This window comes from Columba livia, unplaced genomic scaffold (genome assembly GCF_036013475.1).
Source record: "Columba livia isolate bColLiv1 breed racing homer unplaced genomic scaffold, bColLiv1.pat.W.v2 Scaffold_134, whole genome shotgun sequence".
NCBI lineage: Eukaryota > Metazoa > Chordata > Aves > Columbiformes > Columbidae > Columba > Columba livia.
This window is the reverse complement of record NW_027043030.1, coordinates 205,180-275,504: the sequence shown is the minus strand read 5'-3', so window position 1 is coordinate 275,504 and position 70,325 is coordinate 205,180. Positions and strand designations below refer to the sequence as shown.

General features: G+C 51.0%; 4 protein-coding genes across 4 annotated transcripts; 1 reads left to right on the top strand and 3 right to left on the bottom strand.

The window, feature by feature from the left end:
* Positions 1–23,131: 23,131 nt before the first annotated feature.
* Positions 23,132–24,681, bottom strand: LOC135577694 (olfactory receptor 14A16-like; the record flags this gene model as incomplete). The annotated part of the gene is made up of 2 exons (XM_065047815.1): positions 24,672–24,681; positions 23,132–23,859 (listed from the first exon to the last, which is right to left on the bottom strand). Coding segments are annotated over exons 1-2 (738 nt in total), but the record flags the coding sequence as incomplete, so codon positions are not given.
* Positions 24,682–43,145: 18,464 nt separating this feature from the next.
* Positions 43,146–46,552, bottom strand: LOC135577693 (olfactory receptor 14A16-like; the record flags this gene model as incomplete). The annotated part of the gene is made up of 2 exons (XM_065047814.1): positions 46,463–46,552; positions 43,146–43,862 (listed from the first exon to the last, which is right to left on the bottom strand). Coding segments are annotated over exons 1-2 (807 nt in total), but the record flags the coding sequence as incomplete, so codon positions are not given.
* Positions 46,553–46,661: 109 nt separating this feature from the next.
* Positions 46,662–47,594, bottom strand: LOC102096107 (olfactory receptor 14A16). Its single transcript, XM_013371226.2, has one exon. The coding sequence runs from the start codon at positions 47,592–47,594 to the stop codon at positions 46,662–46,664; it is 933 nt and encodes a 310-aa protein (XP_013226680.2).
* An 11,745-nt stretch (positions 47,595–59,339) lies between these two features.
* LOC135577692 (olfactory receptor 14A16-like) lies at positions 59,340–60,493 on the top strand. Its single transcript, XM_065047813.1, has one exon. The coding sequence runs from the start codon at positions 59,340–59,342 to the stop codon at positions 60,294–60,296; it is 957 nt and encodes a 318-aa protein (XP_064903885.1). The 3' UTR covers positions 60,297–60,493.
* The last annotated feature ends 9,832 nt before the right edge of the window (positions 60,494–70,325 follow it).

Genomic DNA, 70,325 nt, shown 5'->3' with positions numbered 1-70,325 from the left:
TCCATGTGCTGGGCCAGGTCCAGCTGTTCCTCCGGTTCCTGGCCAGCTGCCACGATCTGAGCCACAGCCCTGCGCACGGCCTCACTGACGATGCGCTGGGCTGTGTCCCACAGAGCCGCGTCGTCGGCTGTGGCGCCCTGTGGGGCAGGTGCCGGGCACTCTGCCTCTGCTGCTGCCTCGCTGTTGGTGCTGCGAGGCCAGCCAGACCCCTCCTGGGGACCTTTATGGTGGTCCTGCAAGTGCTCCTGGACCGAGGGGGCGACCCAGGTGCTCTGGAGGGTGTGCTGGCCCAGGCTGTGGCCGATCTGCGGGCAGGAGGAGGAGCAGGACACCTCCTTGTCAGTTGGCATCTTGGGTCTCCTCTATCAAAGAGCCGCAACGGGCACCCAGGGGAGATGCTGCCTCCTGAGAAGCTGCTGCTCCTGAGAAGCTGCTGCTCCTGAGAAGCTGCTCTCCTGGAAGTGAGCACCCCAGGGCTCTCGCTCCTTAAATACCCCCACGGTCAGGGCGGGGACCCCCGTGTCACAATGGCCTCTGGTGATGTCGACCCCGTGTCACAATGGCCTCTGGTTATGACATCACAGAGCCCGGGCGGTTGCCATGGAGACACCCACCTCAGGCCTGGCTGGGACTGGCTGTGGGCGGCGTGGGGCAGCCCCTGCTTGAAGGAGGAGGGAGCAGAGAATGGCGAGGGAAGCTGTCCCCAGCACGCAGGACCCCGTCCCCCAGAGCTTTACTCAGATGCTGCTGCCTGCTCCGCTGCACCTGCAAGAATCCGCATTCAGAGCTTGTTTGCAAGGGCCACTCGACAGCCTCACCACGCTGATTCTTTGTTTCTGTCATGGTTTGATCATGGGGAGACAATCAAAACTGTGGGAGTAGGTTTCCCTTCACCCTTTTTCCCCCTTCCCCCTTCAGGCCACAGTAGTCTACAGTTAATCTCCACTCATCGCTAGACTTACGCACTGGCCAAATTGGGCTATTGAAAGGTGAGCGAGTCTTCCTGATCACACCCCGGTTTTCCAGTTGACCAATCAATTTCTGAATAGGAATCCAAGAGTCTCGATTGGTGCGATACTGTTGACGATGCACCGTTGTGGTAGCAACTGGCACCTGCTGATCATCAACCATCAGCAGTCCTACAACAAAAGGGTCATCTGAAAGACCAGACAAATCAGACAGCTGTTCAATTCTCTCAGTGTCCACAGATGCTGTACCAAATGCCCACCTATACTCTTTTGGGTCCTTAAAATACCCTCTCCTGAGGTAGTCTATGCCAAGGATGCACGGAGCATCTGGGCCAGTCACAATGGGATGCTTTTGCCAGGTTTTTCCAGTTAGGCTCATTTCAGCCTCTACAACAGTCAGCTCTTGGGATCCCCCAGTCACTCCAAAAATACTGATGAGTTGTGTCCCCTTACAGCCTGAAGGAATTACTGTGCACTGAGCAGCAGTGTCCACCAAAGCCTTGTACTCCTGGGGGTGTGTTGTACCAGGCCATCCTATCTGTACCGTCCAGTAAACTCTGTTATCCCTTTCCTCCGCCTGGCTGGAGGCAGGGCACCTCTAATCTCGGTCTTCCACCGTCACTCGGTGTGAATTAGAGGTTCCTTCACGAGCACCAGATTCTCTTTTGTAAACTGGGGCAGCCCTTTTCCTAGAAGCCTGCCCTGTTAACTCATGCACTCGTTCTTGAAGTTCCCCAGTAGGTTTACTGTGCCACTTACTCATATCTTCTCCCTGCTCACGTAGGAAGGACCACAGCGAACCTCTGCTGGTGGTCTGCCTGTGTTCTCTCTCTGGAGACTGGGAACGCATTCTCTCTCTCTCTGGGGACTGGAAACACTTTCTCTCTCTCTCTGGATATTGGAAATGCTTTCTCCTAATAGCTGAAGCATTGGTTCGTACAAATTGAGAGCCATGTGTGTGTTCCCTGAGTGCTTTCATTTCTCTCAACAGCTTTTCAAAACAGTCAACAGTCGTTTCACTCAGTTTCTCCACCCTAGAGACATAAGCCCCTAGGGGATCAGAAAGGTTTTCCTCAAATTCCCGGAGCCGCTCAGTCATGTCATTAACACTTTGTCTACCACCAGTTGACACGAACGTTCCTGCCAATATCTTAGCATATGGAGCTGGTGCACTCTGTGAGAATCTGCGCCACACAGACCGTGTACACTCAACTCTATCTGGATTCACCCCCTCCTGGTTATCTGGCCCAAAATAGATAATCTCTCGCACAGCTAACTCTCTCAGGAACTGGATACCTCGCTCCATAGCATTCCTTTTCCTTGATGTGCATTGACAGTCGTCCTTGTTACGAAATCTTGTTTTCATGGCTGTCAAGAGTCGGGTCCAGAGGGCCGTGGGGTTGGGCTCACTGGCAATTGCCCCATCAAGGGTGGAATCCCTTGACAGAGATCCCAACTGCTTGGCTTCTCCGCCCTCCAGTTCTCTTGTGTCAGCCCCGTTATCCCAGCATCGGAGCATCCAGGTTAACACATTCTCACCATCTTTACGAGTATAGTCTTTTCGCAACTCTCTCAGCTCACTTGGAGAAAAAGACCCGGTAATGGTCACTTCCTCCCCTGATGATGCCCCTGGGGATGAATGCAGCCCCTTGCTATCATCTGCAGCCGGATTAGTCTTCTTAGTCGCTTCTTACAACCAGCTACTGATGCCAATATGGGCTAAAGATTATCGCTGCGCTTGTTTTTGCTACAACAGGAACAATGCCCCTTTGCAGCAGAGGATCTGCCCATGGGCATGTCTTTACTCTTCTGCAGTTAATGAAGCGCTCCCAACACGGCACCACCTTGCATTACCCCGAGTGCTTGAATTAGGGATAATTACCATGTCTGAGCTGTCAGGCAGCCATTTGCCAGCCCACAGAACCTGGTGCCTGAGCCCAGAGGCTATGCCTATGCTTTCACACCTATGCTTTCCATAGCAGGTGCCCTGGGGTTTAGCTGAGACCTGCTCCCCCGCCTGTTTTCCTACCTGGGCATCTAGGAGGTGAGAGAGGCCACATGCCAAACACATGGAGCCGGCACCAAAATGTTGAGATTCTTTAATGGAATAGACGTAGGCTGGCATGTTCCTGCACCCATGGCAGCACTTTCGCAGAGCAATTCATTACCATCATGTACTAGAGGATTGTTTTTCATAGTTTCTTTTAGTAACTTTAAAGGCAAAGAGAAGAAGTTCCTTTGTATCTGAATAACCTCCTCAGTAATTTCATGCCACCGCCATTCCCAGGTGGTTTCAGCCATGCCCAGTGCGTGACCACCAAGAGCAGGGACAGCGCCCTGGGCCTCCTGGGCACAAGGACAGCCTGGGGGCCAGCAGCACCCCGAAGTCCTTCCTCCAAGGAGTGCTGGGTGCATGGGCAGTGGGTGGGGTGGGACACTGGGGGCCCATGTCACCTCCATGTCACAATGCGACCACGGGGCAATGCTGATGTCACAATGCCCCGGGGCAGTATAAAAGGGAGCAGCGTCCCGTGTCTGCTGCCAGAGCTGGCCTGGAGGCAGCCTGAAGACATTGGAGAGGAAGTCCTTGAGGAGCCGGTGGAATCCCTTGACAGGGGCTGAAGGAGGAAGAGCTGGACGAGGCAGCTGGAGTTTCTCCACTGCAAGGCCATCTCCCAGCAGGGCAACCTTCCAGGTTCATCTGATGGATGATCATCCTTTTCAGCTGGATAGCAGTAGCAAAATTAAGGGAATGCCTTCTTGAGGAGCACTGCAGAGCTCACCGTCCTGATGGAGTGGGGAGCTAGGGTCAGCAGCTGTAGGAAGTGGAATGCAGAGTGGTTTGAAGGGCTTGCGGTGCTCTCCCGGCCACCAGAAGGTAGATGCGTGGTTGGCACAAGGTGATGGAGCGAATGGGTAAGCTGGGCAAGGTTCCAAGTGTTTGTCAGGGATTTCCCCAGCATGCACTGGTAGTGAAAGGAGGGGGAAGGAAAAGAGGGAGAGAAAAGAAGAAGAGGGAGAGGGAGAGAGAGAGGGAAGAGGTGAAGCAAGAGGAGAAGAGAGAGAAGAGAGAAGAGAGAAGAAAGAAGAAAGAAGAGAGAAGAGAGAAGAGAGAAGAGGAGGAACAGGAAGAGAAGGAGGAAGAAGAGGAGGAGGAAGAGGAGGACGAGGAGGAAGAGGAGGACGAGGAGGAAGAGGAGGAGGAAGAGGAGGTTGAAGAGGAAGAGGAAGAGGAAGAGGAAGAGGAAGAGGAAGAGGAAGAGGAAGAGGAAGAGGAAGAGGAAGAGGAAGAGGAAGAGGAGAAGAGAAGAGAAGAGAAGAGAAGAGAAGAGAAGAGAAGAGAAGAGAAGAGAAGAGAAGAGAAGAGAAGAGAAGAGAAGAGAAGAGAAGAGAAGAGAAGAGAAGAAGAGAAGAGAAGAGAAGAGAGAGAAGACATCATCATCCTATCATTCTATCCTTCTATTATTCTGTGGTCTTCTGGGAGGCATGACCAGCCTGTGGGCCGAGGAGCCAGGTCTTGCTCAAATGCTCAGGGAACAGCCGATCGCCAGTGTTGGGGTCAGGAAGGAATTTTCCCCCGGGGCAGACTGGCCCTGGTCCCCGGGGTTTTTTTGCCTTCCTCTGCAGCATTGAGCATGACCACCTGTCAGAGCTCCTCTGGGCCCTTTTGGCTCGGTTCATGCCCACTGCTCTTGCCCTCCAAGGCACCACTCGTGCCCTGGCTTCCTCGGGTTCTTTCTCCCAGGGCAAGTTTGCAGCAGGAGCCAGCTCTCCTCCTTCTCCTTCTTCTATTAACATTTGTAATTTTAATAAAATAAATATTAAAAAAAAAATAAATTCTGTTTCCAGTTGTATCCTTTGTGTATGTGTCCCTGAAACTGTTTTTGGATCTAAAACCTCTCTGGCATTTCAGCCGAACAGTCACATCTTTATTGGACTCCTTGTGAGCGTACAGAAAAGAGCAGCACAGCACAGCACAGCATGGTTGTGCTCAGTAGCTGTGCCTGGAGCACGATGAGCTCTGAGCCAGGCCTGAGGACTCCATCCAGGAGAGCCGCTCTCTGCAGGGCAGGGCCCAGGCCCGTCCAGGAGATGGGGCAGAGACAGGCACACACACCTACAACATGGCTCAGGCAGGCACCAGAGGTCCCAGGCTGAGCTGAGACACGGCCCCTGGGCCCCTGCAGGAGATGGTCCCCAGGGAGGCCGGTCCCAGCCACTGAGGCCTTTGAGCACCCCAAGACCCTGTAGACACGGATGGCTGGCAGCTTTGGAGACTGAGTCTTGGCCCAGATGGACCTTCTCTCTGATCAGGACTTTTGTTCTCAGATTCTTTTGTTTAGGTATGTTTTTTCCAAGCAAAGATCTCAGGCATTACTAAAAAGGAGAACAAGGAGAAAAAGAAATCCCTGTCACACACCGCACACTATCCCATGTGTGTATGAGTTTTGACGCAAATGTCCAAAATGGCAGTAGCTTCCTTACTCTTTCAGTACTCAAAAGAGTATCTCTTAAAGGCTTTCCATAAGTTCTGAACCTCTTCCCACCAATCAAGGTAGGCAAATAACTCCGAGAAAGGTGCAAGTCACACAGGAGGTGTGGAAGGTTTACCCTGCAGCTGAAGTGCATTTTGCATCCCCTGTACAGATGGCCAACTGTGGATCTTGGTTTGGGTAGAAAAGGAAACATGACTGCAGTAGCAGCAATGGACTATTTTTGCTCATTTGGGAAGAGTCATCATTTGCCTGGCTGTGCTTTGGGAATGGATTCAAAGCGAGTCTTATTTCCATGGCGGTCTGTTGGCACTGTCCAGCGCAGCCTATGGCTCTGGTCACACTTGGGATTTTCTCCACGCTGCAGTGGTTGAAACCATCCTGTTATCCCCTCAGAAAAGGCTTTGTGACCCTGGTCCTCCTCGCTGTGGGGCCTCATGGACATCAGCTCTGGTGCCGAGAGGGGACAGCTACCAGGGCTCTTCTCTTGGTTGCAGGGCTGGTTTCTGCCATGACTGGAGAGAAGAGCAGGAGCTTTGTCCTGGAGAGCCAAAGGGCAGAGAAGGCACCAGGGACAGCCAGCAGCTGTGCCCAGCACGTGGCCATCAAGGGCAGGGACAGCCCCCTGGAACTCCTGGGCACCGGGACTGCCTTGGGGCCAGCACCTCAAAGGCTTCCTGCAAAGGGTGCTGGGTGGGACTGTGGTGCGGGGTCTTTGCAGCTTCCCGCTGCTAGGGAAAGGAGGAGAAAGGGAAGAAGGGAAGTGAGGTATAGTTCAGCTGTAAGGGACCTAGAATGACCATCTAGTCCCACTGCACGACCAATTCAAGGCTGATCTAAAGTTAAAACAGGGTAGTAAGTGCATTGGCCAAATGCCTCTTGAATGCTGAGGCTTGGGGCATCAACCAGCTGTCACAGAATCACAGAATGGTTGGGCTTGAAAGGGACCTCTGGAGATCATCTAGCCCAACCCACCTGCTAATGCAGGTTCGCCCAGAGCAGATCGCACAGGAAGGTGTCCAGGCGGGTTTTGAATGTCTCCAGAGGAGGACACTCCACAACCTCTCTGGACAGCCTGTTCCAGTGATCAGGCACCCTCACAGTAAAGAAGTGTTTCCTAATATTCAGATGGGACCTCCTATGCTGTGCCTGTTGCCCCTCATCCTATCGTTCAGAAGGCTGTTTCAGTATTTGACCACACTCTCAGTAGAGGGTCAAGTCTGAACTTCCTCTGACCCACGTTTGCACCATTCACACATGTCCTGTCACTGGATACCAGGGACAAGAGACCAGCACTTCCCATTACACTTCCCTCCTCAGGAACTTTTAGAGGGCAATGAGCTTGCTCATCAGCTTCCTTCTCTCCAAACTAGAGAAATCCAGATTGCTCAGCCACTCCTCAGAGGACATGCCTTCCGGTCGGTCAACAGCTTTGTTGCTGTCTGGACACATTTTAATACTTCAACATCCTTGTCAAATCGCGGGGCCCAGAACTGCACACAGCACTCAAGGTGAGGCCACCGCAGCTCTGAATACAGCAGGATAATCACCTCCTTTGAGCGGTTGGTTCTGCTCTGTCTGATGTACCCCAGGATGGGATTTGCACTCTTGGCTGCCAGGGCACACACTGCTGACTCTTGTTGAGCCTCCTGTCAACCAGCGCCCCAAGGCTCCTCTCTGCAGGGCTGCTCTCCCGCCAATCCTCTCCCCATTTAGACTTGTGCTTGGCATTACTTTATCCTAGGTGCAGAATGCGGCATGTGGACTTGTTAGATTTTATGCCGTTGGTCATTGCCTAATGCTCCAATCTATCTAGATCGTTCTGCAAGGCTCCTTGTCCCTCAGGATAGTCATCAGCACCTCTGAGGATGGTATGATCAGAAAATTTGCTACTGGTGCATTAAATTCCTGCATCCAGATTATTGATAAAAATGTTGGACAGACCTGGCCCTAGGACTGAGTCCTGAGGAACATCCCTGGTGGCTTGTCTCTAGCCAGATGTAGCACCATCCACTGCAACATTTTGAGCCCTGCCATTCACCCAGCTCTCCACCCAGCACACTGCGTATCTGCTCATCTCACAGCTGGACACTTGTCCAGAAGTGTGCTGTGAGGGACAGTATCAAAGGCTTTACTAAAATCCAGACAAACTACATCTACTGCCTTCCCTTCATCCACTAGGCAGCTGAAATTCCAAACCTTATAAACTTGCTGAAAAGTCAAAACACTTAGGAGGGAAATATTCAACAAGAATTCTGAGAAAAGAATGCACATTAGTATATTTGTGGTGTACTTTCTTCCCACTCCTCCTGACTTCAATTTAACACAGTGAGGCACAGACACAATCTACATGGGTTTTTTTTCTAATACCGTTGCTCAAGATTTCAAAGTAAGAACAGATTTTTAGCAGATACAGTTAAATTAGAGAACATTTCACAAATGACACATCTGTGATCCTTTAAACGGACTCACCTGAGTTGCTGGTTGCTGCTGGCTACCCATGAGAAATCACAGTTTCTGCCATCACAAGTGTCATTTACCATTACCACACTACCCATCTCTTCTGCAAAAGCACTGATCATATCATGCGTACCAACTTAATTCACTGAATGAAACACATAATCCTGCTTCCTAGAAATCAGGTTTGGCCCTGCCAAACATTTTGATAAATAAAGTTATTAAAACATATGTTTACCTCGGATGGTCTGATACAGTTTGAAATGGAGAAGTCTAAATACATTATTTCAAGTCCGTGAAGTACATGGCTAAGTACTTCTTTCAGAATTCGAGAAAATGACAGTGCATCCCATCTAGAAAACCACATTCTACCCCCAAAGGAAGATTTAGTCCATCTAAAATAAGTGTTTAGTAATCCACAGATATCAGCATCATTAAAAAGGTCAAATATGTCTTTCTCAAGATACCAAGTCAGACAGAGAGACAGACAGACAGACAGACAGGGCTTTGCAACCAAGGCAGCCCGGCTCCCCACAGGAGCATCCAACCTCGTGTCTGCCGTGGTGACCTTGTGTGACAGCAGGGAGGGACTCAGTCCTCCCTGTGACTTCTGGTTGCCAGTGCCTTGTTTTCTGGAGATCCAGTGTGTTACATCTAGGATCAGATTCACAGATCCATTTCCACCCGCAACTGCGTCAGTTGAGCCAGGGGGGGTGTTATGAAAATACGATACGCCCTCAAAAACCCCACAAAAATCACAAAAATCTAAACCAGGCAGATCTTTCACATCTCAAAATTGACAGTTTAACTTGTGAACGTTTTGATCATTGTCATGAGTCTGTACAGCTGCTGGAAATGGAAATAGGAATGTCCTTTTGTTTGCTCAGTATGGAAAGCCCCAGGCAACCCTGTGCACAGTCTGCATAAGCAAGTTACCTGACGGAAGTTGCATTATTGGTGGAAGAAGAAATGCTGAAAGGATCTACAGAAGCATGCTTTTGATTGGCAAAGTGTTTGCCAGTGTCTAGGATGAGGCTGATATTATGTAGGGTTTTTCTTTGCTCGAAGACAGAAGAGACTACTCCGTGGAGAGCAACTCTTGCTCGTCAGGATTAGCCCAGGTGCTTTGTCTTTCTTTGTGTCTTATGTTCTCAGGACTCACCTCAAGTGTTTTGATCTATAGAAAGTTCCTAGAGAAAGTGATTTGCTTGCTTGTGAGAGGCACTTATCTCGGCAAGTGCAAATCTCCTCCTCATAGAGGGTGGTGAATCGCGGCTGGGGCGTCTCCTAAACAGACCAGCTGAGGGGTTGTTGAAGCTCTAAACCAGGCTGCTCAGAGGGAAGTGGGTTAATGTCCTCCTTTGGCCTGGGGAGGGGAAAATAGGTCTATTAAAAGTCAGATCTAGTGCAAGCACAGGGCAGTTTTCATTGGAAAAAAAGGACACTTTGCAGGCAGACACAGCAGAGGGTGTAACCCCAAGTTTTGTGCTATTGCTGAAAATTTTTCCAGCACCTGATCAGCACATCAAGGTGAGTCCATATCTGTCATTAGTGAATGCACTAAAGGAGGAGCTTAAAAAATCATCCCCCTGAAGTTAAAAATAAGACATATAAGAAACGCAGTTGGTTTTCATTTTCCCACTCACTTAAAAAAATTAAAGTGTTACACTTGCAAGTTCTCTCGGTGAGCATGGAAGCAACACATTTGTAAGGAAAACAGAGATGCTTGGTTTTGTAACGATATGAACCGGAGGGAAATCACAAGTTATGTCGCGATGCATGATAGTATTGCAAGAACTGACCACACCATCTCAATTTTGGTTGGGAATTAGTCAACTCTGGACATCACTAAGTGAGAATGTAAATTGAGAATCAGTTTGGCAGCAATTTGGGAAGAGGATTTGTAAGGTTCACACTGTTCTCCTGCTTCTGTTCCCACTGCCGGGGGCAAAAATGTCCTTGTTGTCAATAACACTCAATAAATGGCATGTGATAGAAAAATAACCAACAGGATGAGCAGCCGCCCATGTTCTGGATTTGGAGATTCATCTGCCTGGGGACTTTTAGGACAGCGGAACTGGCTGAGTAGACTGGGTAGGTTCTTACTTTGTTTCTAGGGAGAATTAAGCTAAGTCTAATTAGAGTCACTTAAATCCAGAACATGAGGGCACAGGTTCACGGTGAGACCGAAGGATGTGAAGACCCTTTGCAGCAGAGGATCTGCCCGTGGGCCTGTCTTTACTCTTCTGCAGTTAATGAAGCGCTTCCAACACGGCACCACCTTGCATTACCCCGAGTGCTTGAATTAGGGATAATTACCATGTCTGAGCTGTCAGGCAGCCATTTGCCAGCCCACAGAACCTGGTGCCTGAGCCCAGAGGCTATGCCTATGCTTTCACACCTATGCTTTCCATAGCAGGTGCCCTGGGGCTTAGCTGAGACCTGCTCCCCCGCCTGTTTTCCTACCTGGACATCTAGGAGGTGAGAGAGGCCACATGCCAAACACATGGAGCCAGCACCAAAACGTTGAGATTCTTTAATGGAATAGACGTAGGCTGGCAGGTTCCTGCACCCATGGCAGCACTTTCACAGAGCAATTCATTACCATCATGTACTAGAGGATTGTTTTTCATAGTTTCTTTTAGTAACTTTAAAGGAAAAGAGAAGAAGTTCCTTTGTATCTGAATAACCTCCTCAGTAATTTCATGCCACCGCCATTCCCAGGTGGTTTCAGCCATGCCCAGTGCGTGACCACCAAGAGCAGGGACAGCGCCCTGGGCCTCCTGGGCACAAGGACAGCCTCGGGGCCAGCAGCACCCCGAAGTCCTTCCTCCACAGAGTGCTGGGTGCATGGGCAGTGGGTGGGGTGGGACAGTGGGGGCCCACGTCACATCCATGTCACAATGCGACCACGGGGCAATGCTGATGTCACAACGCCCCGGGGCAGTATAAAAGGGAGCAGGCTCCCGTGTCTGCTGCCAGAGCTGGCCTGGAGGCAGCCTGAAGACATCGGAGAGGAAGTCCTTGAGGAGCCGGTGGAATCCCTTGACAGGGGCTGAAGGAGGAAGAGCTGGACGAGGCAGCTGAAGTTTCTCCGCTGCAAGGCCATCTCCCAGCAGGGCAACCTTCCAGGTTCATCTGATGGATGATCATCCTTTTCAGCTGGATAGCAGTAGCCAAATGAAGGGAATGCCTTCTTGAGGAGCACTGCAGAGCTCACCGTCCTGATGGAGTGGGGAGCTAGGGTCAGCAGCTGTAGGAAGTGGAATGCAGAGTGGTTTGAAGGGCGTGCGGTGCTCTCCCGGCCACCAGAAGGTAGATGCATGGTGGCATAAGGTGATGGAGCGAATGGGTAAGCTGGGCAAGGTTCCAAGTGTTTGTCAGGGATTTCCCCAGCATGCACTGGTAGTGAAAGGAGGGGGAAGGAAAAGAGGGAGAGAGAAGAAGAGGGAGAGGGAGAGAGAGAGGGAAGAGGTGAAGCAAGAGGAGAAGAGAGAGAAGAGAGAAGAGAGAAGAGAGAAGAGAGGAAGAGAGAAGAGAGAAGAGAGGAAGAGGAGGAAGATGAAGAGGAGGAGGAGGAGGAGGAAGAGGAAGAGGAGGAGGAAGAGGAGGAGGAGGAGGAAGAGGAGGAGGAGGAGGAGGAAGAGGAAGAGGAAGAGGAACATCCTTTTCAGCTGAATAGCAGCAGCAAAATGAAGAGAATAACTTCTTGAGGAGCACTGCAGAGCTCACCGTCCTGATGGAGTGGGGAGCTAGGGTCAGCAGCTGTAGGAAGTGGAATGCAGAGTGGTTTAAGGGGGCACGGTGCTCTCCCGGCCACCAGAAGGTACATGCGTCCTTTGCACAAGGTGATGGAGCAAATGGCTAATCTGGGCAAGGTTACAAGTGTTTGTCAGCAATTTCCTCAGCATGTACTGCTAGTGAAAGGAGGGAGAAGGAGAAGAAGGAGAGAGAAGAGGGAGAGGGAAGAGGTGAAGAAAGGAGGAGAGGAGAGGAGAGGAGAGGAGAGGAGAGGAGAGGAGAGGAGAGGAGAGGAGAGGAGAGGAGAGGAGAGGAGAGGAGAGGAGAGGAGAGGAGAGGAGAGGAGAGGAGAGGAGAGGAGAGGAGAGGAGAGGAGAGGAGAGGAGAGGAGAGGAGAGAGGAGAGGATATAGGAGAAGAGAAGAGAAGAGAAGAGAAGAGAAGAGAAGAGAAGAGAAGAGAAGAGAAGAGAAGAGAAGAGAAGAGAAGAGAAGAGAAGAGAGAAGAGAAGAGAGAAGAGAGAAGAGAGAAGAGAAGAGAGAAGAGAGAAGAGAGAAGACATCATCATCCTATCATTCTATCCTTCTATTATTCTGTGGTCTTCTGGGAGGCATGACCAGCCTGTGGGCCGAGGAGCCAGGTCTCGCTCAAATGCTCAGGGAACAGCCGATCGCCAGTGTTGGGGTCAGGAAGGAATTTTCCCCCGGGGCAGACTGGCCCTGGTCCCCGGGGTTTTTTTGCCTTCCTCTGCAGCATTGAGCATGACCACCTGTCAGAGCTCCTCTGGGCCCTTTTGGCTCGGTTCATGCCCACTGCTCTTGCCCTCCAAGGCACCACTCGTGCCCTGGCTTTCTCGGGTTCTTTCTCCCAGGGCAAGTTTGCAGCAGGAGCCAGCTCTCCTCCCTCTCCTTCTTCTATTAAAATTTGTAATTTTAATAAAATAAATATAAATATTAAAAAAAAAAAAAAAATCTGTTTCCAGTTGTATCCTTTGTGTACGTGTCCCTGAAACTGTTTTTGGATCTAAAACCTGTCTGGCATTTCAGTCAAACAGTCCCATCTTTATTGGACTCATTGTGAGCGTACAGAATAGAGCAGCACAGCACAGTACAGCATCGTTGTGCTCAGTAGCTGTGCCTGGAGCACGATGAGCTCTGAGCCAGGCCTGAGGACTCCATCCAGGAGAGCCGCTCTCTGCAGGGCAGGGCCCAGGCCCGTCCAGGAGATGGGGCAGAGACAGGCACACACACCTACAACATGGCTCAGGCAGGCACCAGAGGTCCCAGGCTGAGCTGAGACACGGCCCCTGGGCCCCTGCAGGAGATGGTCCCCAGGGAGGCCGGTCCCAGCCACTGAGGCCTTTGAGCACCCCAAGACCCTGTAGACACGGATGGCTGGCAGCTTTGGAGACTGAGTCTTGGCCCAGATGGACCTTCTCTCTGATCAGGACTTTTGTTCTCAGATTCTTTGCTTTAGCTATGTTTTTTCCAAAGCAAAGATCTCAGGCATTACTAAAAAGGAGAACAAGGAGAAAAAGAAATCCATGTCACACACCGCACACTATCCCATGTGTGTATGAGTTTTGATGCAAATGTCCAAAATGGCAGTAGCTTCGTTACTCTTTGAGTACTCCAAAGAGTATCTCTTAAAGGCTTTCCATAAGTTCTGAACCTCTTCCCACCAATCAAGGTAGGCAAATAACTCCGAGAAAGGTGCAAGTCACACAGGAGGTGTGGAAGGTTTACCCTGCAGCTGAAGTGCATTTTGCATCCCCTGTACAGATGACCAACTGTGGATCTTGGTTTGGGTAGAAAAGGAAACATGACTGCAGTAGCAGCAATGGACTCTTATTGCTCATTTGGGAAGAGTCATCATTTGCCTGGCTGTGCTTTGGGAATGGATTCAAAGCGAGTCTTATTTCCATGGCGGTCTGTTGGCACTGTCCAGCGCAGCCTATGGCTCTGGTCACACTTGGGATTTTCTCCACGCTGCAGTGGTGAAACCATCCTGTTATCCCCTCAGAAAAGGCTTTGTGACCCTGGTCCTCCTCGCTGTGGGGCCTCATGGACATCAGCTCTGGTGCAGAGAGGGGACAGCTACCAGGGCTCTTCTCTTGGTTGCAGGGCTGGTTTCTGTCATGACCGGAGAGAAGAGCAGGAGCTTTGTCCTGGAGAGCCAAAGGGCAGAGAAGGCACCAGGGACAGCCAGCAGCTGTGCCCAGCACGTGGCCACCAAGGGCAGGGACAGGCCCCTGGAACTCCTGGGCACCGGGACTGCCTTGGGGCCAGCACCTCAAAGGCTTCCTGCAAAGGGTGCCGGGTGGGGCTGTGGTGGGGGGGCTTTGCAGCTTCCCCCTGCTAGGGAAAGGAGGAGAAAGGGAAGAAGGGAAGTGAGGTATAGTTCAGCTGTAAGGGACCTAGAATGACCATCTAGTCCCACTGCATGACCAATTCAAGGCTGATCTAAAGTTAAAACATGGTAGTAAGTGCATTGGCCAAATGCCTCTTGAATGCTGAGGCTTGGGGCATCAACCAGCTGTCACAGAATCACAGAATGGTTTGGCTTGAAAGGGACCTCTGGAGATAATCTAGCCCAACCCACCTGCTAAAGCAGGTTCGCCCAGAGCAGATGGCACAGGAAGGTGTCCAGGCGGGTTTTGAATGTCTCCAGAGGAGGACACTCCACAACCTCTCTGGACAGCCTGTTCCAGTGATCAGGCACCCTCACAGTAAAGAGGTTTTTCCTGATATTCAGATGGGACCTCCTATGCTGTGCCCGTTGCCCCTCATCCTATCGTTCAGAAGGCTGTTCCAGTATTTGACCACACTCTCAGTAGAGGGTCAAGTCTGAACTTCCTCTGACCCAGGTTTGCACCATTCACACATGTCCTGTCACTGGATACCAGGGACAAGACACCAGCACTTCCCTATACACTTCCCTCCTCAGGAACTTTTAGAGGGCAATGAGCTTGCTCATCAGCTTCTTTCTCTCCAAAGTAGAGAAATCCAGATTGCTCGGCCACTCCTCAGAGGACATGCCTTCTGGTCGTTCACCAGCTTTGTTGCTCTCTGGACACATTGGAACATTTCAACATCCTCGTTAAATCGTGGGGCCCAGAACTGCCGTTGATCATTGCCTAATGCTCCAATCTATCTAGATCGTTCCGCAAGGCTCCTTGTCCCTCAGGATAGTCATCAGCACCTCCGAGGATGGTATGATCAGAAAATTTGCTAATGGTGCATTAAATTCCTGCTTCCAGATTATTGATAAAAATATTGGACAGACCTGGCCCTAGGACTGAGTCCTAAGGAACATCACTGGTGGTTTCCATGAAGAATTTATTCCTCATATCTAATCTAAACCTCTCCGTGTGCAACTTGAGGCCATTTCCTCTTGTCCTATCACTTGCTACTTGGGACAAGAGACCAACACCCACCATCATAAAACCTCCTTTCAGTTAGTTGTAGACAGCGACAAGGTCTCCCCTCAGCCTCCTGTTCTCAAGGCTGAACAGCCCCAGCTCCCTCAACCGCTCCTAATAAGACTGGTGCTCCAGACCCTTCACCAGCCTTGTCACCCTCCTCTGAACTCTCTCCAGCACCTCAATGTCTTCCTTGCCATGAGGGGCCTAAAACTCACCCCAGGATTCAAGGTGCAGCTTCACCAGTGCCCAGTACAAAGGGATGATCACTTCTCTAGTCCTGCTAAAGCTCTGATTGAATCAAGGCTTGAACACCTTGGTGTGACCCAGTTGGTGACAGGTTGGACTGCAGACTCCTGAGGTCCCTTCAACCTCAGTTCTCTCATGATCCCATTGTGATGTTGGGCTCTGTTTCAGACTGGAGCAGAGCAGGCGATGATGGGGCAGGATCCACCTGTGCTGTAGGTGACCATCTAAACCAACATCTCAGCCAGTGAACCAGCCAACCCCTCAGTGTGACTCGCTCTGGGCAACGTGTGAGGAGTCCTGGTCAGGGAAGGTTCAGAGGGCATGGGGCGCTGTGCAAGACACAACATGATCTTGGCTTCATGCCTGCAGGCCCATCAGATGTCAGTTGATGTCAATGAAAACTAAAATAAGAAGAACTGAAGACAAAGATCCAAAGCAAAGGAAGGTGTCAACATTCTTTCTTTCTTTCTTTCTTTCTTTCTTTCTTTCTTTCTTTCTTTCTTTCTTTCTTTCTTTCTTTCTTTCTTTCTTTCTTTCTTTCTTTCTTTCTTTCTTTCTTTCTTTCTTTCTTTCTTTCTTTCTTTCTTTCTTTCTCTTTCTTTCTTTCTTTCTTTCTTTCTTTCTTTCTTTCTTTCTTTCTTTCTTTCTTTCTTTCTTTCTTTCTTTCTTTCTTTCTTTCTTTCATTTTCTTTTTATGTATGTATTTATGTATGTATGTATTTATTTATTTATGTATTTATTTACTTATTTACTTGCTTTTATTTATTTATTTATTCACGTATTTACTTACTTTTTTATTTACTTATTTATTTACTTAATTACTTACTTACTTACTTATTTATTTAAAAGTCTTTGTAGGGGAGTCTCTTTTCTTTGGAAAGGAAAGAGTTCTCCAGAACTGGGCATGGGTTTAGGACACAAATGTCTTCAGCTCCAGGGACACAAACACCTGTAGATGCCCCGGGAACCCCTGCCCAGGCTCCACCTGCACTGCAAGGTGCTCTGGTCTCCCCAGGTCCTGTGTGAGAGATGCCAATCCCAGGCCAGCACCTCAGGTACACTGGGCCCCTAAAATGGCCCTGGCTGTTTATGGTGAGACAGCTGATGACTGATGTCTGTCTGGAAACATCATCTTTTTTGTTGTTGTTTTTTTGTTTTGGGATTTTTCTTTGTTTGTTTCGTTGGTTGGGCTGGGTTTTGTTTTTAGTTGTTCTTGGTTGGTTGGTTTCGTTTTTGTTTTGCTTTGGTTTTGTGGGTGTTTTTGTTTATTTTGTTTGGTTTGTTATTTTCTTTGATTGGAGATTTTTCTTTAGTTGCTATTTTAACATACTACAATTTAAAATAAAAAAGCCAAAAAGCAAATTATGGGGAAGTGTACTAAGGGTAGGAGAAGAAATATTGGTCTTCCCCTGTACTTCTATTACCAACACTCCATGATTTCATCTCCCTCGTCATTCAGGAGTTCCCACCTCTCCTGATTAAATGTCCCTGTCCAAGGACAACTTTCCAGCACTGTCTGGACATTTGCCCTTCCCAGTGCTCTCAGGTTTCTCCTCCACTTGCTCTTTGGTCATTCAGTGGCCTCTCAACTGTCTGGTTTCTGCTTTGAGCTTCAGGGAGTTACAAACTTGCTCCATTCTTCAGAGCTCTAATTAACATGGCAGTCAACACGTTCATTGTGTTTATTTCTATCCTCTCCTATGTCTCTGTCTAAACCAGTTCATGTGTGGGTGTCCCTTGTGGATGCTGGACCTCACCAGATCCAGCTTACACACACAGCTGAGGAAAGTGTTTTGCTGTTTATTGAACTGTGCAGTGTTTGCCCAGGAGAGCAGGTGGAGCTGGTGCACAGGAGCTGCAGCATCTCCTGCAGAGCTCAGTGGAGAAGTCTGGTGTAGGAAAAGTGATGCAATCTGTGGTGGCCAATGAGGGAACCGGCAGACTGGGGGTGGGGGTGAGGAGCCAGGTTGTCCATACAGTGTCCAGCCTCAAGGACTGTTCTCCTTCCTGTCCAGATGTCTTCAGGAGACCCTCAGGATCCATGTCCAGTGTAGAATGCTGCTGTCACTTCTTCCATACACTGAAAAATGACAGAAAACAAGCTTGAAATAATAAACCTCCTTTATGAAATCTTCTTTGAAACGCTCATCAGCAAGTGTCCCATTGAAACCTCTCCAGTTAGTTCTACAAGTCTGGAAGATTTGAATGAAATTAAAGAAAGAAGCATTGCTCGTTAGGGCTTTCTGTGTTTTAATGAGCCCCGTGGCGTATTTGGTGCTGAGTCCATGAACCTCAGATACCAAGGACAGGCTGAAGAATCTGCTCAAGAAGTCCAAGTCAGAACACACTCCAAAGTACCTTGAAGCATTAATGGGCCCCACTGAGGGCTGTTCCTGACAAAGCCTCCCCAGGGACTCGTTAGAGCAGATAATTGGAGGCAGTGATTGCATCAGGCAAAGGCAAAGTGCAGCAGCTCTGATGCTGAGAAAGCCCTTGGTTTGTCTGATGAAGGACAATGGCCAAGCCTTGAGCCCCTGCCCCTGGGAAGGGAGATCCTGTCCCTCACGTGTGGCTCAGGTTCTTCCTGGGGCTGTGGGGAGTGCGATGCCCAGTGCAGGACAATGGTGTGACACTCCCTGGGGCTGCAAGGAGGCAATGGGGTGCCATGGCCGTGACAACCATGTGTCTCCTCTTAGGCCTCGCTGGCAGGGACATCAGCCATAGCCAAGGGGACAAAGACCTTGGCTCTTTCAGGGACATCCAGCCTTGTCAGCGCCCTTGGCCATTTCTACCACAGTCCATCCTGCACTGTCCCAGGCCTGTGGCTGTTTTCCCACAGGCTGCAGACACCCCATGCACTTCCCCACTACAAAAAAAAAAAAAAAGTGCCATCATCTTGGAAAGTGATTTTCAAGGGTTCTTGAGCCACTACTATCCTTCCCTCTCAATGTTCTACCCCAGCCAGCAACTAAGACCACAATAGCTGCTCAGGTACTCCCCCAACCTATTAAATGCAATATGGAAGATAACCGAAGGGAATGGAGAAACCCGTGGGTTCAGAAATACCATTTTAATAAGGCAATAAAAATAGTATAATATACTACTACTACTATGTATATAATTAAATGAAATGAAATTTAAATACTAAAATGAAATATAAAAAAATCAAACTAAATTAAATTAAGAAAATATACTCAGTGCAGTCCTTCATGTAACTCCAGTCACACGGAACAGCCAGTCCTGGAGAAGGGAGCACCTTGGTCCCAAACAACCAATCCCAGCAAGACAGATCAAAAAGGCCCAAGGGTCAACTGCAAAATGGCAGAACAGCAAAAAACTCACTCAAAACTCCCAACAGAACGCAACTTCCAAACTAAACTAACCAAAGTACCTGGCAGATCTGAACTAATGGAAGTAACCAGCCAGAAATGTCAGCTCCAGCTTTATACTGAGCATGACTCTAATTGTAGCTGTGGGAATATAAGGGAAGATTGGCAAGGAGATTTGTAAATACACTTAAGTGACTGTACCCAGAGTTTAGAAAACACAAATCACACTAATTTAGGTTTAGCCTTGTGTGCTTCACAAGTTGAACCTCTGTCTTTATAGAACATAGACTTGTGAAATCTTAAAGGCACCTCCTCAAACATCCTTGAAATTCCTGCTCCACTCAATGACGAGAAGATGTGCCATGGGAGGGTCAGGTTGGACATGAGGGAAAGGTTCTTCCCTGAGAGGTGCTGGACACTGAACAGGCTCCACAGGGAGGTGTCACGGCCCCAACCTGACAGTGTTCAAGAAGAGACTGGACAACGTCCTCAGACACATGGGGTGACCTGTGGGGTGTCCTGTGCAGGGACAGGAGTTGGACTCCATGATCCTTGTGGGTCCTTCCAACTCAGGACATTCTAAGATTCTATGAAACACTAGGTCAAAAGTCCATGTTTTCATTGTACAGATGAGATGTAAACACACAGCTCAGGGCTCTTCCTGGGACCGTGGGATGTGGGTGTGCAAGGCCCAGGGAAGGACAACACTGGTACAACAACTTCCAGCTTCTCCATGGGGCTGCAAGGAGGCACCGAGGCCCCAGTGCCATAAGGACAACATGTCTTCTCTTAGACTTTTTTGCAGAGACAACTGCCCTGGCCAAGGGGACACAGACCTGGGTTCTGTGGGTCCTTTCCAGCCTCACCAGTGCCCTTTGTCGTCTCCACCACAGGCTGTTCTACACGGTGCTACCCCTGCCCCTCTTTCCCTGCAGGCTGCAGACACCCATCTCGCTTCCCCACCTGCTCTCAGCCAGCATTTCTGCACCTTCACTGCTGTGTCTGCACCCTCACTGGCTTCTCTTTGTAACACAAACCATGGGCTGATCCAGCTCCCTCTGGGTCACCTCTTGCTCCACAGCACTGCTCTTACAGTGACATTTTTTCTTCCTGATAACCAGTCTCTACTTCCCCATCTGCACTTCGTGGCTTTAGTTTTTTTTCTCTGCTGCTTTTTCCCACTACTTTGGAAGCTTTACCACCTTAGAAACTGCCCATCAAGCAGAGATCCCAACCTGTTATTCTTCCAGTCGTCTTGCACTTGACCAGAGAGAAGTAATCTCACCATGACCTCCTAAATCCCATGAGTGCTCCTGGCCTTTCAGCTTCTCTCATACACACGACCATGTCCCTGCTGCTGTCCTGTCATGTTCTCAGGTGGGATGGATGTGACAACCTGTCTCCAAGATCTCTTCCTGGGTAGGATTTGTCATACTTAGGCTGAGGTTCTTTCCCAACCATGTCCCTGCTGCTGGGTTGTCACCTCCAGAGACAAAACTGGCCTCACTGTCCCCTTCACAGCCACAGGATTCTGACTGGGTTATGAGTGTCTGAGACACAACTGAACTCATAATACCATAACTATCCATCACCTTTTTTATGGCCCAGGACCCGATCAGATAAAAGTATACTTGTTTTATCAAATTTATCAAATATATTCCCGACTAGAGATTTGAGTTGAAAAACACTCTTCAGAGGAACTGCTGTATTTTTGTTGACAACATTTAGAACTCCTTTTCTGTCTTTTATTCTTTTTATTCTTCCTCTGCCTATTCTGCCTTCAAAATCCTCTCCAAGGGAAAGATTCACTGAATCGCAGAATAACTTCAGGTTTGAAGAGAGCCCTTGTCTCACTTGTCTCACTGTCCTGCTCCAGGCAGGGTTAACCAGGCGAGGTTGTTCAAGGGTTCTTCACAACTATGCATCATCCACAGAGAAGCTGAAAGTGCACTCGTCACATCATACAGAGGGAGAATAAAGACATTTAACAGTGTTGGTCCAAGTGCTGGTCACTGAGGGATGCTACTAGTAACTGGCTGCACGGAGAGCTTTGTACCGCTGATGACATTTGGCTTGATTGTCCAGCCAACTTCCCACCCAGCTTCCAATTCTCCAGCCCAGAGATCACTGATCTGGCTACTAGGACACCAAGGAACACCATGTCTGTGACCCTGCAAAATTCCGGGTATGGCGGCAGGTTGACCAGCTGTTAATTCTCCTTCATGCTTTTCATGCAGATGGGTTTGATATCTGCCTTTTCCAAAGACCTCGGAAACCCTTTTTACCACTTTGTCTTACTTTTGAGAGCACAACCCAGAATCACAGGCAAGGGTGACAGCAGACAGAAGCACTTGCAATGAGCCTGTCCCAGCAGCTGAGATGAATCTCACTGGGCCACTGAGGATTGTTCCTGGTGTCACACACAGAAATGCCAGGGTTCCGTCATGCATCCATATCTGAGTTGGTCTCAGGACTCCTTGTGCACCCAGGGATGCTCAGAGACAGTCTGTCCCTTTTACACACAGAGGCAGGAGTCACAGTGTCCCTCTGGCCTCTTGTTGCCACTCCAAAGGGGTGGGAGACACCTCAGCCCTGTGGTGTGTCACCCTGCTCTGCACTCATCTAAGATGTCCCACGCCATGAGGAATGGACACGGGGAGCTCAATTAAGGAAGCACAACCCAGTGCTGCATTCAGGCAGTTTCCCGTGGGGTGTTACTTCCAACAGGAAGTGACCTCAGGACCTTGTGTGTGCCACAGGTTTTCATGGAACCCCAAGGAACAGTTGATGATGTTTGTGCTCACTCGTGTTCATGTCACACAGTATCACAGTATCACAGTATGTTTGGGATTGGAAGGAACCTCATAAGATCATCCAGTCCAATCCCCCTGCTGGAGCAGGAACGCCCAGGTGAGGTTGCACAGGAACATGTCCAGGCGGGTTTTGAATGTCTGCAGAGAAGGAGACTCCACACCCCCCTGGGCAGCCTGTTCAGTGCTCTGCCACCCTTACTGAGAAGAAGTTTTTTCTCAAATTTAAGTGGAACCTCTTGTGTTCCAGCTTGATCCCATTACCCCTTGTCCTATCATTGTTTGCCACCGAGAAGAGCCTGGCTCCATCCTTGTGGCACTCACCCTTTATATATTTATATAACATTAATAAGATCATCCCTCAGTCTCCTCTTCTCCAAACTAAAAGAGACCCAGCTCCCTCAGCCTTTCTTCATAAGGGAGGTGCTCCACTCCCTTAATCATCTTCGTTGCACTACGCTGGACTCTCTCCAGCAGTTCCCTGTCCTTCTGGAACTGAGGGGCCCAGAACTGGACACGATATTCCAGATGGGGTCTCACCAGGGCGGAGTAGAGGGGAAGGAGGACCTCTCGATCTACTAGCCACTCCCCTTGTAATACACCCCAGGATGCCATTGGCCTTCCTGGCCACAAGGGCACAGTGCTGGCTCATGGTCATGTCACCTCACATACATGATGTGCGTGCTCACATCTCATCTGTACAAAGCAAACCCAGACTGCTGAACTACTCATTCATTGTCCATCCATGGAGGGAAGAACAACCTCTGTGGGTGAGAGGCCAGTGCTCGAAATGGTGGTTGTGAGGGGCCCGTCCATGACGATGCCCTGGGGCAGATTCTGTGGGGTGTCCAGTGCACAGGGGCACAGCCCAGCCCCTGCTCTGCTGGTCCTGCAGGTCTCTGGCAGGAGCCTGGCTGTGAGAGGACACTGCTGTGTGCCAGCCCTGCACACACACAATGTTCAGATGCACAATGGTGTTTAATCTGTGGGTCACTTTTGTAGGAATATGCTTGAGAGAAACTTTGCAAGAAGATATAAACCATCATGCACTGCCCTGAGGAGATCACCTTTCTATCTGGAAAGGCTGTTGTGAGGCCAGCTCTGTCACAGCAGTGCCCATTGCCTGTCCCTGCCTGCGCTCACAGCACTGACACACAGCAGGACGGTGACCAAGCTGCCAGAGCACTCAGGCCTTGCACCAACACCAGGGATGAGAAGGAGAGTGTGCGAGTGGAACCAGAACAGCTCTGGAAGAACAAGCGCTGCTGCTCCCTGGCAGGGCTGCCATGATGGACTCTTTTCTTCTCCTTCCATCACAGAAACTGTCCCTGCAGATCCAAAAGGCCTTGCAGGAAGGATATAGTGAAGGACATAGTGATACAGTGTCACTACAGAACCCTTTATTTTGTTTAAATACGCACAGATCATGGCTCCTCATTTACACAACCAGTGGTTATAAAATAAAAGCAGACAGTGATTTAGAAAGGGGATGACAACATTATCGCATCAAAACCAATGTCAATAACAACAGAAAATAGAGATGAGAGGCTGGACGTGTAACTAGTTACATTAAAACTGCTAAGTAGAAGCAGATGGGCAATTTATTGCTTCAGAAAACACTAAGATATGAGTTTCCAGAGGGCATCCTTGAGCTCCTGGTTCCTCATGCTGTAGATGAGGGGGTTCACTGCTGGAGGCACCACTGAGTACAGAACAGACACCACCAGGTCCAGGGATGGGGAAGAGATGGAGGGGGGCTTCAGGTAGGCAAACATGGCAGTGCTGAGGAACAGGGAGACCACGGCCAGGTGAGGGAGGCAGGTGGAAAAGGCTTTGTGCCGTCCCTGCTCAGAGGGGATCCTCAGCACGGCCCTGAAGATCTGCACATAGGACACCACAATGAACACAAAACACATAAAAGCTAAACAGGCACTGACCACCATAAGCCCAAGTTCCCTGAGGTAGGAGTGTGAGCAGGAGAGCTTGAGGATCTGGGGGATTTCACAGAAGAACTGGCCCAGGGCATTGCCCTTGCACAGGGGCAGTGAAAATGTATTGGCTGTGTGCAGCAGAGAATAGAGAAACCCAGTGGCCCAGGCAGCTGCTGCCATGTGGACACAAGCTCTGCTGCCCAGGAGGGTCCCGTAGTGCAGGGGTTTGCAGATGGCAACGTAGCGGTCGTAGGACATAACTGTGAGGAGACAATACTCTGCTGTGATCAAGAAGAGAAACAAAAAGAGCTGTGCCGCACATCCCAAGTATGAGATGGCCCTGGAATCCCAGAGGGAATTGGCCATGGACTTGGGGAGAATGGTGGAGATGGAGCCCATGTCAAAGAGGGCGAGGTTGAGCAGGAAGAAGTACATGGGGGTGTGGAGGTGCTGGTCCCAGGCTATGGTGGTGATGATGAGGCCGTTGCCCAGGAGGGCAGCCAGGTAGATGCCCAGGAAGAGCCAGAAGTGCAAGAGCTGCAGCTCCCGTGTGTCTGTGAACGGCAGGAGGAGGAACTGGGTGATGGAGCTGCTGTTGGACATTTGCTTTTCCTGAGCATGGGGTGCTGTCATGAGAAAAAATAAACACATTGAGAATCCAGGGCAGTTCTCTGACAAAAATCAAACCCACTCCCATAGACCCTCTCCTGTCACACTCAGACACTCTTGTGTTTTTCTAGGAGTACCTTTTCCAGCACTGTGGCTGCAGCCCTGCTTGGGGCTGGAAAATATGCAACCAAGAGCAGGGCCTCTGCCCATGGGCCGTCGATAAGTCAGCCCAGCTCTGCACAAGTGGGGCCACAGGAACGGTGGGGACTGTCCTGGTTCTGCTAACACAGAAGGGCTGTCAGCACTTGCTTTCCCATTCATAAGGAACAGAGAAGGTGAAGGCAGTTTAGGAGTTCCAGGTTTTTTTACACCTCCCCCCATATTCACTGCAGAGTGTTGCTGGGTGTCAGAAATCCTCAGCATTTCTGCTGCACTCAGGGAGAACAGAGCGAGTCCTGCGAGACCAGAGGGTGCCTGTGGGTCAGTGCAGAGTGAGGGCAGCTGCTCTGTCCCTCTGTCTTGCTCCAGCTGCCCTGGGCTGGCACCTTTCTGAGATGGAGGCTGATCACACTCCCATGTTACCCTGAAAAGCCACCAGGCACTGCTGAGAGCAGAGGCATCCACCTGAGACCATGACATGTGTCAGCCTTCCCTAAGGTCTCACCACCCCACATTGAGTCCAGGACACACAGAGCTCATTTCACAAACTCAAAAGTAATTTCTCTGTCACAGCATCTCTGCACTTCTCCATGGGACTTTCAGATAACACAGGGATGCTATAGGACAGGTTTGCATCCTGGAAGGAAGCTCACAGCTTGGAAAGAAAAGTCAAGGAAACAATCAACAGTCCTGATGATGGCATTTTATTGAGGGAGACTCAGCTCATTCCCCAGCCCCACAGACTGCATTGCCCACACCCCACAGGTCAGAGCAAAGCTGGGACACGTGTGCCCATGGACACACCTGCAGGAAAGGACCCATAAGATCAGGCTGTGACTCTGCAGCTGAAACTGCCATCCCCAGAGAGCCTGACAGCAAGAACAAGATCCCAACAGCAGTGACCCAGAGCAGGGGAGCAAGAAGGAAAATGCGGTGAGGGTGGGTGTGAGAGAGGCCAGGGCAGAGGCAGCCGGGCACTCAGACAGCGTCACCCTTCCCCAGCTGTGCAGCCACCTCCCAGACACCAACACTGCCGGGCAGCTGCTCTCAGCCCCTGTGCTCTGCAGAGGAACTGGAGCTCTGGCTGCACAGGAGCTGCTTCACGCCTTGGAGCCCCCGGCCCTGAGGGCAGAGGCTTTGCTGGGTGGGACAGGAGGCCAGGGGGCTGCTCACAGGAGGGATCTGCACTGCAGGGGATCACAGGCACTTTTCTCTGTTCTCCCTCCCATAACCATTCCGGGTTTGGTTTCCTCTCATTTCTGACCATTTCCTTGCTGCATGGAGATTCTCCCCTGGCAGGTGTTTCCCTGTCCATGTCTCTTCCCTGTCAGTGCTCACAGACCATCCCACCCTCTGTGCCCTCCCCCTGGCCCTACAGATCGTGCCTGTTCACAGGGCACTGCCTGGGGGCATCTTCCTGTCTGCAGGCTGGAAAACAGGACAGGTCAGATTAAGTGTAAGGTGTCCAGCCAAGGTGATGCTGGTTCTGCATAGGCAGAGGAGAGGCAAGGCATGTCAGGATTCTCTTGAAGACCTACTGCAGTTCATGTGTCTCAAGTGTTTGTTTAAAATTAAGAACGGCCTTAATCACCACCCATTCCCCAGAGTAGGAGACTGAAAACACAGATTCAGGGAGGTCCCTTATCTTTGTAGTACTCTTTGTCTTCTTCTCCTTGAAACCTCCTCTTGTCAATATTCTGGAATGAGCTGGAGCTGTGAGCAGCCCCGACCCACGGAGAACCCAGCAGCAGAAGGACCCTGCCCTGCCGGGGGTCACTCCTTCCCCCCACAGCTTCTCCCCTCAGTGTTGTTGGGCTCTCCCGGGCAGGCTGAGCGCTGACCCTGGCAGGCGGCAGAGTCCCTGCCCGGCACAGCCCTGGGGTGCAGGGACCCTGCTCTGCAGGACAGCCCTGGGCACCCCTGCCTGCACATTTACATTTACACCCCACAGCCATCCTGGGGAGAACGCAGCATTCACGTCTTGTCACTGACAGTGCAGAAGGCAATCCCTGCTCTGCAGCACATCCTCTCCTCTGATCAGAGAATCTCTGAGAGCTGTACTTACACCTCTCGCAGGCTCTGCAACGTGACAGCTGTCTGAGATCCTACCAAGATTTGCAGATGCAATGCCCTGTAGCCACAGGCTTTATATCTCTGAAGATTTCTCTCCAAGTGACCTCTCAGCATCCTTCCACCCCAGACTGTGTTTCCTTCTCTCTGCCCGGCTCCTGTGCCCTCGGTGCTGCAGGCAGAGCCCTCAGCCCTGCTGCGTGTGCAGAGGAGCTGCTCCTGGGCAGAGCTGTCTCTCTGCAGCGCTGCCGCTGCCATGAGCTCCCTGTGTCCCAGGAGCCCAGCCCAGCTCAGCAGCACAGGAGCAGCCCAAGGCACTTTAATGACCCCTCTGGTGGCTTTTGTGCTGAGTCCATGGACCTCAGACCCTGGTGGAAGTTGATGAAACCTCTCAAGAAGTCAAAGTCAGGTTCAAACTCCAAAGTTTATTGTAAGGTTTATGGGTCACACTGAGGGACACTACTGATAAACAATACTCAGGTTTGGTTAGAGAAGAAAACTGGAGGCAATGATGACAGGTCAGGAAAAGCAAAGTAAAGGTATCTCTGATGCTGAGTAAACCTGGATGTGTTTCATTAACCAAAGGGCCAAGATCTGACCCCCAGCCCTGGGAACGCAGATCCTGTCCCTCCCACATTGCCCAGGGCCCTTCCTGGGACAGTGTGATGTGGGGCTGTGCAAGGCCAAGGGCAGGACTATGGTCCCACACCTCCCAGGTTCCTGGCTGGGGACAAGGAGGGTTTGGAGCTCATTGACAACATTTCCTGACACGGGTGACTGAGGAGTCAGTGGGGTGAGGTGCCCTGTGGGACTTCACACTTACAAACCAGAAAGAGTTGGTCAGGATGGAACAGTCAGGGATGGAAAGTGGAGCTGAGGCTCCTGGGAGATGAGAACAAGGCCAAGAGCAGGATTTCAGGAGAGCAAGCTTTGGCCTGCTGAGGGACCTGCTTGGGTCCTATGGGATATGACCTTGGTGTCTGCAGTGCTTTTCTCTCACATCTCCTCCCTCCTCTCTCCCACCTGCTGTTGTGCAGCATTTTTTATCCTTTCTTAAATACAATATCCCAGAGGTGCTGCCAACATCACTGAGTGTCTCAGATTTGGCAAGGAGTGGGTCCATCTTGGAGCAGCTGAAATCAGCTCTGTCTGACATTGGTCAAACTCCTGTTGTCTTCCCGGAGAGGTGACAACTGTAGCACACCCACAGTCATCCCCAGTTCCAAGGGTTTGTCATGTACACCCAATAGAGAGTGACAATGTGTTGGATGTTACAAACTACATGATCATGTAGAAGAAATGGACAAGATCTTCTGTCAGCAACATGAGGAAGTCACCAGTCAATGAGCAGGTTCCCATGGGGAACTGTAATTGCTCTGACATTAACTGGCCTGGCAAAGTGGCAGGTGCCATCAGTCCAAAGGATCTTGGGCCAACTGCACAACATGTCTGCATTGTGGGCCAACAAGGGTGATGTTCACCTGAATCTGGAACTGGGAAACAAGGAAGAGCTGGTGAGGGATCTGAACATGAGTGTCCACCTTGGCTGTTGTGACCAGGACACAGTGGGGTCCCAGGCACCAGAGGGGAGAGAGGAAGGCCAGCAGCAGAGCACAGGCTGGTAGAATCCAGAGGAGGAGACTTTGACATACTGGGGGATGGTGGGTAACATGGTGCCATGGAAGTAGATCTGGAGGGTGAAGGAGCTCAGGAAATCTGATAATCCTTACAGGACAGGCTGCTCCAAGCACAAGAATGATCTCTCCAAGTACCCATGAACAAAAGCATTTATCTTGTGAGGCTGCTCCTCTGAACTGATGGAGCTCCAGGGCACAAAGGCAGCACACAGGATGTGGAATCAGGGGAAGCTGCAAAGGAGGAATTTAGAAATCTTGTCCATGGACGTGGGGATGATGACAAAGCTGCCCTGGACTTGATACCTGCACAGGAATGGCAGCAAGATGAGCTGACAGAGCTTAACTTGCAATAAGGGAATATACAGGGTGAACGTGAGCCTGCTGCTGAACTTCATAAGAGTAGAATCAGACGGGACTGAGGTTCTTCATGGCTTCTTTGCCTCCATCTTCACCAGCAAGGTCTCCTGGGACTTTGTTCCTGAAGGCAGGAGTCTGGAGAACACCCAGCAGTGGATGGGGATCAAGTCAGGGGTGACCTGAGCAAACTCAGACACCGTTACAGAACAGGAGATGGGTCACTTGACCGGCTCCCTGAACACAAGTATCGCTGTGCTGTGGCACCTGAGATTGCCAGGAACACCCACCTCTTGGTCCAGAGGAGTGTGACTCCTCTTGAGGTGTCCTGGCCTGTCTCCTCAATCACATGGTGATTTAGGCACCCACTTTTCTGACATATTCAGTCTTTATCAGGAGATGCAAAACATTAATATGAACTGGAGGCTGCTGATGCCGCCTGTTCTGGAAAGGGAGGGAAGGGAGAGCAGGGAATGAAACAGAAGAAATTGGGCTTTATTGCTATTTATTATGGAAATGCTCTCTGTTTGGCTATTCCTGAAATCTCCACACCTGACTTGAAGCCTTTAGGAAAATGCTGCACAGAGCCTTGGCTTGTCTCAGTCCTCCCCGTGACTTCTGGTTGCCAGTGCCTTGTTTTCTGGAGATCCAGTGTGTTACATCTAGGATCAGATTCACAGATCCATTTCCACCCGCAACTGCGTCAGTTGAGCCAGGGGGGGTGTTATGAAAATACGATACGCCCTCAAAAACCCCACAAAAATCACAAAAATCTAAACCAGGCAGATCTTTCACATCTCAAAATTGACAGTTTAACTTGTGAACGTTTTGATCATTGTCATGAGTCTGCACAGCTGCTGGAAATGGAAATAGGAATGTCCTTTTGTTTGCTCAGTATGGAAAGCCCCAGGCAACCCTGTGCACAGTCGGCATAAGCAAGTTACCTGACGGAAGTTGCATTATTGGTGGAAGAAGAAATGCTGAAAGAATCTACAGAAGCATGCTTTTGATTGGCAAAGTGTTGGCCAGTGTCTAGGATGAGGCTGATATTATGTAGGGTTTTTCTTGGCTCGAAGACAGAAGAGACTACTCCGTGGAGAGCAACTCTTGCTCGTCAGGATTAGCCCAGGCGCTTTGTCTTGCTTTGTGTCTTATGTTCTCAGGACTCACCTCAAGTGTTTTGATCTATAGAAAGTTCCTAGAGAAAGTGATTTGCTTGCTTGTGAGAGGCACTTATCTCAGCAAGTGCAAATCTCCTCCTCATAGAGGGTGGTGAATCGCGGCTGGGGTGTCTCCTAAACAGACCAGCTGAGGGGTTGTTGAAGCTCTAAACCAGGCTGCTCAGGGGGAGGTGGGTTAATGTCCTCCTTTGGCCTGGGGAGGGGAAAATAGGTCTATTAAAAGTCAGATCTAGTGCAAGCACAGGGCAGTTTTCATTGGAAAAAAAGGACACTTTGCAGGCAGACACAGCAGAGGGTGTAACCCCAAGTTTTGTGCTATTGCTGAAAATTTTTCCAGCACCTGATCAGCACATCAAGGTGAGTCCATATCTGTCATTAGTGAATGCACTAAAGGAGGAGCTTAAAAAATCATCCCCCTGAAGTTAAAAATAAGACATATAAGAAATGCAGTTGGTTTTCATTTTCCCACTCACTTAAAAAAATTAAAGTGTTACACTTGCAAGTTCTCTCGGTGAGCATGGAAGCAACACATTTGTAAGGAAAACAGAGATGCTTGGTTTTGTAACGATATGAACCGGAGGGAAATCACAAGTTATGTCGCGATGCATGATAGTATTGCAAGAACTGACCACACCATCTCAATTTTGGTTTAGGAATTAGTCAACTCTGGACATCACTAAGTGAGAATGTAAATTGGGAATCAGTTTGGCAGCAATTTGGGAAGAGGATTTGTAAGGTTCACACTGTTCACTGCTTCTGTTCCCACTGCTGGGGGCAAAAATGTCCTTGTTGTCAATAACACTCAATAAATGGCATGTGATAGAAAAATAACCAACAGGATGTGCAGCCACCCATGTTCTGGTTTTGGAGATTCATGTGCCTGGGGACTTTTAGGACAGCGGAACTGGCTGAGTAGACTGGGTAGGGTCTTACTTTGTTTCTAGGGAGAATTAAGCTAAGTCTAATTAGAGTTACTTAAATCCAGAATGTGAGGGCACAGGTTCACGGTGAGACCAAAGGATGTGAAGACCCTTTGCAGCAGAGGATCTGCCCATGGGCATGTCTTTACTCTTCTGCAGTTAATGAAGCGCTTCCAACACGGCACCACCTTGCATTATCCCGAGTGCTTGAATTAGGGATAATTACCATGTCTGAGCTGTCAGGCAGCCATTTGCCAGCCCACAGAACCTGGTGCCTGAGCCCAGAGGCTATGCCTATGCTTTCACACCTATGCTTTCCATAGCAGGTGCCCTGGGGTTTAGCTGAGACCTGCTCCCCCGCCTGTTTTCCTACCTGGACATCTAGGAGGTGAGAGAGGCCACATGCCAAACACATGGAGCCGGCACCAAAAGGTTGAGATTCTTTAATGGAATAGACGTAGGCTGGCAGGTTCCTGCACCCATGGCAGCACTTTCGCAGAGCAATTCATTACCATCATGTACTAGAGGATTGTTTTTCATAGTTTCTTTTAGTAACCTTAAAGGCAAAGAGAAGAAGTTCCTTTGTATCTGAATAACCTCCTTAGTAATTTCATGCCACCGCCATTCCCAGGTGGTTTCAGCCATGCCCAGTGCGTGACCACCAAGAGCAGGGACAGCACCCTGGGCCTCCTGGGCACAAGGACAGCCTCAGGGCCAACAGCACCCCGAAGTCCTTCCTCCAAGGAGTGCTGGGTGCATGGGCAGTGGATGGGGTGGGACACTGGGGGCCCATGTCACCTCCACGTCACAATGCGACCACGGGGCAATGCTGATGTCACAATGCCCCGGGGCAGTATAAAAGGGAGCAGCGTCCCGTGTCTGCTGCCAGAGCTGGCCTGGAGGCAGCCTGAAGACATCGGAGAGGAAGTCCTTGAGGAGCCGGTGGAATCCCTTGACAGGGGCTGAAGGAGGAAGAGCTGGACGAGGCAGCTGGAGTTTCTCCGCTGCAAGGCCATCTCCCAGCAGGGCAACCTTCCAGGTTCATCTGATGGATGATCATCCTTTTCAGCTGGATAGCAGTAGTAAAATGAAGGGAATGCCTTCTTGAGGAGCACTGCAGAGCTCACCGTCCTGATGGAGTGGGGAGCTAGGGTCAGCAGCTGTAGGAAGCGGAATGCAGAGTGGTTTGAAGAGGGCCCGGTGCTCTCACGGTCACCAGAAGGTAGATGCGTCCTTGGCACAAGGTGATGAAGCGAATGGCTAAGCTGGGCAAGGTTCCAAGTGTTTGTCAGGAATTTCCTCAGCATGTAGTGCTAGTGAAAGGAGATAGAAGGAAAAGAGGGAGAGGGAAGAGGTGAAGAAAGAGGAGAAGCGAAGAGGAAGCGAAGCGAAGCGAAGCGAAGCGAAGCGAAGCGAAGCGAAGAGAAGAGAAGAGAAGAGAAGAGAAGAGAAGAAAGAAGACATCATCATCCTATCATTCTATCCTTCTATTATTCTGTGGTCTTCTGGGAGGCATGACAGCCTGTGGGCCAAGGAGCCAGGTCTTGCTCAAATGCTCAGGGAACAGCCGATCGCCAGTGTTGGGGTCAGGAAGGAATTTTCCCCCCGGGGCAGACTGGCCCTGGTCCCCGGGGTTTTTTTGCCTTCCTCTGCAGCATTGAGCATGACCACCTGTCAGAGCTCCTCTGGGCCCTTTTGGCTCGGTTCATGCCCACTGCTCTTGCCCTCCAAGGCACCACTCGTGCCCTGGCTTTCTCGGGTTCTTTCTCCCAGGGCAAGTTTGCAGCAGGAGCCAGCTCTCCTCCTTCTCCTTCTTCTATTAAAATTTGTAATTTTAATGAAATAAATATAAATATTAAAAAAAAATTTAAAAAATCTGTTTCCAGTTGTATCCTTTGTGTATGTGTCCCTGAAACTGTTTTTGGATCTAAAACCTCTCTGGCATTTCAGTCGAACAGTCACATCTTTATTGGACTCCTTGTGAGAGTACAGAATAGAGCAGCACAGCACAGCACAGCATGGTTGTGCTCAGTAGTTGTGCCTGGAGCACGATGAGCTCTGAGCCAGGCCTGAGGACTCCATCCAGGAGAGCCGCTCTCTGCAGGGCAGGGCCCAGGCCCGTCCAGGAGATGGGGCAGAGACAGGCACACACACCTACAACATGGCTCAGGCAGGCACCAGAGGTCCCAGGCTGAGCTGAGACACGGCCCCTGGGCCCCTGCAGGAGATGGTCCCCAGGGAGGCCGGTCCCAGCCACTGAGGCCTTTGAGCACCCCAAGACCCTGTAGACACGGATGGCTGGCAGCTTTGGAGACTGAGTCTTGGCCCAGATGGACCTTCTCTCTGATCAGGACTTTTGTTCTCAGATTCTTTTGTTTAGGCATGTTTTTTCCAACGCGAAGATCTCGGCATTAATAAAAAGGAGAACAAGGAGAAAAAGAAATCCATGTCACACACCACACACTATCCCATGTGTGTATGACTTTTTGTGCAAATGTCCAAAATGGCAGCAGCATCCTTACTCTTTGAGTACTCAAAAGAGTATCTCTTAAAGGCTTTCCATAAGTTCTGAACCTCTTCCCACCAATCAAGGTAGGCAAATAACTCCGAGAAAGGTGCAAGTCACACAGGAGGTGTGGAAGGTTTACCCTGCGGCTAAAGTGCATTTTGCATCCCCTGTACAGATGGCCAACTGTGGATCTTGGTTTGGGTAGAAAAGGAAACATGACTGCAGTAGCAGCAATGGACTCTTTTTGCTCATTTGGGAAGAGTCATCATTTGCCTGGCTGTGCTTTGGGAATGGATTCAAAGCGAGTCTTATTTCCATGGCGGTCTGTTGGCACTGTCCAGCGCAGCCTATGGCTCTGGTCACACTGGGGATTTTCTCCACGCTGCAGTGGTTGAAACCATCCTGTTATCCCCTCAGAAAAGGCTTTGTGAGCCTGGTCCTCCTCGCTGTGGGGCCTCATGGACATCAGCTCTGGTGCAGAGAGGGGACAGCTACCAGGGCTCTTCTCTTGGTTGCAGGGCTGGTTTCTGCCATGACTGGAGAAAAGAGCAGGAGCTTTGTCCTGGAGAGCCAAAGGGCAGAGAAGGCATCAGGGACAGCCAGCAGCTGTGCCCAGCACGTGGACACCAAGGGCAGGGACAGGCCCTGGAACTCCTGGGCACCGGGGCTGCCTTGGGGCCAGCACCCCAAAGGCTTCCTGCAAAGGGTGCTGGGTGGGGCTGTGGTGGGGGGGCTTTGCAGCTTCCCCCTGCTAGGGAAAGGAGGAGAAAGGAAAGAAGGGAGGTGAGGTATAGTTCAGCTGTAAGGGACCTAAAATGACCATCTAGTCCCACTGCATGACTGCAAGGCTGATCTAAAGTTAAAACAGGGTAGTAAGTGCATTGGCCAAATGCCTCTTGAATGCTGAGGCTTGGCGCATCAACCAGCTGTCACAGAATCACAGAATGGTTGGGCTTGAAAGGGACCTCTGGAGATCATCTAGCCCAACCCACCTGCTAAAGCAGGTTCGCCCAGAGCAGATGGCACAGGAAGGTGTCCAGGCGGGTTTTGAATGTCTCCAGAGGAGGACACTCCACAACCTCTCTGGACAGCCTGTTCCCGTGATCAGGCACCCTCACAGTAAAGAGGTTTTTCCTAATATTCAGATGGGACCTCCTATGCTGTGCCCGTTGCCCCTCATCCTATCGTTCAGAAGTCTGTTCCAGTATTTGACCACACTCTCAGTAGAGGGTCAAGTCTGAACTTCCTCTGACCCAGGTTTGCACCATTCCCACATGTCCTGTCACTGGATACCAGGGACAAGAGACCAGCACTTCCCTATACACTTCCCTCCTCAGGAACTTTTAGAGGGCAAGGAGCTTGCTCATCAGCTTCCTTCTCTCCAAACTAGAGAAATCCAGATTGCTCAGCCACTCCTCAGAGGACATGCCTTCCGGTCGGTCACCAGCTTTGTTGCTCTCTGGACGCATTGGAATACTTCAACATCCTTGTCAAATCGTGGGGCCAGAACTGCACACAGCACTCAAGGTGAGGCCACAGCAACTCTGAATACAGCAGGATAATCACCTCCTTTGAGCGGTTGGTTCTGCTCTGTCTGATGTACCCCAGGATGGGATTTGCACTCTTGGCTGCCAGGGCACACACTGCTGACTCTTGTTGAGCCTCCTGTCAACCAGCGCCCCAAGGCTCCTTTCTGCAGGGCTGCTCTCCAGCCAATCCTCTCCCCATTAGACTTGTCCTTGGCATTACTTTATCCCAGGTGCAGAATCCGGCATGTGGACTTGTTAGATTTTATGCCGTTGATCATTGCCTAATGCTCCAATCTATCTAGATCATTCTGCAAGGCTCCTTGTCCCTCAGGATAGTCATCAGCACCTCCGAGGATGGTATGATCAGAAAATTTGCTGCTGGTGCATTAAATTCCTGCATCCAGATTATTGATAAAAATATTGGACAGACCTGGCCCTAGGACTGAGTCCTGAGGAACATCCGTGGTGGCTTCCCTGAAGAATTTTTTCCTCACATCCAATCTAAACCTCTCCGTGTGCAACTTGATGCCATTTCCGCTTGTCCTATCACTTGCTACTTGGGACAACAGACCAACACCCTCCACGATAAAACCTCCTTTCAGGCAGCTGTAGAGAGTAATAAGGTCTCCCCTCAGCCTCCTGTTCTCAAGGCTGAACAGCCCCCAGCTCCCTCAACCGCTCCTCATCAGACTGGTGCTCCAGACCCTTCACCAGCCTTGTCACCCTCCTCTGAACTCCCTCCAGCACCTCAATGTCTTCCTTGCCATGAGCGGCCTAAAACTGCCCCCAGGATTCAAGGTGCAGCCTCACCAGTGCCCAGTACAAAGGGATGATCACTTCTCTAGTCCTGCTAAAGCTCTGATTGAATCAAGGCTTGAACACCTTGGTGTGACCAGTTGGTGACAGGCTGGACTGCAGACTCCTGAGGTCCCTTCAACCTCAGTTCTCTCATGATCCCATTGTGATGTTGGGCTCTGTTTCAGACTGAAACAGAGCAGGCGATGATGGGGCAGGATCCACCTGTGCTGTAGGTGACCATCTAAACCAACATCTCAGCCAGTGAACCAGCCAACCCCTCAGTGTGACTCGCTCTGGGCAACGTGTGAGGAGTCCTGGGCAGGGAAGGTTCAGAGGGCATGGGGCGCTGTGCAAGACACAACATGATCTTGGTTCATGCCTGCAGGCCCATCAGATGTCAGTTGATGTCAATGGATATTAAAATAAGAAGAAATGAAGACAAAGATCCAAAGCAAAGGAAGGTGTCAACATACTTTCTTTCTTTCTTTCTTTTTCTTTCTTTCTTTCTTTCTTATTTTCTTTTTATGTATGTATGTATTTATTTATTTATGTATTTATTTACTTATTTACTTGCTTTTATTTATTTATTTATTCACGTATTTACTTACTTTTTTATTTACTTATTTATTTACTTATTTACTTGCTTGCTTACTTACTTATTTATTTAAAAGTCTTTGTAGGGGAGTTTCTTTTCTTTGGAAAGGAAAGAGTTCTCCAGAACTGGGGATGGATTTAGGACACAAATGTCTTCAGCTCCAGGGACACAAACACCTGGTGCCAGTGTAGATGCCCCGGGAACCCCTGCCCAGGCTCCACCTGCACTCAAGGTGCTCTGGTCTCCCCAGGTCCTGTGTGATAGATGCCAATCCCAGGCCAGCACCTCAGGTACACTGGGCCCCTAAAATGGCCCTGGCTGTTTATGGTGAGACAGCTGATGAAAGATGTACTAAGGGAAGGAGAAGAAATATTGGTCTTCCCCTGTACTTCTATTACCAACACTCTATTATTTCATCTCCCTTGTCATTCAGGGGTTCCCACCTCTCCTGATTAAATGTCCCTGTCCAAGGACAACTTTCCAGCACTGTCTGGACATTTGCCCTTCCCAGTGCTCTCAGGTTTCTCCTCCACTTGCTCTTTGGTCATTCAGTGGCCTCTCAGCTGTCTGGTTTCTGCTTTGAGCTTCAGGGAGTTACAAACTTGCCCCGTTCTTCAGAGCTCTAATTAACATGGCAGTCAACACGTTCATTGTGTTTATTTCTATCCTCTCCTGTCTCTCTGTCTAAACCAGTTCTTGTGTGGGTGTCCCTTGTGGATGCTGGACCTCATCAGATCCAGCTTACACACACAGCTGAGGAAAGTGTTTTGCTGTTTATTAAACTGATGTAGGAAAAGTGATGCAATCTCTGGTGGCCAATGAGGGAACCGGCAGACTGGGGGTGTGGGTGAGGAGCCAGGCTGTCCATACAGTGTCCAGCCTCAAGGACTGTTCTCCTGCCTGTCCAGATGTCTTCAGGAGACCCTCGGGATCAATGTCCAGTGTAGAATGCTGCTGTCACTTCTTCTATACACTGAAAAATGATAGAAAACACCCTGGAAAGAAAAAACCCTCCTTTATGAAATCTTCTTTGAAATCTTCATCAGCAAGTGTCCCATTGAAACCTCTCCAGTTAGTTCTACAAGTCTGGAAGATTTGAAGGAAATTAGGGAAAGAAACATCGCTCGTTAGGGCTTTCTGTGTTTTAATGAGCCCCGTGGCGCATTTGGTGCTGAGTCCATGAACCTCAGATACCAAGGACAGGCTGAAGAATCTGCTCAAGAAGTCCAAGTCAGAACAAACTCCAAAGTACCTTGAAGCATTAATGGCCCCACTGAGGGCTGTTACTGACAAAGCCTCCCCAGGGACTCGTTAGAGCAGATAATTGGAGGCAGTGATTGCATCAGGCAAAGGCAAAGTGCAGCAGCTCTGATGCTGAGAAAGCCCTTGGTTTGTCTGATGAAGGACAATGGCCAAGCCTTGAGCCCCTGCCCCTGGGAAGGGAGATCCTGTCCCTCACTTGTGGGTCAGGTTCTTCCTGGGCCTGTGGGGAGTGCGATGCCCAGTGCAGGACAATCCTCACCAGCTGTTCCTTGAAACACAAAGTCATGGCTGATCCAGAGTCCTTCTGAATGACCACAGCACTGCGCTCAGAATGACATTTCTTTATCCTGAACTACACTCTGGACCTCCAGAGCTGCAGTGTCTGATGGTTTTCCTTTCTCATGCTGTTTCCCAATACAAAAACAAAAAAAAGTGCCATCACCTTGGAAAGTGATTTTCAAGAGTTCTTGAGCCACTGCTATCCTTCAGTGTCAATGTTCTACCCCAGCCAGCAACTAAGACCACAACTGCTGCTCATGTACTCCCCCAAACTATTAAGTGCGATATGGAAGATAACCAAAGGGAATGGAGAAACCCGTGGCTCACAGGTGGCTCAGGGCTCTTCCTGGGGATGTGGGGAGTGCAATGCCCAGTGCAGGGCAATGGTGTGACACCTCCTGGCCTGCATGGGGGTGCAAGGAGGCAATGGGGTGCCATGGCCATGACAACCATGTGTCTCCTCTTAGACCTCGGTGGCAGGGACATCAGCCATAGCCAGGGGGACAAAGACCTTGGCTCTTTCAGGGACATCCAGCCTTGCCAGTGCTCTTGGCCATGTCCACCATGGTCCATCCTGCACTGTGGCAGAACTCTGGCTGTTTCCCCACAGGCTGAAGACACCCCATGCGGTTCCCCACCTTGTTCTCAGCCCAATGTGTCCCCAGCTGTGCTGCTGTCTCTCCATCCGCACCAGCTGTTCCTTGAAACACAAAGCCATGGCTGATCCAGAGCCCCTCTGAATGACCACAGCACTGCACTCAGAATGACATTTCTTTATCCTGAGCTCCACTCTGGACCTCCATAGCTGCAGTTTCTGATGGTTTTCCTTTCTCATGCTGTTTCCCAACAACAACAAAAACATTAAATATTGACACCATCTTGGAAAGTGATTTTCAAATTTTCTGAAGCTACTACTGCCCTTTCTTGTCATGGTTTTACCACAGCCACCAACCAAGACCATGAGAGCTGCTCACATCCTGCTCCCAGTCCCCAGGTGGGATAAGGGAGAGAAGTGAATGGGAAGGGAGAAACTTGTGGGTTTAGACAAAAAATTAATAAGAAAATAAAAATAATACACTACTACTAATAATATACTTATACTAAGATATACATAAAGTAAAATATATGACACTCAGTGCAACCCCCACGTAACTCCCATTGTGCTGAACAGGCAGCCCAAAAGAAGAGAGCACCCTGGTCCTGAACAGCTGATCCCAGCAAGAGAAAGTACGAGTGCAAAAGGCAGAGAGGCCCAAGGGCCAACTGAAAATCAGCAAAACATCGTAAAACTGAACTAACACTGAACTCCCAATAGAATGGAACTTCCGAACAGAGCTAAGCAAAGTAGCCAGAAAACCAAAACTAACTGGCTGGAAAAGGCATCTCCAGCTTTATACCGAGCATGACAGTAATTGTAGAGAATAGCTTGTTGATTGACCTGGATGTCAATCAAGGTGCTGTCCTGTCAGTGCCCTCTCCTGCCAATTTGCACCTGCAGCTGGACTCCAGAGAAGTCCTTGGTTTCATTGACGATAGTCAAGGTAAGTTAAATAGAAATAGATAAATTAAATTAAGAAAATATACTCAGTGCTATCCCCCGTGTAACTCCAGTCACACGGAGCAGCCAGTCCTGCAGAAGGGAGCACCTTGGTCCTGAACAGCCCATCCCAGCAAGAGAGAGCAAAAGGGCAACAGGCAGAAAGGCCCAAAGGCCAGCGGCAAAATGGCAGAATGGCAAAAGGCCGAACGGACATCGAACTCCTGACAGAATGAAACTTCTGAATGGAACTGACCAAACCAGCTGGAAAACCCAAAGTAACGGATGTAACAAGCCCTAAAAGCTGGCTCCAGCTTTAGACTGAGCATGGCGCTAATCATAGGGAATATTTCATTGATAAGCCTGCATGTCAATCCAGGTGCTGTCCTGTCTGTGTCTCCTCCTCCTCCTGCCAATCTGTATCCACAGCTGGATGGCCGAAGGAGTCCTTGGTTTCCCTGACAACAGCCAAGATATCAGTGAGTTCTGACATTCCTTTCATAGCAAATGGCAAACACTGTAAAGGTGCTAAAAGACAAAACGAACTCTATCCCAGAGAAGGAACAGCGTTATCTCATTATTCTCATAGTAAATCTAAACAAAAGACTGTACTAGTTGTGAAGGAGAGAGGTTCAAAATGCATGAAGAAAATTAACTCAATTTCAGTATAAACAGCACGTTTCCTCAGGCTCCCCTTCAGCAGGCTAAAGAAGTTTGGTTCTCTCAACATCTCCACACATGACCCAGACTTTCTCTGGCCATACGACAGCTCCTCCCGTTCCTCCAGAATGGGGAACCTCACACTGGGACACACGGCTCCAGATGTGACCACACCAGTGCTGAGTCACGATGGGCAATAACTGCCCTTGTCTGGGTGGCCACGCTTCTCCCAGTGCAGCCCAATGTGCTCATGGGCATGTTCCTGTTTAACACCACTGAGAACTGGCTGAACATCCAGGCTCAGAGGGTTGTGACCAGTGGCACAAAGCCCAGCAGGACGCACCATGAGGAGCACTGAAGGACACCATATCCCCACCCAACATCTCCTCCTACAGGTGTCTCTTGGGTCCTTGGAACCACCTCAGTGCCAAGGGGGAGAACACTGCCTGTATGGGGTGGAGGAGATGGGGTCTGGAATGAGGGTCCAGGGGCAGTTTCTCCTGGTTGTTCATGCAGCAACAAGCTGGGCTGGATATTTGGAGAGAGGAACTGTTTCTAAGGGCGTCCAATGGACTTGGGGATGGTCTAGATGCATTCAAGGACCTTTATGTCCTTGTTGTAAAAATATGTGGGGCCCAGAACTGCACACAGAACTCAAGGTGAGGCTGCACCAATGCTGAATACAGCAGCATAGTCACCTCTTTTGACCACATGGCCGTGCTGTGTTTGATGCACCCAGGATGCCGTTTACCATCTTGACTGTTGGGGGACAGTGTTGCCTCCTATTGACCCTGTGGCCAAGCATCATGCCAGATCCCTTTCTGCAGGGCTGCTCTCCAGCCGCTCTCTCCCAATCTACACTTGCACTCAGTGTTACTCCATCCCAGGTGAACAATCCAACTCTTGGACTTGTTCAATTTCATGCCAAGTGCTGGGTCCTGCACTTGGGTCACAACAACCCCAGGCAGCTCTATGGGCTCAGGGAAGAGCGGCTGGAAATCTTCCCAATGGAAAAGGCCCTGGGGGTGTTGATGGACAGTGACTGAACATGAGCCAGCGTGTGCCCAGGTGGCCAAGAAGGCCACCAGCATCCCATCATGCATCAGGAATAGTGTGGCCAGCAGGACCAGGCAAGTGATCATTCCTCTGTTCTTGGCACTGGTGAGGATGCACCTCAAATCCTGTGTTCAGTTTTGGGCCCCTCACTACAAGAAAGACCTTGAGGTGCCGGAGTGAGTTCAGAGAAGGGCAACAAAGCTGCTGAGGGGTCTGGAGAACAAGTCAGATGGGGAGCAGTGGAGGTAACTGGCGCTGTTTTGCCTGGAGAAAAGAAGGCTGAGGGGAGATCTTATTGCTGTCTACAGCTACCTGAAAGGAGGTTGGAACATGGAGGGTGTTGGTCTGTTCTCCCATATGGTAATTGGAGAAGGAAAGGAAACAGCCTGAAGTGGCACTTGGGAAGGTTCAGTGTGGATATTAGGAAAAATTTTGTCTTGGAAGAGTTTGTGAGGCATTGGAACAGGCTGCATAAGGAGTGGTTGAGTCACCATCCCTGGAGGTCTTTAAACTACATATAGATGATGTTCTTAGGAATACGGTTTAGTGCCAGAGTTGGGTTAATGGTTGGACACAGTGATCCTGAGGGTCTCCTTCAACCTAAATGATTCTGTGATCTCATTGGGATGAGAAACATGGTGAGGCAGCTCTCCCAGATGGAGTACTGATATGTATGTATGTATGTATGGATGGATGGATGGATGGATGGAGAGATGGATTGGGACAGAGAGGAGGATCAGCCTATCAGCCTAAGGGCTGGGGCCAGCCATGGCATGATGGAAGCAAGGCCAGCCCCACTTTGTCCCCTGCTCTTGTTTCCAAGAGGTCCTTTACACCCGTTGGTGTCAGCCCTGCTGTGCCAGCCCCTCTCACCAGCACACGACTCCTGGCCAGGAGCTCTTCATGCTGCTCCTGCTACCGCAGTGACAGAGCAGCCTGCCCTGAGCTGGGGAATGCAGAAATAGGCTTCTGTGGGTCATTCATTCTCCTGTTGAAGCACAGAGCACAGGGAGCAGGCTGTGGTGCCTGGAAACCACAGCGAGACAGTCCAAGGCAGATCACTGAAGGTCCTTCACCATCTCCAGGAACACTGGGCACCCACAGATGGACACTCAAACCAGCACCATGACGTAACATGGTGCCCCATGTCCTCCCCTGAGCCATGAAAAACACAAGTACGGCAGCATGGCCTTGTGGGGGAAATTTATTCAGGCTGACCACAGCTTTGGAAGAAGAGCCCAAGCTTCAAATACTGAGAACGAGGAAATCCCCTTTTGTGGGCTGTTTCAAAAAGATGGCCCCAATTTCAGAAATACAGTGATTTCAAAATGGGTCCACACCTGTGTTACAGAGAAGTGACACAGGACATCAGCTGCACCAGGGCCCCAGAAAGAGGTAGACAGGCCTCTGAGTCACTGCTCTGGAGAAGTGCCGTGGGAGAAGAAATTCCTTGACAAACATGGTTATCACAGATGAAATGCGCAATGCACAGGAGGTTCCTGAGATGAACTGGAAATCACTTCTGAAGAGACACAGGTAACTTATTGTTGCCGACAGAAAAATGACTGAATCAGCTTCTTCAGGGCCACTTTCAGCTCCTGGTTCCTCATGCTGTAGATGAGGGGGTTCACTGCTGGAGGCACCACTGAGTACAGAACAGACACCACCAGATCCAGGGATGGGGAGGACATGGAGGGGGGCTTCAGGTTGGCAAACATGGCAGTGCTGAGGAACAGGGAGACCACAGCCAGGTGAGGGAGGCAGGTGGAAAAGGCTTTGTGCCGTCCCTGCTCAGAGGGGATCCTCAGCACGGCCCTCAAGATCTGCACATAGGACACCACAATGAACACAAAACATCCCTCGAAAAAAAAAAAAAAAAAAACAACATGAGAGGCTGCTGCCCCAGTGCCAGGGCCGCCTGCCCCAAGCTGCCACCTGCAGCAAAGGGTTTCTCTTTCCATGTCTTTCCTGCACACATACAGTGCCCCACGCTTCTCCTGGAACATCCCGTCTCCCCACAGAGCCCTTTCCCAAGAGAGCTGAGCTATGCTGACCTGGCCAGCTGTTCCTGCCCCGCTTCCCACGCTCCATACAGCTCCGAACTGCAGAGCAAGTGGGCTGTGGTGCCCAGGGCCATGGGGTGAGTCCGCAGATTCACGTTGGTCAGGGTGGGAGGAAGACCCAGCTCAGGGTGGCTCCTGCTCACTCCCCCTCAGCACACAGACATGGCTCCTGCAGCCCCAGAGATCCCAGAGAGAGGATTCTGGGCAAACAAGTCAGTGCGGGGTCCTTTATTTCATTTATACACACAAAGATTACAGCTCCTTATTTAGAAAAAGACAATGGGTCACACCAGACAGGTAGATATGGACACAGATATAAGATGAAAAATAATTTTGGTTGTGGGTAGCATTAATACAAGAAAGAATACCTAAAACCAAAGAAAAAAAAAAAAAACGTACAAAACTCAGGTTGAACTGGTATGAGTTATATTACAAGTGACATGCAGAAGCAGGAGGTCACTTCATTACTGCTTTTGAAAAGCAAACAGTCATCACTTTCCTTATAGACTCCTTGAGTTCCCTGTTCCTCATGCTGTAGATGAGGGGATTCACTGCTGGAGGCACCACCGAGTACAGAACAGACACCACCAGATCCAGGGATGGGGAGGAGATGGATGAGGGTTTCAGGTGGGCAAACATGCCAGTGCTGACAAACAGGGAGACCACGGCCAGGTGAGGGAGGCAGGTGGAAAAGGCTTTGTGCCGTCCCTGCTCAGAGGGGATCCTCAGCACAGCCCTCAAGATCTGCACATAGGACACCACTATGAACACAAAACACATAGCAATTACACAGACACTAAACAGAAGAAGCCCAAGTTCCCTGAGGTAGGAGTGTGAGCAGGAGAGCTTGAGGATCTGGGGGATTTCACAGAAGAACTGGCCCAGGGCATTGCCCTTGCACAGGGGCAGTGAAAATGTATTGGCCGTGTGCAGCAGAGCATTGAGAAACCCAGTGGCCCAGGCAGCTGCTGCCATGTGGACACAAGCTCTGCTGCCCAGGAGGGTCCTGTAGTGCAGGGGTTTGCAGATGGCAACGTAGCGGTCGTACGACATGATGGTGAGAAGGTAAAACTCTGCACCAAGCAAGAAAAATACAAAGAAGACCTGGGCAGCACATCCTGCATAGGAAATGACCCTGGAATCCCACAGAGAGTTGGCCATGGATTTAGGGACAGTGATGGAGATGGAGCCCAGGTCGAGGAGGGCGAGGTTGAGCAGGAAGAAGTACATGGGGGTGTGGAGGTGCTGGTCCCAGGCTATGGTGGTGATGATGAGGCCGTTGCCCAGGAGGGCAGCCAGGTAGATGCCCAGGAAGAGCCAGAAGTGCAAGAGCTGCAGCTCCCGTGTGTCTGTGAACGGCAGGAGGAGGAACTGGGTGATGGAGCTGCTGTTGGACATTTGCTTTTCCTGAGCATGGGGTGCTGTCATGAGGAGAAAAAAGACAGTGAGAAGCCAGGGAAGAGTTCTGCGACAAAAATGATACCAAGTCCCATAGACCCTCCCCTGTCACACACAGACACCCTTTTCTTTTCCTAGGAGAACTTTCTCCAGCACTGTGGCTGGAGCCCTGTTCGGTGCTGGAAAATGTGCAACCAAGAGCAGGGCCTCTGCCCATGGGCTCACGTTAAGTCAGCCCAGCTCTGCAGAAGTGGGGCCACAGGAACAGTGGGGACTGTCCTGGTTCTGCTAACACAGAAGGGCTGTCAGCACTTGCTTTGCCAGTTATAAGGAACAGAGATGGTGAAGGTAGTTTGGGCTTTCCAGGATTTTTACATCTCTCTCCATATTCACTGCAGAGCACCCTCAGCATTTCTGCTGCACTGAGGGAGAACAGAGCGAGTCCTGCGAGACCAGAGGATGCCTGTGGGTCAGTGCAGAGTGAGGGCAGCTGCTCTGTCCCTCTGTCTTGCTCCAGCTGCCCTGGGCTGGCACCTTTCTGAGATGGAGACTGATCACACTCCCATGTCACCCTGAAAAGCCACCAGGCACTGCTGAGAGCAGAGGGATCCACCTCAGACCATGACAGGTCTCATCCTTTCCTAAGGTCTCAGCACCCAACGTTTAGTCCAGGACACACACAGCTCATTCCCCAGCCCCACAGACTGCATTGCCCACAGCCCACAGGTCAGAGCAAAGCTGGGACACGTGTGCCCATGGACACAGCTGCAGGAAAGGACCCACAAGATCAGGCTGTGACTCTGCAGCTGAAACTGCCATCCCCAGAGAGCCTGACAGCAAGAACAAGATCCCAACAGCAGTGACCCAGAGCAGGGGAGCAAGAAGGAAAATGCGGTGAGGGTGGCTGTGAGAGAGGCCAGGGCAGAGGCAGCCGGGCACTCAGACAGCGTCACCCTTCCCCAGCTGTGCAGCCACCTCCCAGACACCAACACTGCCGGGCAGCTGCTCTCAGCCCCTGTGCTCTGCAGAGGAACTGGAGCTCTGGCTGCACAGGAGCTGCTTCATGCCTTGGAGCCCCCGGCCCTGAGGGCAGAGGCTTTGCTGGGTGGGACAGGAGGCCAGGGGGCTGCTCACAGGAGGGATCTGCACTGCAGGGGGTCACAGGGACTTTTCTCTCTTCTCCCTCCCATAACCATTCCGGGTTTGGTTTCCTCTCATTTCTGATCATTTCCCTGCTGCATGGAGATTCTCCCCTGGGAGGTGTTTCCCTGTCCATGTCTCTTCCCTGTCAGTGCTCACAGACCATCCCACCCTCTGTGCCCTCCCCCTGGCCCTACAGATCCTGCCTGTTCACAGGGCACTGCCTGGGGGCATCTTCCTGTCTGCAGGCTGGAAAACAGGACAGGTCAGACTAAGGCTGACGGGTCCAGCCAAGGTGATGCAGGTGCTGTGCACAGGCAGAGGGGTGGTGAAGGGATGTCAGGAGCCTTCTGGCAGATGTACTGATCACTCACAGTTGCAGTTCAGGAGTCTCAGTAACTTGTTTAGGCATGAGAGCTCATTTTCATTTTATTCTTTCCTGCACCCCCCAGCCCTTGGGAGAGGAAACTGAAAAGACACGCTCAGGAAAGCTCCTTATCTGTCTGTTAATCCTTGCATTGATCTTTTCATTGGGGCATCCACTTGGAAAAATCCTGCAGGTGATCTGGATGTGTGAGCAACCCTGACCCACACAGCACCCTCTCCACTGCATGACCCTGCCCTACCAGATCCTGATCCTTCCCGCCACAGCTTCTCCCCTCAGTGTTGTTGGGATCTCCCGGGCAGGCTGAGCGCTGACCCTGGCAGGCGGCAGAGTCCCTGCCCGGCACAGCCCTGGGGTGCAGGGACCCTGCTCTGCAGGACAGCCCTGGGCAGCCCTGCCTGCACAAAGAGCTTCTCACACCTGGAGTCATCCTCAGCAGGAGGCAGCTGCCATGTGTTATCCCTCTGATGGTTTAAGGAGGAAATCCCTGCTCTGCTGCAGGTCCTCCTTATCTATACAAGAAAGTCTCTAATAGTTCAAATGCAGTCTTTCCCATTTGCACACAGGTGCAGGAGTCACTGTGTCTCTCTGACCTCCTGCTATGACTCCAAGAGGCTGGGAGACACTTCAGCCCTGCCATTTGCCACCCTACTCTGCACTTACATGAGATACATTAAGAATGGACAGGGGATCTTCTGTTCCAGGAAGCACAGCCCAGTGCTACATCCAGGTGGTTCCCCAAGGGATGTTACTCTCAACATGAAGTCACATCAAGACACTGTCTGTCCCACTGACCTTCATGGAACCCCAAGGAACAGCTGATGGTGTTTCTGCTCACCTGGGTTCATCACCTCAGAAGCACTTTATGGATTTGTTCACATCTCGTCTGTACAATGCAAACATAGATATCTGATCTACCCACTAGTTGTGCTTCCAGGGAGGAACAAAGAACCTCTTCAAACTGAAGTGAGAAGCCAGTGCTGGAAATGGTGGTTGTGAGGGGCCAGTCCATGATGATTGACCTGCAGCAGGTTCTCTAGGGTGTCCAGTGGACATGGGCACAACCACTCAGTGAGAAAATGATTTACATTATATATGCTATGCAGAAGATTACGGGAAGTTTATTGCTTCAGAAAACAGCCATTCATTAGTTGCCACACTGAATCCTTGATCTCCTTGTTCCTCATACTGTAGATGAGGGGGTTCACTGCTGGAGGCAACACCGAGTACAGAACAGACACCACCAGATCCAGGGATGGGGAGGATATGGAGGGGGGCTTCAGGCAGGCAAACATGACAGTGCTGAGGAACAGGGAGACCACGGCCAGGTGAGGGAGGCAGGTGGAAAAGGCTTTGTGCCGTCCCTGCTCAGAGGGGATCCTCAGCACGGCCCTGAAGATCTGCACGTAGGAGAAAAAAATGAAAACAAAACAGCCGAATGCCACTGAGAAAGAAATCACAAGAAGCCAGACTTCCCTGATGTAGGTGTCTGAGCAGGAGAGCTTGAGGATCTGGGGAAGTTCACAGAAGAACTGGCCCAGGGCATTGCCCTTGCACAGGGGCAGTGAAAATGTATTGGCCGTGTGCAGCACAGAATAGAGGAACCCAGTGGCCCAGGCAGCTGCTGCCATGTGGACACAAGCTCTGCTGCCCAGGAGGGTCCCGTAGTGCAGGGGTTTGCAGATGGCAACGTAGCGGTCGTACGACATGATGGTGAGGAGCCAATATTCTGCTGAAGCTAAAAAGAGAAACAGAAACACTTGGGCAGCACATCCTGTGTAGGAGATGGCCCTGGTGTTCCAGAGGGAATTGGCCATGGACTTGGGGACAATGGTGGAGATGGAGCCCAGGTCAAGGAGGGCGAGGTTGAGCAGGAAGAAGTACATGGGGGTGTGGAGGTGCTGGTCCCAGGCTATGGTGGTGATGATGAGGCCGTTGCCCAGGAGGGCAGCCAGGTAGATGCCCAGGAAGAGCCAGAAGTGCAAGAGCTGCAGCTCCCGTGTGTCTGTGAACGGCAGGAGGAGGAACTGGCTGATGGAGCTGCTGTTGGACATTTGCTGCCTCTGGGCATGAGGACCTGTGCAAGGAGGAAAAGATAGTGAAGGTTTATATGAGACTTCTCTGGGAATCATCAAACCCATTTCCCGCAGACCCTCCCACCCTGACACACAAAGAGACACTTTTATTTTTCCAGGAGATCGTCCTGGCTGAGCCCTCGTCGGTGCTTGATGAGTGTGCAATGAAGAGCAGGGTCTCTGCCCAGGGGCTCCTGAGGAGTCAGCCTGGCGCTGTGTGATGGGGTGGGCAGGGGCCAGTCCTGGGGTTCAGCTTTGTCAGCTGCACCGCTCCTGGTGCAGAAGGGAATGTCAGCATCTGTACCCCCAGGCCTGAGAAACTGACTTTGAGAGGTTTGGCGTTTCTACAGCTCCTTCTCCCCTCCCACTCTGGGGAGTGTTGTTGGGTGTCAGAAACCCTCAGCATTTCTGCTGCACTCAGGGAGAACAGAGCGAGTGCTGCGAGAACAGAGGATGCCTGTGGGTCAGTGCAGAGTGAGGGCAGCTGCTCTGTCCCTCTGTCTTGCTCCAGCTGCCCTGGGCTGGCACCTTTCTGAGATGGAGGCTGATCACACTCCCATGTTACCCTGAAAAGCCACCAGGCACTGCTGAGAGCAGAGGGATCCACCTCAGACCACGGCATGTGTCACCCTTTCCGAAGGTCTCAGCACCCCATGCTGAAAAGTCCCACCCCACGCCCAAGAAACATACCTCTCATTCCCCAGCCCCACAGACTGCATTGCCCACAGCCCACAGGTCAGAGCAAAGCTGGGACACGTGTGCCCATGGACACAGCTGCAGGAAAGGACCCACAAGATCAGGCTGTGACTCTGCAGCTGAAACTGCCATCCCCAGAGAGCCTGACAGCAAGAACAAGATCCCAACAGCAGTGACCCAGAGGAGGGGAGCAAGAAGGAAAATGCGGTGAGGGTGGGTGTGAGAGAGGCCAGGGCAGAGGCAGCCGGGCACTCAGACAGCGTCACCCTTCCCCAGCTGTGCAGCACCTCCCAGACACCAACACTGCCGGGCAGCTGCTCTCAGCCCCTGTGCTCTGCAGAGGAACTGGAGCTCTGGCTGCACAGGAGCTGCTTCATGCCTTGGAGCCCCCGGCCCTGAGGGCAGAGGCTTTGCTGGGTGGGACAAGAGGCCAGGGGGCTGCTCACAGGAGGGATCTGCACTGCAGGGGATCACAGGCACTTTTCTCTCTTCTCCCTCCCATAACCATTCCGGGTTTGGTTTCCTCTCCTTTCTGATCATTTCCCTGCTGCCTGGAGATTCTCCCCTGGGAGGTGTTTCCCTGTCCATGTCTCTTCCCTGTCAGTGCTCACAGACCATCCCACCGTCTGTGCCCTCCCCCTGGCCCTACAGATCCTGCCTGTTCACAGGGCACTGTCTGGAGGCAACTTCCTGTCTCAGGCTGGAAAACAGATTACAGATTAAGTGTAAGGTGTCCACCAAAGGTGATGCTGTTTCTGCATAGGCAGAGGAGAGGCAAGGCATGTCAGGATTCTCTTGAAGACCTACTGCAGTTCATGTGTCTCAAGTGTTTGTTTAAAATTAAGAACTGCCTTAATCACCACCCATTCCCCAGAGTAGGAGACTGAAAACACAGACTCAGGGAGATTCCTTATCTTTGTAGTACTCTTTGTCTTCTTCTCCTTGAAACCTCCTCTTGTCAATATTCTGGAGTGAGCTGGAGCTGTGAGCAGCCCCGACCCACGGAGAACCCAGCAGCAGAAGGACCCTGCCCTGCCGGGGGTGGCTCATACCCCCACAGCTTCTCCCCTCGGTGTTGCCGGGCTCTCCCGGGCAGGCTGAGCCCTGACCCTGGCAGGCGGCAGAGTCCCTGCCCGGCACAGCCCTGGGGTGCAGGGACCCTGCTCTGCAGGACAGCCCTGGGCACCCCTGCCTGCACATTTACATTTACACCCCACAGCCACCCTGGGGAGAACGCAGCATTCACATCTTGTCACTCTGACAGTGCAGAAGGCAATCCCTGCTCTGCAGCACATCCTCTCCTCTGATCAGAGAATCTCTGAGAGCTGTACTTACATCTCTCACAGGCTCTGCAATGTGACAGCTTTCTGAGATCCTACCATGATTTGCAGATGCAATGTCCTGTAGCCACAGGCTTCATATCTGAGAGGATTTCATTTCCAGTGAACTCTCAGCATCCTCCACCCCATGTTGTCTTTAACCTCTCTGTGCCTGGCTCCTGTGCCCTCGGTGCTGCAGGCAGAGCCCTCAGCCCTGCTGCGTGTGCAGAGGAGCTGCTCCTGGGCAGAGCTGTCTCTCTGCAGCGCTGCCGCTGCCATGAGCTCCCTGTGTCCCAGGAGCCCAGCCCGGCTCAGCAGCACAGGAGCAGCCCTTGATGTCCCTTTCTCTGTCCCCTCTGGGCTCCTCCAGGTGTCCCTGGGGCTCCAATGGCACAGCTTCGAAGTTGAAGTAATCAGTGATGTTGATTCTCTCTCCTCTTCAGAGACATTTCTTTCCAGCATTGTATTTTTTATTTTAAAAAATGAATCGGTATGAGAATAATCTTTTCTTGTCGCATCATTAGACAGGACACCAAGAATGTTAGAGCAAATTATTTCTGCAGACTGGGGAAGGAATATCTTCAGTTGAATGACTTGAGGCATTTTGTTCTGGTTTTACACTCCTAGGTCTTCAGAGACATTCATCAGTCTTTGGCCATGTCATGTCTGTGCTCTGATTCAAAACCTTTGCACACATGGGCTCTTGGACACTTGGTACCAGGTTTCTTGTGGCAGGTCAGAGCTGGGCTGGTGCCACAGCTGGGGTGGTTCAGCCCAGATGTGAGGCAATGTCCTCAGCCAGGGACCTGACTGGGGGAGCTGGAGCTGTCAGTGCTGCAGACAGAGCTGTGACACGGATGGAATGAACTGCCAGGCAGGGTGGGAGGGGTGAGTTCATCTGGTCCTCAAGGACAGCAGCCTCCAAGCACAGCAACAGTCCAGATCAAAGCTCAGTCCAGACCTGTAAGGCAATTCAAGAGCCCCATAATGAGCTGTTACTACTGCAGGAACAGTTAAAGGAAAAACAAAGACACTGTGTGGACACTAATGAATATAATAAGAGGTGAGAACCCCTGTGTCCTCTCATTCTCCCTCTTCACCAGTAAGGTCTCTGAGATCTCTGTGGCTGGAGTCAGAACAACCAGCAGTGCATGGGCATCAAGTCAGGGGTCACTGGAACTAACACAATCCTTTCCAGTCTATGGGACAGCAGGGGCAGCATCCCAGGAGCTGTGACAGCAGGACGATGTCACGGCGAGGCCACTCTCCATCATCTTGGAAAGCTCATGGAGACTGGGGGGACTCCCTGACCACTGGCAGCTCTCACACAGCGTGTGCACTTTTCAAAATGGCCAATGGGTGACCAGGGGAACTAAGGGCTGTGGCCCAGAGCATGTCCACTGGGACCCCATTTCTGGGTGTCTGCAAGAGAAGGTGACGGGGTTTACCCAGGGCGGGTTGTGCCTGTCCATCCTCTTTGCTTTCTGTGAGGAAAGGACAGGGTTGTGGACGTGGGGAGAACATTGATGGTCTGTTACCAGTGGTGGTCTTTTACCTGGAAGTCAGCAAGGCATTCAGCATCATCCCCCACAATATTCTGTGTCAGTGTGTGAGTAGATGGGTAAAAACAATCTGGATGGTTGGGCTTGGAAAGGTGCTGTAGAAAGGGAGAAACTTCCCAGTCATGAGGACAGTCCAGCACTGGAAGCTGTTTCCCAGGAGTGCGCACCCACTCTGTCCCAGAAAGTGACCAAGATGTGTTTGGATAAAACCCTGAGCAATCTGGTCTGACCCTGCTGTGAGCAGGAGGTTGGTCAAGACACCTCCCGAGGTCCCTTTGAGCCTGAATGACGCTGTCCTTCCTTCCCCTTCATGTTTTCAATTTAGAGAAAGCTCTCAGGTTATCCCTGACCACAGGAATAATTCACAGAGGGTCCAGAGCTGCTATACAAGGGGCCCCAAACAGCCCTGACCACATCTTGTGCATCCCTTTTCATATGTCCCCACCCAGTGTCTTATTTTTCGCTGTCCTTATACCCTTTACGAATGAACAGCCCATCTTGCTAATCCTTTCATAGCAGGTTGTTCAAGAGGTGTCAACATCCATGTACAGAGTCTGCACAGCAGCCAGGCAGCAAAGCCATTGTTACAGAAATGGAGATGAGACACTTGATCAGATCCTTGCACCCAGATATCAGTATGACATGTCAGCTGAGATTGTCGGGAACACCTGAACTGTAAGAGCAGAGCATGTGAGTCCTGGTTGGGTATCCTGGCTTGTCTCCTGACCCATGTGGTGCTTCAGGCTGTGAAGAGAATCAAAACCAGCCATTGGACTGGGGTAGTTCCATTTTACACGTGTCACGCAGGGCAGAGGAAGGGAGCTCAGAACTCCAGACTCTGCTGCACGGTTGGGACTGCAGAGACTGGAAATGCAGGTGACAGTGTGTGTCAGTGCACACACATAAAGATTCTGGCTTCCTTTGTGTCTTTGCACTGACCTGGGATCTGTTCCTTGGCCTTCTTTGTCTCAAAAAGAAACTATTCCCCTATGCCTCCTCCACTGCACACCAGGATAAAAAAAAGAAGAAAAGTTATGAAAGAAGGATGATTTTGGGGTAATTCTGTCCAAGAGTTGTAGTCTTTAAATGATTTTTAAAAAAAAGTGAGAGAAAAATCCTTGTTCTAAGAACTTCTTGCAAGACACAGCTACTGAGATATAGGAGATGTTTTGAAAAGTAAGAATGACTGTTAGGAATGAAATTAAAGAGGTTTAGTTCATCATCATAATCACCAGTGAGAAGAAGGAGTTCCCTGTTACTGTTACTAGTGCCAGCACCACTGTTCACAAACATCCTTCAGAGCATCTCCATTTTTCCTGGGCTCCAAAGCTCATCCTGCTCAGAGTTTGACAGGATTGCTGCAAACCCCTGTGACCCAAATCTCTACAACTGTCTCTGCTCAACAGCCTTTTACCCCAGGAAGGGGAAAACTGCCAGTGCAGACACCAACCCAGTGCCCAACCTGCCTGGAGAGCCAGGACAGTTGTGCCACACAACAGCAGCCTCTGAGGGAAGCTGGAGGTGGTGGAACTGAAGTGGTTTCAACCCAAATTATAAATTCATACAATCATTTAGGCTGGAAAAGACCCTTAAGAACATGGAGTCAAACCGTAAATCTAACACTCCCAAGTACTCCACCAAACCATGTCCCAAAGTGCCACATCTCAACATCTTTTAAATACCTCCCGCAATGGAAGGTCCAGTCCTGAGCTGGCAGGACACCACTGGCTGCAGTTGGACATAAGATACTGGTCATGGCTGTGAGTTCAGCCCTCGCTGGCAGAATGTCTCACACCCTCACTGGGGAGGGCAGGGGGCTGGGAGATGGGAGCACGTTTCAGTTTCCAGATCCCAGCACAGAGCACAAACCGTCCTGCCCTTGGACTCTGGATCCCATTTCCTGAGACGCAAAGCTGGTGGGGCTTCTGTGGATAATCATGTTAAAGGCATGAATAATCCTTCAAGTGTTTGTGTAATTTGTCTAGGAATGTCAGTTAAAGAAAAAAAGAATCTTATATATAATTATCTATAAAACAGTACTCTGCATCTGTGGTAGCCCCTCTGGCAATGACAATTAAATAGGCATTTGCACTATAAGGTTTCATACCCCATCCACAAGCACACATCTAAGTGGTTCAGATGAAGGGTGGTATGGCAAACATCACCCTTTTTGTCCCCAGGCGATGGACACTGCTCATGTGCCTCTGCAGAGAGTGGCAGGAGCTGGATCCCCTTCTCAGGACAGACTCCTTCCAGGAGAGACACAGACACAGGGGGAACTCATCAGGGCTTTACAGCATTTCACTTGGCATCAGTTTTGACATATTGGGTGCTGTCCTGTGACTGCCCTTTCTGCACAAATGATCATACAAACACAACCATTTAGTAAGACATGGTCATAAAGGGCTGTTATGGACAAGAAAGCTCACCATGAACTCTGGAGAGAGTGAGGAAGTTTATAATAAGCACCAGGAAGAACCAAGAAGCTCGAGGCCTCTTCTGAAGAGCGGGAGGCCTGAGCAGCCGTGATTGGCCATTGTAGGTGTGGGAGAGGGTCAGGGCATGTCAGGGAGAAGCAATGAGATGGCTGATGGCTTCAGTGAACCCTTCCAGCCATGTCCGAGCCCAGAAATGGAAAGCAGTTGATGTCTGCAGGTGGAGGAGGAACAGGAGGAAGATTTTCCTGGGAATACGGAAGGAAGAAAGGCCCCTCTTGGGCTAATCGTGTATGGCAGTGCCATTTGCATGCTGTGGGCATGGCTGTGCCTGGGAGATGGGGAACGGCTGCTGCTGGGGTGGCTGTGCTCAGTCATGGCCCATGAGATGACCCTGCTCTGCTCCTCTCTTACACTGCCCACACTTGGATGGTCCTCAGGAATCATCCATGAGCCTGGTGGATCCATGAACCTCCTGCAGTGATGGGTAAGGATCCAAAAGGAGGATTCAAGCAAGTGTGAGATAGGCACATTGAGGTGACTGGTGACCATTGCCAGGTGTATGAAAGAAGCTGGATGAGTTGTGATTTGCTCACAGGCATTTCCAACTCCACAGAAAAGCAGAGCCTTGCAGTTAAAGCAACAGCACTTGACATAAAACCCACCCCAAAACACAAAACACTCACACTGACCACAGGAAAAGCCTTGAAAAACATTGGAGACAAATCTACCAGGTTCCAGGGGTCAGGGCTCAGCCATTCTGGTGATGAACAAGCATCAAGGGCTGACATGGCACCAGAGCCACCTCCACATGGCCCTCACCACCTGGAACCAGTGTCTCCAAGTCTTTCCTTCAGCAGCCTCCAGGGACAGGGACCTGCACTGGTTGTTTCCTTCACAGCTGTGTCAGTGATGGCCCTTCATGGGGTCCAAACACCCTCAGAAACTTGGGGTTTGCTTCTGCATTTCACTTTATTAGAATTTTGTTCATTCTCTCAGTAGCTGCAGTTCCAGATCATGGCAGCAGAGGGCTCATGAACATCTAAAATGCTCTTACAAGCCAAGGCTCTGTGCATCATTTTCCTAAAGGCTTCAAGTCTGGTGTGGATGATTAGGGGGATTTCAGGAATAACCAAACAGAGAGCATTTCCATAATAAATAGCAATAAAACCAAATTTTTTCTATTCCCTTCCCTGCTCGCCCTTACCTCCGTTTCCAGAACAAGTGGTATCAGCAGACTACAGTTCATATTGATGTGGAATGTCTCCTAGAAAAGACTGAATATGTCAGAAAAGTACGTAACTAAATCACCATATGAGCAAGGGGAAAGGCCAGGACAGCTCAAGAGGAGTCACACTCCTCTGGACCAAGAGGTGGGTGTTAATGGCAATCTCAGGTGCCACAGCGCAGTGATACTTGTGTTCAGGAGCTGGTCAAGTGACCCATCTCCTGTTCTGTAACGGTGTCTGAGTTTGCTCAGGTCACCCCTGACTTGAGCCCCATCCACTGCTGGGTGTTCTCCAGACTCCTGCCTTCAGGAACAAAGTCCCTGGAGACCTTGCTGGTGAAGATGGAGGCAAAGAAGCCATGAAGAACCTCAGTCCCGTCAGATTCTCCCCTATGAAGTTCAGCAGCAGGTCTATGTTACCCTGGTCTTTTTCTGTAAGGAAGCTCTGTCAGCTCATCTCGCTGCCCTCAGCCTCCCCTGCAGGTGTCAAGTCCAGGGCAGCTTTGTCATCATCCCCACATCCATGGACAAGGTTTCTAAATTCCCACTTTGCAGCTTCCCCTGCTTCCACCTCCGTGTGCTGCCTTATTGCCCTGGAGCTCCATCAGTTCAGACAAACACCCTCACGAGATAAATGCTTCATTTCGCTGGTTCTCAGATAGATCATTCTTGTGCTTGGAGCAGCCTGTCCTGAAAGGCTGATCAGATTTCCTGAGCCCCTTCACCCTTCTGAGCTGCTTCCCATGGCACCACCTGAATCAGCACCCCCAGTTTGACAAAGTCTTCTCCTCTGGAGCCCACCAGCCTGTGCTCTGCTGCTGGCCTTCCTCCCTCCCCTCTGGTGCCTGGGACCCCTCTGTGTCCTGGTCACAACAGCCAAGGTGGACACTGATGTTCACATCCCTCACCAGCTATTCCTTGTTTCCCAGTTCCAGATCCAGTTGAGCATCACTCTCATTGGCCCACAATGCAGACACGTTAAGCAGTTGGCCCAAGATCCTTTGGACTGATGGCACTTGCCACTTTGCCAGGCCAGTTAATGTCAGAGCAATTACAGTTCCCCATAGGAACCTGCTCATTGGCTGGTGACTTCCTCCTTGAGTTGCTGACAGAAGATCTTGTCCATTTCTTCTACATGATCATGTAGTTTGTAACACCCAACACATTGTCACTCTCTATTGGGTTTACATGACAAACTCTTGGAACTGGGGGTAGGTGTGGGTGTGCTACAGCTGTCACCTCTCTGGGAAAACAACAGGAGTTTGACCAATGTCAGACAGAGCCGATTTCAGCTGCTCCAAGATGGACCCACTTCTTGCCAAATCTGAGCCACTCAGTGATGCTGGCAGCACCTCTGGGATATTGTATTTGAGAAAGGGTAAAAAACACTGCACAACAGCAGGTGGGAGAGAGGAGGGAGGAAATGGGAGAGAAAAGCTCTGCAGACACCAAGGTCATATCCCATAGGACCCAAGCAGGTCCCTCAGCAGGCCAAAGCTTGCTCTCCTGAAATCCTGCTCTTGGCCTTGTTCTCATCTCCCAGGAGCCTCAGCTCCACTTTCCATCCCTGACTGTTCCATCCTGACCAACTCTTTCTGGTTTGTAAGTGTGAAGTCCCACAGGGCACCTCACCCCACTGACTCCTCAGTCACCCGTGTCAGGAAATGTTGTCAATGAGCTCCAAACCCTCCTTGTCCCCAGCCAGGAACCTGGGAGGTGTGGGACCATAGTCCTGCCCTTGGCCTTGCACAGCCCCACATCACACTGTCCAAGGAAGGACCCTGGGCAATGTGGGAGGGACAGGATCTGCGTTCCCAGGGCTGGGGGTCAGATCTTGGCCCTTTGGTTAATGAAACACATCCAGGTTTACTCAGCATCAGAGATACCTTTACTTTGCTTTTCCTGACCTGTCATCATTGCCTCCAGTTTTCTTCTCTAACCAAACCTGAGTATTGTTTATCAGTAGTGTCCCTCAGTGTGACCCATAAACCTTACAATAAACTTTGGAGTTTGAACCTGACTTTGACTTCTTGAGAGGTTTCATCAACTTCCTCCAGGGTCTGAGGTCCATGGACTCAGCACAAAAGCCACCAGAGGGGTCATTAAAGTGCCTTGGGCTGCTCCTGTGCTGCTGAGCTGGGCTGGGCTCCTGGGACACAGGGAGCTCATGGCAGCGGCAGCGCTGCAGAGAGACAGCTCTGCCCAGGAGCAGCTCCTCTGCACACGCAGCAGGGCTGAGGGCTCTGCCTGCAGCACCGAGGGCACAGGAGCCGGGCAGAGAGAAGGAAACACAGTCTGGGGTGGGAGGATGCTGAGATGTCACTTGGAGAGAAATCTTCAAAGATATGAAGCCCGTGGCTACAGGGCATTGAATCTGCAAATCTTGGTAGGATCTCAGACAGCTGTCACATTGCAGAGCCTGCGAGAGATGTAAGTACAGCTCTCAGAGATTCTCTGATCAGAGGGGAGGATTTGCTGCAGAGCAGGGATTGCCTTCTGCACTGTCAGAGTGACAAGACGTGAATGCTGCGTTGTCCCCAGGGTGGCTGTGGGGTGTAAATGTAAATGTGCAGGCAGGGGTGCCCAGGGCTGTCCTGCAGAGCAGGGTCCCTGCACCCCAGGGCTGTGCCGGGCAGGGACTCTGCCGCCTGCCAGGGTCAGCGCTCAGCCTGCCGGGAGATCCCAACAACACTGAGGGGAGAAGATGTGGTGGAGGAGCAAACCCTATTGGGCAGGAAAGGTGCCTCTGCTGTGGAGAGGGTGCTGTGTGGGTCGGGGTTGCTCACACATCCAGATCAGCCCCAGCATTTTTCCAAGTGGATGCCTCAAGGAGAAGATCAATGCAAGGATTGCCAGACAGATAAGGAGCTTTCCTGAGCCTGTCTTTTCAGTTTCCTCTCCCAAGGGGTGGGGGGTGCAGGAAAGGATAAAATGAACATGAGCTCTCATGCTTAAACAAGTCACTGAGACGCCTGAACTGCAGCTCTGAGTGATCAGTCCATCTGCCAGAAGGCTAATGACATCCCTTCCCCACCCCTCTGCCTGTGCACAGCACCTGCATCACCTTGGCTGGACCCGTCAGCCTTAGTCTGACCTGTCCTGTTTTCCAGCCTGCAAACAGGAAGATGCCCCCAGGCAGTGCCCTGTGAACAGGCAGGATCTGTAGGGCCAGGGGGAGGGCACAGAGGGTGGGATGGTCTGTGAGCACTGACAGGGAAGAGACATGGACAGGGAAACACCTCCCAGGGGAGAATCTCCAGGCAGCAGGGAAATGATCAGAAATGAGAGGAAACCAAACCCGGAATTGTTATGGGAGGGAGAGCAGAGAAAAGTGCCTGTGACCCCCTGCAGTGCAGATCCCTCCTGTGAGCAGCCCCCTGGCCTCTTGTCCCACCCAGCAAAGCCTCTGCCCTCAGGGCCGGGGGCTCCAAGGCATGAAGCAGCTCCTGTGCAGCCAGAGCTCCAGTTCCTCTGCAGAGCACAGGGGCTGAGAGCAGCTGCCCGGCAGTGTTGGTGTCTGGGAGGTGGCTGCACAGCTGGGGAAGGGTGACGCTGTCTGAGTGCCCGGCTGCCTCTGCCCTGGCCTCTCTCACACCCACCCTCACCGCATTTTCCTTCTTGCTCCCCTGCTCTGGGTCACTGCTGTTGGGATCTTGTTCTTGCTGTCAGGCTCTCTGGGGATGGCAGTTTCAGCTGCAGAGTCACAGCCTGATCTTGTGGGTCCTTTCCTGCAGGTGTGTCCATGGGCGCACGTGTCCCAGCTTTGCTCTGACCTGTGGGGTGTGGGCAATGCAGTCTGTGGGGCTGGGGAATGAGCTATGTGTGTCCTGCGCTAAACGTTGGGTGCTGAGACCTTAGGGAAGGGTGAGACCTGTCATGGTCTGAGGTGGATCCCTCTGCTCTCAGCAGTGCCTGGTGGCTTTTCAGGGTAACATGGGAGTGTGATCAGCCTCCATCTCAGAAAGGTGCCAGCCCAGGGCAGCTGGAGCAAGACAGAGGGACAGAGCAGCTGCCCTCACTCTGCACGGACCCACAGGCACCCTCTGGTCTTGCAGGACTCGCTCTGTTCTCCCTGAGTGCAGCAGAAAGAAACACAAGAACACTCAACAGGGGAAATGGGGAGCAAATGTAAAAAACATAGAACTCTTAAAGTGCCTCGACACTTCCCATCCCATAGCATTGGCAGTGCAGATGCTGACAGGCCTTTCTGCATTACAAGTGGTTTCACCTTAGAAAGCTGAACACCAGGACTGATCCCTGTCCCTGCTCAGTTCTGTAGAGGCGGATTGATTTATGAAGAGCCCGCAGGCAGAGGCATCAAGCAAGGCTCTGGTCATGGAGCTGAAGGAATATGCCCTGTAAAAAGAAGAGTCTCTGCCTGAGATAGGCGGAGCGTCTTTGCAAAATAGTTTTCATTGTACTTGAAAAAGTCTTACGTAACTTGTAACAGTGTTTCCTCCTATGACAGTGCCTCCTGTCCGAGGATGCAAACGCCCAACAGCAGCTCCATCACCCAGTTCCTCCTCCTGCCGTTCACAGACACACGGGAGCTGCAGCTCTTGCACTTCTGGCTCTTCCTGAGCATCTACCTGGCTGCCCTCCTGGGCAACGGCCTCATCATCACCACCATAGCCTGGGACCAGCACCTCCACACCCCCATGTACTTCTTCCTGCTCAACCTCGCCCTCCTCGACCTGGGCTCCATCTCCACCACTCTCCCCAAATCCATGGCCAACTCTCTGTGGGATTCCAGGGTCATTTCCTATGCAGGATGTGCTGCCCAGGTCTTCTTTGTATTTTTCTTGCTTGGTGCAGAGTATTGTCTCCTCACCATCATGTCGTACGACCGCCACGTTGCCATCTGCAAACCCCTGCACTACGGGACCCTCCTGGGCAGAAGAGCTTGTGTCCACATGGCAGCAGCTGCCTGGGCCACTGGGTTTCTCAATGCTCTGCTGCACACGGCCAATACATTTTCACTGCCCCTGTGCAAGGGCAATGCCCTGGGCCAGTTCTTCTGTGAAATCCCCCAGATCCTCAAGCTCTCCTGCTCACACTCCTACCTCAGGGAGCTTGGTCTTATGGTGGTCAGTGTCTGTTTAGCATTTGGGTGTTTTGTGTTCATTGTGGTGTCCTATGTGCAGGTCTTCAGGGCCGTGCTGAGGATCCCCTCTGAGCAGGGACGGCACAAAGCCTTTTCCACCTGCCTCCCTCACCTGGCCGTGGTCTCCCTGTTCATCAGCACTGGCCTGTTTACCCACCTGAAGCCCCCCTCCTTCTCCTCCCCATCCCTGGATCTGGTGGTGTCTGTTCTGTACTCGGTGGTGCCTCCAGCAGTGAACCCCCTCATCTACAGCATGAGGAACCAGGAGCTCAAGGAAGCCATGAGGAAACTATTTCAACAGTCACTTTTTCAGGTTAATAAAGTTTTATCTCACTAGGGCTGCAATAGATATAGCCAGGACTAACTTCTCTTCATATGTATCTATATTTTTCCGTAGTGCTTTTGCTGGGCTTTGTTTTTTGGTTCATGTCTGTAATAATAAAATTCTTGACCTCCTATGTGTCTTTACTTGAACCAAAGACCTCATGTACGTATGTATATGCACTCCTTTGTTTTTTATTAATTCAATAAATAAAGCAGTTGAAAACATTTTGTCTCAGTTCCCATCTCTTCACTCTCCTCTGGGGCTGGGGGAGCAGCCCCAGGATGCAGGAGGGTCCAGGAGGCAAATGCTGCCCCATGGAGGAGCAGCCCTGGTGGTCTTGGGGCTGCTCATGGGCGCCTAGGTAGTCACTCCCTCTCTGATGCCTGCAAATCAGGGCTGCTGCTTCCCTAGAGCCATGGCCAAGGGCAACAGCAGGACGTGGCCATTTCAGTGCTGGTGTCTCCTCACAGAGACACCGGCTTTGTCAAACCTGCAGTGGAGCTGGAGCACAGGATTGATGTCAAGCTCAGGGAAGGTCTCGTGGAGAGCAGATACTGGTCCGCAGCCACATCGCACATTGCCTACTGGTCATATATGGATATCACTCTTTTCCTTCTAATCTTCATGTGCAAACGTGACCAAGAACACACCGACACATCCAGTTTAGACACTCTTTGAATTTTGAACTGGGGATGGGGCGGGATGGGAAAGGCAATTTTAAAACAAACGGCTGTGCCCTTGGATTTGTGGGGCTCCTAAGGTCTCACGTAACTTGAGACTGTCCTGTTGTCCCTACAGTGGCATCCCTGAGGCTGCAGAGAGGAGCAGGCCGTGGGAACCACTTGATCAGAGCTGGTCTGTGCAAACAGCACCATAAACCCAGGGGCTTCTCAGGGCAGGGCAGAAGACTGGACGCCTCTTCCAAAGCTGGTGTCAGGAATACAGCCCAGGTGCTGCTCCCTCAGGAGGACTCCTGCTCTTTTGGGGTTCTTGATGGATTCAGGGGGACAGGCTTAGAGTCCCAGGGGGGTGTGTTAGGGGCCAAGGACTGGACTAAGAGCTTCCTTCTTGTTTGCACATGTCCAAGAAGACTGTAACAGGTCTTGGACTTATCTGCCTGTTGCTGCCCCACCTGCAATAGGAATGATGGCAGATGTCTCCTGGAGAGGAACTGTGTGCACCCAGGAGAGCTCAGGGGATCTCCAGGGACAGCATGGGAGTAAACTTTGGAAGGAGAGGCAGGTTACTCAGGAGGAATACAAGAATTCTGTGAGGTTATGGAGGGAGAGAACTAGAAGGGCCAAAGCCCAACTGGAGCTACACCTGGGTACTGCTGTAAAAGGTAACAAGAAAAGTTGCTATAAATGTATAATCAACAAGAGGAGGGCTAAGGGGAATCTCCATCCTCTGATGGATGGAGAGGGAAACACAGTGACAAAGGATGAGGGAAAGGCTGAGGTGCTAAATGCCCTCTTTGCCTCAGTCTTTAATAGTCAGGTACCCAGCCCCCTGAGCCAGAAGACAAAGATGGGGAGCAGAGTGACTCCCAAATAATACAAGGGGAAATGGTTGGTGACCTGCTGCTCCACTGGGACACCCACAAGGCTATGGGGCCAGATGGGATACACGCAAGGGTGCTGAGGGAGCTGGTGGAGGGGATCACTGAGCCACTTTCTGTTATCTATCAGCAATCATGGCTAACTGGGGCAGTTCCAGTTCACTGGAAGTTGAATAACATGACACCCATCTAGAGGAAGGGCCAGAAAGACGATCTGGGGAACTACAGGCTTGCCAGTCTAACCTAGGTGATGGGCAAGGTCATGGAGCAGATGATCTTGAGTAACATCACACAGCACATACCAGAGAACCATGTGATCAGGTCCAGTCAACATGGGTTTAAGAAAGGCAGGTCCTGTTTGGCCAACGTGACCTCCTTCTATGACAAGGTGACCCAATTAGTGGATGAGGGAAAGGCTGTGGATATTGTGTCCTTAGACTTCAGTAAAGCCTTTGACACCGTATCCCACAGCATCTCCTGGAGAAGCTGCAGCTCACAGCCTGGATGGTGTATCTGCGATGGGTAAAGAACTGGCTGGAGAGCCAGGCCCAAGGAGTTGTGGTGATAGGAGCCAAATCCAATTGGTGACAGGTCATGAGTGGTGTCTCCAGAGCTCAGTATTGAACTCAGTTCTATTTAATCTCTATCAATTATCTGGATGAGGGGATCGAGTGCACCCTCAGTAATTTTGCAAATGACAGCAGGTTGGGTGGGAGTGTTGATCAGCTGAAGGGTGGGAAGGCCAACAGAGGGATCTGGACCAGCTGCATTGTTGGGCTGAGGTCAATTGTCTGAACTTTAACAAGATCAAGTGCCGGCTGCAGCACGTGGGTCACAACAACCCCAGGCAGCGCTACAGGCTCAGGGACGAGCGGCTGGAAAATTGCCTGGTGGAAAGGGATCTGGGGATGATGAATGACAGCGGCTGAACATGAGCCAGCCTGTGCCCAGGTGGCCAAAAAGGCCATCAACAGTATCTTGGCTTATATCAAGAATGGTATGGCCAGCAGGACTACAGAAGTGATTGTGCCGCTGTACTCTGCTCTGGTGAGGTCCCACCTTGAATCCTGTGTTCAGTTTTGGGTCCCTCTTCATTAGAAGGACATTGAGGCACTAGAGGGAGTGCAGAGGAGGCAACAAAACTGCTGAGGGGCTGGAGCACAAGTGTGGTTGAGGGGCGGTTGAGGGAGCTGGGGCTGTTCAGCCTGGAGGAGGCTGAGGGGAGACCTTATCTCTGTCCACAACTACCTGAAAGGAGGTTGGAACATGGAGGGTGTTGATTTCCTCTCCCAAGTAGCAAGTGATAGGACAAGAGGAAATGGCCCCAAATTGCACCAGAGGAGGTTTAGATTGAATATTAGGAAAAAAAGCCTTCCTGGAAAGCGTTGTCATGTGGTGGAACAGGCTGCCCAGGGCAGTGGTGGAGTCACCATCTCTGTAGGTGTTTTAAAGGCATTTAGACGAGGTTCTTAGGGACACGGTTTAGTTCTAGATCTAGGTGGTGGTTGGACTCAATGGTCCTGAGGGTCTCTTCCAACTGAAATAATTCTATGATTCTCTATTATCAACTGGAATATTCTTCTATCACATCTTCTAAGTGCTCTTCACATATCTGCCTCTTCACCTACAGTCCTGAAACTTATCTAATTAGATGCACAAGTGTTGAATACTAATTGTAAATGATGAAAGCACCGTCGCTCTATCAGTCTGGTCTGATACCTGCCAGTCCCAGGCAAACACCTCAGGTACACGGGGCCTCTCGAGGTTTGCACTGGGTGAGACCATGGAGCTCAGCTAAAAAACCTGAGAACTCCCCTCAAAACTTAAAAACCAAACCAACAACAACAAAAAGAACAAAAAAACCCCAACTCTTTTTTTCATCAGATGAAATAATTCAATATTTCCAATAAAATGTCTGTGGAATTTCTATCCTGCTCAAATATGAATTTTCAGAATGTGTACGGACTGTGGGAGATGAAACGTTGGCCTTTCCCTGTGCTTGCAGTGCCAGGACTCTGTCTATCGCTACGTGTATTTAATCCCCTGGACATCCAGGAGTTTCCACCTGTCCTTACCCAGCTCCCCGTGTCTGAACTCATCTCTTCAGAAGCCTGTCTGGACATTTGCACTTTCCATCGCTCCCCAGAGGTTCTTCACCTCTCACTCTTGGCTCATTCAGAGCCTCTCAGCTCTCACTCTGCTTTGAGCTTCAGGCAGGTCAAGTCTTTCAGCAGTTGCTCTCCTACTCCCTACAGGCAACTCTTCAATTATGGCAATGGACCTCGCTGGAAACTGCTTAATTTAACCACAGAACTGAGAAACATCATTAAGTTCTGTTGTATTTTCTTTATTTTTTTCCTTTGTTGTTTCCTCTAATTAAAAATTCCCCGGTGCCTGTTTACATCCAGTTCTCTAAGGAAACATGAAGCAATTCCTGCGAAGAAGCTGTAACAATCAGTGCAAACTTCAGTGCAGAATCTGATGTAAAGAAATGTGCTGTAAATCCCAGGGGCCAATGAGCAGAACAGGGAGTTTGGGGAGCTGGTTATAGATTTTTTAGGTTTGCTTCTGCCTTTCACTTCATTGGAGGTTTGTTCATTCTCTCAGTAGCTGCAGTTCAGGATCATGGCAGCAGAGGGCTCATTGACATACAAAATGCTCTTACAAGCCAAGGCTCTGTGTATCATTTTCCTAAAGCCTTCAAGTCTGGTGTGAATTTCAGGAATAGCCAAACAGAGAGCATTTCCATAATAAATAGCAATTAAGCCAAATTTCTTCTATTTCCTTCCCTGCTTGCCCTTCCCTCCCTTTCCAGAACAGGTGGCATCAGCAGCCTCCAGTTCATATTAATGTTTTGCATCTCCTGATAAAGACTGAATATGTCAGAAAAGTGGGTGCCTAAATCACCATGTGAGTGAGGAGACAGGCCAGAACACCTCAAGAGGAGTCACACTCCTCTGGACCAAGCGGTGGGTGTTCCTGGCAATCTCAGGTGCCACAGCACAGCGATACTTGTGTTCAGGAGCTGGTCAAGTGACCCATCTCCTGTTCTGTAACGGTGTCTGAGTTTGCTCAGGTCACCCCTGACTTGAGCCCCATCCACTGCTGGGTGTTCTCCAGACTCCTGTGCTCAGGAACAATGTCCCAGGAGACCTTGCTGGTGAAGATGGAGGCAAAGAAGCCATGAAGAACCTCAGTCCTGTCTGATACTACTCTTCAGTAGTAGAAGTTCAGCAGCAGTCCCACATTCACCCTCTCTGTTCTCTTGCTGCATGTTAAGCTCTGTCAGCTCATCTTACTGGCCTTCCAGTGCAGGTATCAAGTCCAGGGCAGCTTTGGCATCATCCCCACATCCATGGACAAGGTTTCTAAATTCCTCCTTTGCAGCTTCCCCTGCTCCCACCTCCTGTGTGCTGCCTGGAGCTCCATCAGTTCAGAGGAGCAGCCTCACGAGATAAATGCTCCTGTTCATGGGTACTTGGGGAGATCATTCTAGTGCTTGGAGCAGGATGTCCTGAAAGGCTGATCAGATTTCCTGAGCTCCTTCACCCTGCAGATCTACTTCCATGTCACCATTTTGCCCACCACCCCCCAGTATGTCCAAGTCTTCTCCTCTGGAGCCCACCAGCCTGTGCTCTGCTGCTGGCCTTCCTCCCTCCCCTCTGGTGCCTGGGACCCCTCTGTGTCCTGGTCACAACAGCCAAGGTGGACACTGATGTTCACATCCCTCACTTGGGTTTCGTTGTTTCCCAGATCCCAATCCAGGTGAGAATCACCCTTGTTGCCCATCAAGCAGTTAAGAAGTTGGCCCAAGATCCTTTGAAACTGCACCTGCAAATATGTCATGCCAGTGAATGTCAGAACAATTACAGTTTCCCATGGGAACCTGCTCTTTGACTGGTGAGTTCCTCAGGTTGCTGACAGAAGATCTTTTCCAGTACTTCTCCATGATGCAGCAGTTTGTTACACCCAACACAGTGTCACCCTGTAATGGGTTTACATGGCAAAGTCAGAGGGTGAGTGTGGGTGTGCTGCAGTTGTCATCTCTGAGAGGACAACAGGAGTTTCACTGACATCAGACAGAGGGGATTTCAACTGGCTCCATGATGGACCCACTCCTTGCCAAACCTGAGCCACTCAGTGATGCTGGCAGCACCTCTGGGATATTGTATTTGAGAAAGGGTAAAAAACGCTGCACAACAGCAGGTGGGAGAGAGGAGGGAGGAGATGGGAGAGAAAAGCTCTGCAGACACCAAGGTCATATCCCATAGGACCCAAGCAGGTCCCTCAGCAGGCCAAAGCTTGCTCTCCTGAAATCCTGCTCTTGGCCTTGTTCTCATCTCCCAGGAGCCTCAGCTCCACTTTCCATCCCTGAATGTTCCATCCTGACCAGCTCTTTCTGGTTTGTAAGTGTGAAGTCCCACAGGGCACCTCACCCCACTGACTCCTCAGTCACCCGTGTCAGGAAATGTTGTCAATGAGCTCTGAACCCTCCTGGATGGCCGGTACCTTGCAGATATTGGGATATCTCAGGTCTGCCATGAGGACATGGCCCTGGAAACATGAGGCTTCTTTCATGTGTCTGAAGGAGGCCTCATCTCATTCCTCTTCCTCATCAGTGAGTCTGTACCTGATGTCCACCCACCAAAACACAGCCCATGTTGTTCTGCCCTCTCATGCTGACTCCTCAACCTTCAGCTGACATTGTCTGTCCCCAGGCAGAGCTCCACGCATTCCTGCTGCTCTCCCACATGAAAGGAATCAACCCCTGTGACTCCAGAGCTCTGACATTATGAGTATCAGACACCCAAGACCCCGAATTTCCTCCAGGAGGTGGTATTTGTAGTGTCCTGTAACTCCTCACGCTGTTCTCCTCGGAGACACACCCTCATCAGGATAAACCATCTGCATACAAACATTAACAGCTGAGCAAATGGAGCTTCAGGCCAGGGAGAGTCCAGACCTTGCGAATATCTGGTATTTGCCCATCAGGAAGCTCTGAAGTTTGACAAGTTGAAGTCCCCAGTTCAGTATCAGGGCAGGACAATAACCTCATCCATCAGGACAGAGCAGGACCTGACATGCTGAGCAGTGGCCCTGAGGAGAAGGGCCTGGGCACTACAAGGGCTGCCACATGAGCCCCTGGAGAGGCAGATCCTCTGCCTCACTCATTGCTCGGGGCCCTTGCTGGTGCACGGTGATGTGGGGTGTGTGGTGCTGCATGAAGGACAATGGTGTGACAGTTCCCACCCTTACTGGGGGTGTGCAAGGAGGCCTTGAGCTGCTCCCGGTGTCTGAGGACAACATGTTTCTTCACAGGCCTTTTTGGCAGAGATGATCGCCATAGCCAAGGAGACAAAGACTTGGGTTCTCTTGGCAACATCAAGGACCACCACACCAGCCTGTGGTGCACGCTCACCATGAACAAGGCAGCTGCACACGGGGCTGCATGAGGAGGAGCGTGGGGACCCAGACACCTGCAGTTCTCATCCCATTCGGTTCAGCACTGGTGTGACCCACACACACGGGTGTGTGCCAGTGCACGGCTTCCCAGTTTGGAGCAGCAGGGAGGAACTGGAGAGTGCAGGGCTGTGCCAAGGCAGGTTCAGCACCTTGTGCACATGGTGTGGGGTGCTGAGGGACCTGGGCTGCTTTGGCCCAGCAGTGCTGGGGAGGCTGCAGCAGTGCAGGAGTAGCCTGAGAGTGCTTGAAGGGTGGTTTCAGAGGTGGTGGAGGTTTCTTCATAGTGGGAAAGAGCATGAGAAAGAAATAATGGCCCAAAGTGCAGCTGGGGAGGCCCAGGCTGGACATGAGCAGAAAGGAATGTGATGGAAGGGCAGTGCTGTGGTGGAGCAGGTCAGCAGAGGGAGTCTGCATCAGCCCAAGGCTTTGTGCTTCAAGGACCAGCTGGGGAGGATGGAGAGATCTCAGCAAAGGAAGGAAGATGCTCAGACTTGTCCCGCTGATTAATGAAACACATCCAGGTTTACTGACCATCAGAGATACCTTTACTTTGCTTTTCCTGAACTGCCATCTCAGCCTCCAGTTTTCTGCTCTGACTGACCGTGGGGTCAGTTCCTCACTAGTGTTTCTCAGTGGGACTGATTAACATTACAAGAAACTTTGGAGTCTGAATCTAACTTTGACTTCTTGAGAAGTTTCTTCAACTCCTCCAGGGTCTGAGGTCCATGGACTCAGCACAAAACCCACCAGAGACGTCATTAAAGCACCTTGGGCTGCTCCTGTGCTGCTGAGCTGGGCTGGGCTCCTGGGACACAGGGAGCTCATGGCAGCGGCAGCGCTGCAGAGAGACAGCTCTGCCAGGAGCAGCTCCTCTGCACACGCAGCAGGGCTGAGGGCTCTGCCTGGGGATCTCAGGAGACGACCAAGGCAGAGAGAGATTAAAGGTGGTCAGGACTGGGAGGATGACTGAGAGCTCACTGGAGGAGAAACCTTTGCAGCCCTCGCCATGGTAAGTCTCTGGGTGCAGGGCAGTGCAGCTGTAGCTCCTGGAGGCAACTCCTGAAATGGGCACAGGCACAGCTTATGGGATCTGTAAAGACGGGGCTCTTGTCAGGCCATGTTGAACAGCTGTGAAGCCGGGTGAGCACCCAGGGGTGCCCAGGGCTGTCATGCAGAGCAGGGTCCCTGCACCCCAGGGCTGTGCCGGGCAGGGACTCTGCCGCCTGCCAGGGTCAGTGCTCAGCCTGCCCGGGAGATCCCATGGCAGCAGCTGTGGGTGGAAGGAGCGACCCCCGGCAGGGCAGGCAGGAAGCTTGTGGGGTCGAAGGGGGCTGTGTGGGTCAGGGCTGCTCAGAGCTCCAGATCCCCCCACAGACATGGCAGAGGGTCCTTCTGAACAACAACATCAACACATGAACAACTGCAAGTGAAGGAGTCTGTGCTTTCAGTTTTCTACTCTTGCTCGTCTGGGTGTGCAGTGGGAGATGGGGATTTATTTATCTCTTTGGCGAAGACACTGAGACCCCAGTTCTCGTTAGGACTGGTCTGAGCTGCTCCTGAGCCCCTGCACACACAGAGTTGCCCCTGGGCAGTGCCAGGAGGTGTGAGCAGGACAGAGCTGAGCACACAGTGGGTGGGACGGGGTCTGTGACACTGACAGGGAGCAGACCAGGGACAGACACACAGCTGCAGGCAGCACAGACATGGGCAGGGAGAGTTAACTGCTACCAGAAATGCTGGGGATGGGACTTAGGAACCTCTCTCACATGCTTTCAATTGCAGACACATTTCCCAGTGCAACCCCCGGTCTCCTCTCCTCCCCAGCAGACCGTCTGCCCCAAAGGCATGGGGTCCAGGTCACGAATCTCCACCTCAGCAGCTGGACCTCCAGGTGAAGGGTTCCTGGAACGTGGTACTCAAAAAAGGTGCTAAAAGTACTTGCTCTCCAGTGTCATCATGTGAGTGGCAGCAGCACAGCCGGGTCAGGAGAAGGTTCCACAGCATGCCCGTCTGCCTTTCTGTCCCTGCTTTATTTTCTGGTAGCACTGCAGTGTCCTTCCCTGTTTCTCCACCTGTCCCTGGTGCTCTTGCTCTCTGGGGTTGGGGTGGGAGTGAGAATCAGTTTTTGTTCTGACACCAGTTCAGGGGATCTTGCCTCACAGGTGTGTTCATGGAAACCAGATGCCCAAGCTGTCTTTTAAGCTGTGATGAACAGTTTTTTCTCACTTGGTAGAAAAAGAGAATGAGCTGAAACATCCCTCCATCAGGGAGGGGGTTTTCCATGAGAAACAGCATGTTTATTTTCCTCAGAGAATTGTCCCCTAGCATGTAACTGTCTTTTCCTCCTTACGCAGGTCGTCATGCCCACAGGCAGCAAATGTCCAACAGCAGCTCCATCACCCAGTTCCTCCTCCTGCCGTTCACAGACACACGGGAGCTGCAGCTCTTGCACTTCTGGCTCTTCCTGGGCATCTACCTGGCTGCCCTCCTGGGCAACGGCCTCATCATCACCACCATAGCCTGGGACCAGCACCTCCACACCCCCATGTACTTCTTCCTGCTCAACCTCGCCCTCCTCGACCTGGGCTGCATCTCCACCATTGTCCCCAAATCCATGGCCAACTCCCTCTGGGACACCAGGGCCATTTCATACTCAGGATGTGCTGCACAGATCTTTTCATTTGCTTTCTTGACAGCAGCAGAGTATTCTATGCTCACCATCATGTCGTACGACCGCTACGTTGCCATCTGCAAACCCTTGCACTACGGGACCCTCCTGGGCAGCAGAGCTTGTGTCCACATGGCAGCAGCTGCCTGGGCCACTGGGTTTCTCAATTCTCTGCTGCAAACAGCCAATACATTTTCACTGCCCCTGTGCAAGGGCAATGCCCTGGGCCAGTTCTTCTGTGAAATCCCCCAGATCCTCAAGCTCTCCTGCTCACACTCCTACCTCAGGGAACTTGGGCTTCTTGCGTTTAGTGCCTGTTTAGTTTTCCTGTGTTTTGTGTTCATCATCCTGT

Coding starts and splice junctions, on each gene's coding strand:
- LOC102096107 (XM_013371226.2), bottom strand. CDS start 47,594: ATGTCCAACAGCAGCTCCATCAGCCAGTTCCTCCTCCTGCCGTTCACA.
- LOC135577692 (XM_065047813.1), top strand. CDS start 59,340: ATGCAAACGCCCAACAGCAGCTCCATCACCCAGTTCCTCCTCCTGCCG.